General features: G+C 45.1%; 1 protein-coding gene and 1 pseudogene across 3 annotated transcripts; both read right to left on the reverse strand.

Annotated features, from left to right (window-relative positions):
- Positions 1 to 1,975: 1,975 nt before the first annotated feature.
- LOC122946486 (protein bicaudal D homolog 2-like) lies at positions 1,976 to 43,335 on the reverse strand. 3 transcript variants are annotated; one of them, XM_044306165.1, is made up of 9 exons: positions 43,192 to 43,335; positions 31,804 to 32,041; positions 28,447 to 28,659; positions 24,783 to 24,935; positions 23,009 to 23,422; positions 12,824 to 13,768; positions 4,539 to 4,690; positions 3,622 to 3,846; positions 1,976 to 2,307 (listed from the first exon to the last, which is right to left on the reverse strand). In XM_044306165.1, coding segments are annotated over exons 2-9 (2,304 nt in total). In that variant the 5' UTR covers positions 32,005 to 32,041; positions 43,192 to 43,335; the 3' UTR covers positions 1,976 to 2,306. The 3 variants fall into 3 exon arrangements, with proteins under 3 accessions (XP_044162100.1, XP_044162101.1, XP_044162102.1); XM_044306166.1 differs by having other exon boundaries at positions 31,804 to 32,044; positions 43,175 to 43,324; XM_044306167.1 differs by lacking the exons at positions 1,976 to 2,307; positions 3,622 to 3,846; positions 4,539 to 4,690 and having other exon boundaries at positions 12,776 to 13,768.
- A 6,457-nt stretch (positions 43,336 to 49,792) lies between these two features.
- On the reverse strand, positions 49,793 to 62,866 carry LOC122919838 (annotated as a pseudogene).
- Positions 62,867 to 72,089: the final 9,223 nt, after the last annotated feature.

Consider the following 72,089-nt stretch of genomic DNA (forward strand, 5'->3'; position numbering starts at 1 on the left):
TTGAGGAACACCACAAATTTTATATATTTTTATTCATGTTTTGATTTGGAATAGAATGTGTAGTGTTCCCAATGCATTTGTGTGTATGGAAATAAAAGCTATTAGAAGGATTTTGAGCTTTATTCACTTTTGTTTTACCCTGGGTTCAGACCTGAGCGTTTCTGAGACGCGCGTTTTACACGCGTATTTGTCGCGCGTTTTTTGCAATAGTAAACGCGCGTTTGTGTAATTGACTGCAGTATTGTCCAATGATTCTATGGGCCAAAACGCGCGACAAACGCCCAAGAAAAAGCTCAAGAACTTGTTTATGCGTCGGGCGTTTTACAGCGCGTTCAAACGCGCTGTAAAACGCTCAAGTGTGAACCAGGGCCATAGGGAAGCATTGGTTTTCACGTGTTGAGCGTTTTACAGTGCGTTTGAACGCGCTGTAAAACGCTCAGGTGTGAACTTAGGGTTAAACACCCTGCTATTATTCTGAACACAATGTACATGCCTTACTTATATCAGACAGTTGACCCCTATATGCACATTACAATGTAGTCCTGGGTAATGTATCTGTGGCCTAAGTGGAACATTCCACCAGTCATGTGACACTACATTATATAATTCCTGACATTCAGTAAGCAGCAGTGTTACATTACATACATGTGCTGTGACCCATGTAATGTAACACAGGACATGTTCATTTGATGAGTAAATAGGACTAGTGGTGGAATCCAGATTTTTATTGTAGTTACTGTAGTAACCAAATTATTGTGTGTATTTACATGGCCGCCTGTCTCTAGGTGATGTTGTCAATAAAGTTTAGTGTTTCTGGGAAAAAAATAAATAGGAGGGAGAGAGGGAGGGAGGGAGAGAGGGAGAGTGAGTGAGTGAGAGAGAATACACACACATACATACTCTACATGTTATGCTCCTTAATACGCTACTATTCACTTGTTAGATACATGGGCAGTTAACTGAAAGAAAAGGTCATATGATACTTGTAAGGGTCACATGACACCATGTTTAGTCCTATCCAGCTCTCCTAGGGACGCATTTTAAAAAGGACTAAAATGGGCCAGACCTCTTTAGGGAGAGGCAACTGTATGGATATAATAAAGGTATGCGAGCAAAATTTTACATAGATTTATATTAGAAAATTGTTCAACATCCTATTCTTTAGATAAATAAATGTAATTAAGGATGAGCGAACTTCATGTTTTGAAGTTCAGGTATATAGTGAATTGCGTTATGGATTCTGTTACCACGGACCATAACGTAGGCATTCCGTGGTAATGGAATCTGTAACGCAATGCAGCAAAATATAACATTCGCTCATCGCTAAATGTAATCATTAAAACCAGAATACATGTTGAAGTCTGGTGATGGCGTATGCTTCTGCTGCACTTCTGGTTTGATTCAGACAGAGAAGGTGGTCTTCTGTCTGAACATGACGCTAGTGTCATGCTTTACAGGGGCTGGTTCTGTAACTCAATGCAATAGCTAAGCCAGAGCCATCTCTATTATGGCTGTTGCAGATAAGATGAGAGCTGGCTTAGCTATTGCATCGGATCACACAGCCAGTACCTTTCATACAAGTCACTACAGAGAAAAGGGGGAGAAGATTCCTATGTGTGTCGGAAGACTCGGAAGCAGCAGGACTTCAGGACAACTGTGCCACTGAAAGCAGATTGGTAATTGTACTCTATTTCAATTTTAATTTCGTCTGGCCAGACAACCCTTTCACAGTACAGAAATAAGGAAAAAATACTGCAGTTGTCTAATACATTAAAGGGGCGCCAAACAGTGGTGATTTACATTTAGCCAATACTATCAGCCCCATCATCCGTCATTACATGTCTGAATGTCAGGTTTCCAAAACAGTTTTTCAGCAATACGGTCTTAAAAAAAAATAAAAAATTATATATATATATATTTATCGCCCAAAAATAAAAATAGCAACATTACATGGAAACCGTATGTGACCGATGTGAAGACTAAAATAAGTTAGTAGACTTAACCATTTTAAGGCACTTTTCAAAATAAAAACTTTATATACATACTTTTTTTTTTAAACTGATAAAATATTTCAAGTTAAAAAATTACAACTTTGTCTCCCAAAAAGAGAATTTCCTGCTAGCAGATCAAAAATCTAGAAGTTAGTAAGAGGTATAGGAATTATGTGCTTGAAGCAGGACGCTGGGGCAGCTTATTACTGTTGGGCATGACGTCTTCAAAAGTCCTTTATGTGGGAATGTGGCTGTTGCTCCTGGCCCCGTGCAGAGAAATGTGGAAAGTCCAGGATGGTGGAAGCAAATTTACGGTCTGTGGGGAAAAAAAAACAAAAAACAAGACAATCAGACTGCAGCAGCTGGAACAGAACATACTGTAAGGAGATTATACATATGGAAGGAAATAAAGCGGTCACATTTCCATGATGGAGGACAGGCAGGGCTGATGGGGGGGACGACGACGACACACAATAGTGCATATTGAAGTCATTGCCAAGGACACCTCGTTCTGTATTATCCAGAATGATGGCTCTTGCTCTCAATGAATAAGGGCAACCATGATCTACTTATCCCCAGGATTGTGACAAGAGGACATCCTCTATGTCGAGGGGGATTCTTCCACGTGCCACAAGGTTTTATTCCTGTACCTCTTTCCCCTACCTCTTTTCTCCTGAGTACAGAAGTATCCCATTTGTGGTTGTAAACTGCAGTTTGGGGATATACCAGGCCGCAGCATCTGGATTTTCTAACCTGGAATTTGTCACAACTTTGTGACTAAGCTTATGTGAGGGCAACCTGTAGTTTTAAATGGCACCATTTTGAGGTAGATTTGGCTTTCCGATTGCTTTTTATAAAAAATTTTGGGAGGTGGGCTGAAATTGTCATTTTTTTTTAAATTATGTTCACCATGTGATATATGATAACTTTATTCTGCAGGTTGATACGATTATGGCGATACCAAATGTATATAGTTTTTTTTCTTCATGTTTTGCTAATATAATACCTTTTTTTTTAAATAAAAAATCTGTTGTATTTTACAGCAGTATACTATGCTGTACAGCCTCACTGCAGGGCTTATCACGGTCTCAGGAAGACCTGACAGCTCCTGCACTCTCTCAGCCCTGGTGTTCACATGACCGTCGGGCCAAAACAGGAAGCGGCATAGCGCTTTCTTAGCTGTAGAGACAGTGCTCATTCAGTGATGTGTATACAGCGTTCTAGAAGGCAGGGACACCCAGGAACGATCCCTGCCTTCTCTCTGAGGTGCCCTGCTGGAGCGTGGCAGAACATCCATTCAGAGATGAGTCCCGACCACCAAGGACGTTTTTAGTCTATGGGCGGTCGGGAGGTGGTTAAATATGTGCTGCACTACTACATTTAGCCTGCAGCAGAACTGAACCGTCGCAGATGGTTTCACTTGCTGGACCTGCAGCAGTCAACACATCAACACTGAGCAAAAGGAGCAAGTGTTTCTCTAGGCAGAAGTCAGAAGTGACCAGTCAACCCCAATATCTTGAGAATAAAAAATAAATAAATGTGATCCATGGTAAAAGAGAAGCACATTCATCACCGTTTCTGTGTACAATTAACTCTCGCTTATCATTTAATTTATTCACTCATTACGCACCAGTTCACTTTAGATTTTGACAATCGAGTTTTCGACTTTGTCGCAGATTTTGACCGACTTGACTTTGAGGTATCTTGAGCTGCTTCTTGTCCCTCCAGGCGCTGAGTAAGGGCCAATTTCTGTTGGATAGCCATCCGCAGTAAGGCATTCAATGTCTTCTTTTCATCCTCGGCTACCACGAGCTGGCGCTGCATGTCCTCTAACTGGTTAACATACTGGTCACATCTAAAAAGAGAGTCAGTTTTAGGGAGTCATTGTGACTGTAGGTAGCCCCTATTAAGCTGCAGAGGAGGCATTTTTGCACCAGGCATCTATTGTAGAGGGGTACACTATTGTAGACACTCCAGGAAAAAACATGAGTGGAAGAAAACGCTTACATAAAAAATGTGGGCTTTGTGGTGAGCCTAGAAGTATTTATTAGAGAGCTGCTAATGCAAAGATGATGTTTACCATTTTCATTCACTATAGAGTCTTTAAAAAGGGGTTTTGAGACTTCTATACTGATTACCTTTACTCAGGATAGGTCAATAGTATCTGATCTGCGGGGGTCCGACACCTGGGACCCCCAGCGGTCAGCTGTTTGAGAAGGCACCGATGCTTGCAGTAGCGCTGAAGCCTTCTCTCAGCTCCTCCTAGGCCAGGGATGGGCAAACTGTGGCTCTCCAGCTGTTGTAAAACAAACTCGGTATGCCCAGTCTGCCTACAGCAGGGATTGGTAGTTTTACAACAGCTGGAGTGCGCAGTTTGCCCATCCCTGGCCTAGGCTAAGTAAAGTCACATTCATCAGTCACGTAGCCTAGTCGTAAGCTCAGCGCCATTGAAGAGAATGGGGTTAAGCTGCGATATCGAGCAGGCCCGTAAACACCTAACGGTCTACAACTAAATGTGGCAATGACAAGAAAACATTCCCGCTCTACCTGCTTGCAAACACTGAGCGCATCGATGAAAAAGTAGCAGCGTCCTCCTTCAGGGCCTTCAACTCCTGTCTCAGCTTCAGCATCATCTCCGACACCAGCGCCTTCTCATTCTCATACTTGCTCTTCAAGTTTGACATGGCCACCTCCGCTGTCTAAACAGAAGCCAAGTCCACATTAGATACACAGAGATAGAATAAATCATGTGAAGAACAGCTATGGCCTGTCCCGTCTAGAATGTACCTTATTTGCAGACTGCTGTAGATTCATTCATAGACTTCTAGCAGGAATAATAGAGGAATGGCACAACACAGAGTCAGAGTAGATGCTTCAGAATGGTTATTATAGGCGGATGCAAGTAGTTACTAAAACAGACATGTCAGGAGAGGTGAAAAGCTCCTTGGCTAGGGCTGGTGGCAACTTTTCACCCCACACATACCGTATTTTCCGTTGTATAAAACACACGCTCGCCTCCCCCAAAAAAAATGGCAGTATGTCTTAAAGCGCCCACTATATCAAATACAAATACTAGTGGGTGCTTTCTAGTATCCAGAAGTGAGGTACCGCTAGTACTCCCCTCTCCCTGCGCCGATCCGATGTACATCTGATCTGAGGTCTCACATGGGGGTGGGGGAAGTCTGATGAATAATGAAAGTATAGTTTGGCGGGGAAGGGGTGTCTGATGAATTTTTTTCTTTCTTATTTTCCTCCTCTAAAACTAGGGTGAGTATTATAAAGCAAAATATACGGTATTTAAATGGCCGACCAATTCCAGCAAAATCAGAGGGTTCAGTCTACATTAATTTGGGATCTATTGCCAGTCTAAATGAAAGGGGGGGGGGGGTCGTCACAAATCTGTCCACGTATCTGGCAATATTTCAGTCTGGTAAGGCCTGTATTTGGACATCATATGGAGGTACGACTCCCACCCCACACACCGTACAGCTCACAGTGGGTGTGAGGAACTGAATGGATCTAATAGCACTTAGGCTCCTCTGACGGGTGTTACCCTGGTTATTTCCCACTCAAATTTATGGACTTATAAAAACTGGTGCAAAAGAAAAGTAGAGAAGGTAAGTGTACCAACGTACGTACTTCACTTCCTTCATTTACCAAAGGGGCTTAAAGGGGTTGTCCCACAAAATATTCTACATTTTTTCAAACTAGCGCCTGGATCTGATTACAACTGCATGTAATTAAAAGCCACTGAGCTATTGACAAATCTGTTTAGCGCCATCTGCTGTTTGCTCATTTTCAAATTTCTGTGTCCGGCTTACCAAGATGGATCCACATGCTCAGTTCATCCTTCAACTGGCCCGAGCTGCCGCAGAAAGGACACATCCGACCCCCGCGCTGCAGCAGGAAGGACACGCCCCCCCCCCCCACAGCTGCCGCTTGATATAAATCTAGCAATCTAGCAGAGCAATGAATATGGAGATCTCTGGATCCATGTGAGGTACAGGGCTGGTTCTAGCTTTGATAGAGATCATGTACTATATGATGTCTGATTTTAATTTTTTACATTAATCATAGGATAACCCCTTAAAGAGAAATGCAATCTGGGTGGGGGCAGAGGCCGCGCTACATTTTTTTTTTCTGGAAGAGTAAAAATACTCCTCTTACCATTTTTGAGGATTTATTTTAGCCGATGAGGAGTACGAAAGTTACAGTAAGGGTCCATTCACACGTCCGCAAAAGGGTCCGCACCTGTTCTGCAATTTTGCGGAACGGGTGCGGACCCATTCATTCTCTATGGGCCAGGACATGAAGCGGAGAGCACACTATATGCTCTCCGCTTCCGCATTTGCGGAGCGCGGCCCTGAACTTCCGGTCCGCAGCGCCGCAAAAGATAGAACGTGTCCTATTATAGGCATTTCTATAGCGGGTGCCGGCCGGGTGTGTTGCGGATCCGGAACACCACGGACGTGTGAATGGACCCCAATTCAAATAGTTATTACGAAGGTCTACATAACATTAAGGGGTTGCTATTTATGCAGGGAAACCATTACTAGTATCTAGAACTATCTTCCATGCATAAATAGTAAATTTAGACAATTTTAAATTTAGCCGACATCATATACTAAACATAAGACCACTGCCACATGACTGTGTACATTACCCTGCATTACTACATCACTGGGTGTACTATCCCTGCACTGTGACATCACTGCACATGTGAGATCTCATTTTTGCTGTGCATCAAGCAGAAAAAACGTATAGAAAGTATGGCTCGAAGTAATCAGACTAGAACTGGGAAAACTAGTTCAAAAGTGCATACTTTTGACACTGTAATGTGCTGCCCTATTGTAACTTGATATACCCTGACTTTACTGGTAGCTGTGGTGGAGGGAGGGTTCACGTGGCTGGCACTGTTCTGAGGGTTCACGTGGCTGGCACTGTTCTGAGGGTTCACGTGGCTGGCACTGTTCTGAGGGTTCACGTGGCTGGCACTGTTCTGAGGGTTCACGTGGCTGGCACTGTTCTGACTTATGAACAGACTGTGGCTGCTTCCTCTAATTACAGAACAGGCCGTCTCCGGTTGCTATGGGTAACCGCTGTACTCCTCCCGCTGCCTGCACTATAGGAGCTGTACTACAGATAAGCGCAGGAAAACGTTTACACGTGACACAACACTCACCACGCTGCCGGCCGTCACTTATGGGTAACCTGTGGAGGTACTGAACAGTTACTACTAGCAGGGCTGGTCCCTAACCGGGCGCACACAGCTATAGCTCACATAGGTGTTCATAGGGATCAGGCTCATACAGCATGTGAGGCTGGACAAGGAAAAATAAGGCGCTCAGATCTGTGACCCTCACTACACAGCAAGGCCACTTACCCCGCCAGTGACGACTGCGCACCTCCTTCCTCACTTCAGAGCGGTGTGCCATAAGCTCCAGCAGCCCGCTCAAACTGACCAATAACAAAGCTCCTTACTGTAAGGAGCCTTGTGATTGGTTGTTTCCGGTAGCAGAAGCAGCATCGCTGCGCTTGCTGTTCACAGAGCTCACTGCACTGATGAATGGCAGGGAAAGGTCTAAGGCGTCTTGGTATGCCTTAGACCAGTGTTTCCCAACCAGTGTGCCTCCAGCTGTTGCAAAACTACAACTCCCAGCATGCCCGGACAGCATTTGGCTGTGCGGGCATGCTGGGAGTTGTAGTTTCGCAACAGCTGGAGGCACACTGGTTGGAAAACACTGCCTTAGACTTTTTCCAGGGAGTAAAATGGCCTGAACAGGCATCTATGACGCTTGTACAGGCATTATTGCCACCTCTGGGTGGCGCCACCTCTGAGAGATACCTCCCATTAGCTTTTCTACAGAATGCCATGAACAACAATCCTGACTTGTAGAATGCATTTAGTCACCATTATATTAGAGACATCACGATATAGAGCAGCAGTAATCCTCGTTAACGCCCAACACACCCGCCATAAAGGAGCCTTATTGTATTCTGTAGAGAGACACAAAGGTGACTTCAGTTTTAATAACCCTCTTTGGGGTCAGTCATATTATACAGGTGCTATATATCCGTATGACAGAAGCCACGTGATGCCCACAGGAGGTGACACGGCTGCTGATACAACAGCCTTTGTAATATATATAATAAAAGAGCTCTAAAGGATCCCTGAAGCACCAGACCTGCTTGTATTTTACAACTAGGGCTACTATCACACTAGAGTTTTAGTTTTCCGGTATTGAGATCAGTCATTAGGGCTCAATACCAGAGGGGAAAAAATAAAAAAAAAATAAAAAAAAAAGCCGCTTCAGTTTTGTCCCCATTCATTGTCAATGGGGAGAAAAATTAACAGAACGGAGCGCTTCAAAATGCATTCTGTTCCGTTTAGTTGCGTTCCCATACTGGAGAGCAAACCGCAACATGTTGTAGTTTGCTTTCTGTCCTGGCATGCGGAGCAAGATGGATCAGTCATGACCCCCAATGCCAGTCAATGGGGACGGATCTGTTTTCTCTGCCACAATAGAAAACGGATCTGTCCCCCATTGACTTTCAATAGAGTTCATGATGGATCCGTCTTGGGTATGTTACAGATAATACAACCGGACCCGCTAATAACTGATGCAGACGGTTGTATTATTATTAACGTATGAGTTTTTTTTTTTTATGAACCCTGCCGGATCCATTAAAAAAAAAAAAAAAAAAGTTGCGTGAAAGTAGCCTGAAGCTAGCCACACTCTTCAGATTAGAAGCCAACTCAGTTTGGTATGGTCACCATATGAGGAAAGCCTTGAGGGTTGTAAATCGGAGACAGCCTGCGAGGAGATGCCACTATGACTGCGGCACGCTCGTCCCCAGGTGCAGTGCTGCCGGCTATAAAGTATGCCGATAGGGAACTTACATACCATATAAGAGGCTGGCAATATTGTTTTACAAGGTCTATCCCAGTTGTTTGACATTATCCCCTATCCACAGTGGTAGGGCCCACACCTATCATGAGAATGGGGGCCCTGAACGGAGCAGCCGGCCTCTCCATTCATTTCTATGAGTATTCTGGAGACAGCCAGGCACTGTACTCTGCCATCTCCAGAGCTCCCATAGAAATGAATGGAGGGGCCACACAAATTCCCAACAGGCCACTCCATTCATTTCAGGGGGATTGAAGAGGGTATGGGGCCTCAGTTTTTGTGGACAGGGAATAACGTCAAACAACCAGAATACTCTGCAGGACAGATGCAATGCCGCCGTGGATTTGCATGTCGGAGATCCACAGTGTACTACAGTATCGATGATGACCTTTCTTAAAATATCAATTACACAAATATGCTGTTTTTTTAATTTATTTTTTTACTTTAAAGTGGTTGTCCACCTTTGGGGGCCTTTCATTCGGACCTCCTCATGTTGCTGGACCTAGGGAGGGAAGCACAGTTATCTGCTCCTCAGCTCAGAGACCCGGCTTCTTCAGTCCGCCGACGCCGTGCTCTGTCTCATTTGTCAACATCCGCTTTGATGGGAGTCATGTATGCCACCGCAGCCAGTGATTGGCCAACCATGCCTCATGTGACGCATTGACATGATGCATGGAGGGGCAGGCCACCGCTGTGGCCAGACATTGGCTCTAAGGGCACCCTTCAAGCTGGATGACGACAAGTTGGACCAAAAAGTTGCAGTGGTTGAATGATTGAGGCGGGGGCCTGGCATCAGCGAGCAGGTAAGCATGCCTCAGTCCTCAGGTCTGGCGACGTGGAGGGTTCTCAGGATAGGTCATCAGTATCTGATTGAGGGGTGTCTGACACCCGGGACCTCCGCAGATCAGCTGTTTGGGAAGGCACCGCCTTCTTGCAGGTTAGCTTAGGCCATGAGATATCATGTTGATCGTTCACATGGCTTAGGAGCAGCTCAGCACCAAAGTAGTGAATGGTGCGGAGCTGCAATATCAAGCACAGCCAGTGTACAGCGCCGCGCTAGGTGAGCTGAGTAAAAGCCATGGCGCTCACCGGAGCACCGCTGGTGGCGGTTTCAGGTGTCTGACCCCCACCGATCAGATACTGAGGACCTAGAGAGAGTCTTAGAAATATAGTGCCATCAGTATATCAGATATGTGCCCCTGCCAAATCTGTGTTTTCATAAGCCCAGGCACTGGAACTACAGGGGTTAAGTGAGTGGGAGCGGCGGTGCAGTAACCAGGCACGGCCACTGTACCGATCTACATAGTTCCTGTGAAAACAGCTGGTCTGTATGGGTGCCAGCAGTCGGACTCTCACAGAGCCCTGGAAAGCCCCTTTAACTCTGCAGATGCGTTGCTTGACATCTCATCTATTTCCAGTAACCAGAGCTACATTCTGACGCTCCGTTTCCACGCCCGGACCACTGGTACACAGCCAAGCTGCCGGGTCACGTGTGGAGACAAGACGCTGTCTGCCTCCCACAGCAATTTTGGAAGCAGTTTATATAGGGAGGGAACAAAATTGTCAAAATGGTCATAAAACAGTAACGCAAGATATCTCCAAAAGTCTTTCAATGTAGATTTTAAAGGCATAAAATGCGGAATAAAGTGCAATTAGTCTTAAAAGTCCATTATAAGTAAAGAGGAATAAGGCCCGATTGTTAAAGGGATTGTCCTAGATTAGAGAAATTGCCCTGAGCTGCAATACCAGACCCAGCCCATGGGCAAGAGTGGTGCTATTACCAGAGGGGATTAAAAAAAATAAAAATTTTGGAATTCTGGACAATTCCTTCAAAGGTGTTGACTGGGCATCCTGTACTCTCCCATCTGACTTCAGGCGTGAAGACCGACAACTTCACAACTGTCTGATGCCCAGCAAGTACTGTGCACAGGTCCTATTCTAAGGGTTGTGCCAGGATGGGGGCCAAGTATCTGATCAGTGGAGGTCTGACCAGTGGAACCCACCACAATCATAGGGGTACGGTGAGGCCAAGTAAGTGCACTGCCGCTCCATTCATTCTCTGTGGGACAGCAGCATTGCCTCTCTTGCAGCCCCATAGAGAATGAACGGCGCGGCAGTGTGCATGCCCAACCAGTTGGCCCATTTAGATGGGAACACAGGGCCCCTGTTTTGCAATAGGTGGGGGGGGGGGGGGGGGGGGGGACAACCTACAGACAGTATTTGAGAAGGGGTTTTCAGAGAGTCAAATACTGACGACCTCTGCTCAGGACAGATACAAGAACTCACGTGTAGAGCAGCCCCACCGTATCTCACCGACCCCTGCAGGAATGGATCAGCTCATCCACAACCCCGGATCCACCGCAGTTGATTAGTAAGTATTCAAGCATAGGTTGACGGCAGCATGTCCATGCTAATTTATACATTAAAAAAATATATATTTAAATAAAAGAAATTTGCATGGACATTCTGCCGTCAACCTATACTTGAATACTATGCTCAGGATAGGTCATCAATAAGAGACTGGCGGGTGTTAAGACACCCAGGACCCCCCGCTGATCTGCAGTTTGTGGAGGCCAACATGCTCTGGTGATCTATACCAAGTACAGCGCCATCCAATGGATAGTGGCTGTACTCTGTATTGCAGCTCATTCCCATTCAACTGAATGAGAATAAGCTGCGTCTAGGCCACATGAAGTCACTGGCCTAGGAAGAGGCCACAGTGCTCCTCTTCAAACAGATAATTGGACCCCTGCCGATGAGGATATGTCATCAATATCAGAATCTCGGAAAACCGCTTTAATCTACAGAAATTAGCCACAAGCAGCCCAAGGGTGTATACACGTATACAGTCCATACACAGGAGCTGGGAGAATGAGTAAGTGACAATAGTCCATGCAGGGAGCAATTACCATCTAAATAGGATTTGTAGAAAAAAATAAAAAAAAATAAAAAAGTTATCGCCTCTATATAGAGAACACAGGATCCGCCATTCACAATAGGCGATATCACAGCTTGTCTGCTCCCTCCTGACCTCCGGCACAGAGCATGCCTAGAAAACCCTCCCATAGAAGTCAATGGGGTCAGCTCCTGTCCATTGAGTCTATGGCCCCTGGGGCTGCTCTTAAAGAACCTGAAGTTTGGACATATATTACGCCTAGTGGCAGGTGTGAAAACTGCTTAGGATTATTTTTAGAATATAGTTAACATATAAAATAAAACTATCCAAAAAATTAAAAAAAAAAAAAGTTTATTTATGCAACGGGTCACTTTCTGATGACACATTTCCTTTAAAGGCTGTGAACACCTTTGGGGAATTTTTTTATAATCCCATTTTACTCATTTTGGGCTAAAAATAAAATTTATTAAAATTTTCAGCAGTCCCCCCATAAAGGGTTAACTCTTTGCCTCTGAGCCGTTATCCGCCAGCTATGTATATCCCTCATCTCTGAACTACCAACAGCTCATACACTTATGTAAGCCCCATCAGTAAGATAAGAACTGAGCTATAATGAATGTTTATGAGGTCAGAGAGCAGAGATAAGGAGCTGTCTGACAGGAAACAACCAGAGCCTGCTACTAGAGAATCTCAAGGCTGTATAGAGAAAGGGGCTCAACATTTTTAATAAAGACCAACTGAAAAAAAAAAAAAATTCCGCTCCAAATGAGTAAAACGCAGTTATAATAAAAAGATGCCCTAAAAAAAAAAGGTGCCCATAGCCATCAAAGCAGGCTTCGTCCACACATTCAAACACACCTAGGGGACATTGTGGGAATAAAAACAAAACCCCACAAATCTTAAAATAACTATCTTAATTTATTAAATAAGCAAAAAGTATAAAAAAAACATACAAAAACACATAAAAAAGACGGGAACACTTAAAAGATAAACATAAAACAGTTAGCCTTGATTAAGACAATATGTACCTGCTTGTTAGCCTTCAGAACAGTCCTCAGAGTAGCTATCTGTTCCCGCTTAGTGCTCAGCAAAGCTTTCAGTTTCATGACTTCTTCCACCAAAACCTCTTTCTCCTTGTCCATTTCAGACGTAATTGATTCAAGCGACGTGTGGTGCCAGGACACCGACAGGGCACCCTGCAGATGCTTCAATTGGTCTTTCACAACTGCAATAAGGTGGGTGATGCTGAGAGGTTCTCTAGCAGGGTCTCCAAAATCAGACCCGATGGAGGAGTCTGGACTACTCAGTGGAGAGTGGTCACCACTGCGAAGGTCCGTTATCTCCAAGTCAGGGTTTACCAGAAGTTTACCAAAAAAATCGGAAGACTTTCTTTTTCTAAAATGCAACTTGGCCCCTTTGCCATCTCGGAAGTAATCGAGCAAGACTCTGTGGGGCGTCAGGTTACTGCGCATACAGACGTGATTATAAAGATGGGCGAGCTCTTCTATGAAGGATAGTAGCTCGTCCTGTGCCAAGTTCAGCTTGCTCTGAAAGTCACAGTGCAGTCTCCTTGCCGTCCTCAACTCCTCCTGAAGAACAGACAAGAGTCCTCGGTCATCATTTTCTAATCTGGCAGACGTATGGAGCTCCTTGGCCACCACCTGCCTGTTCATCTCCCACTCTTGTTTTTCTTCTTGGTACCTCTTTTCAAACACTTCATATCTCTGCTTTACTTCTTTCAGTTCTTTCTCCAGTCTTAACATGTCTTCCCCTTCTTGTCTACAGGTACATGTTGAAATTTCATCTGCATTGTCCATTTGGTGTCTACGATTACTGGCTTTCTGGAGACTCTTCACTTGTTCCACCAGTTCGGTATTTCTCTGTTGCTCATTACATAGGTCCTTGCGCATCTCATCCAAGTTCCTCCCGATTTCTTCAATGTTAATCTCCATATCGGCCTTCTCCTGATCGACCTGCAGAACAGCAAGGAGTACATTTAGGATAGAGCAGAAGTAAGGAGAACATTGATTGAGGCTACCAACGTTAGCTTAAAGGATATACCAAATGGATCCCCTGCATCCTAAGGGTGATATACACCACTGCATACCGATAGAGGCATCTGCTGGAGGTCAATGCTCAGAAACCATCCTAATTTATACCCTAGATCAGGGATCAGCAAATGGCAGGCAGGGACGTCACCTGCGATGCTAGGGAGTCTCGTCCCAATTACTGCCTGCCATTGGCCGCTTCCATTCCCCGACACCGGATGTTTTCATCCGCCCAGGGAGAGAAGAAGCAACAGCGGCGGCGTGGGGACATTTTGTAGTCTCGGATAACCCCTTTAAGTGCACCAAGGGTGGGGCTATGGTACTCTGTGCACCCCTAGTCCTCCTGCTTCCACTGCCAGCCCCTCCATCTCCTTCAGTCTTTACAGGGCCAGACGAGATGAATATGCAGGAACCTGGCTATGTCAAATCGAGGAGAGGAGAAAGTTGGAGGAACAAGGGTGCACAAAGTGACCTGGGCCCACCCTTAGGGCACTTAAACACTCATTTGCATATGGATTAAACATACTTTTTCTTCAGATTTTTTCCTACAAGGCATTGTGCCTGGATTAACAGTCAATTTCCTGGCGATCGCTTCCCTTTTAGCATAGAGTGTTAGGTGTAGGATGCAAAAAGGGGCCCAAAAAGTTGTCAGGTGGATTTTGGGCCCTAAAGACTATTACAATATTTAGTCTAATTCCAGATCACGGGCAATAAAGTGGTATTACGGTTGTTTCAAGTTATCCCCTATCCACAGGATAGGTAATAACTATTAGATTGATGGGGGTCCTACCACTGGGACCCCCACCAGTCAGGAGAAAAAGAGGGCCCCATACCCCCTCTGAAATGAACGGAGGGGCCAGATGCATATGGGTGTGGCCGCTCCGTTCATATCTATGGGAGTTCCCTGCAACCATGTGTGACCGGCTGCTCTCTTCATTTCAGGGGGGCTGCAGGGGGTACTAGGCCCCCATTCTTGTGATTGGTGGGGTTCCCAGTGGTAGGACCCCCAACAGATTTAAGAATTATCCCTTATCCTGTGGATAGGCAATAACTCGAAACAACCAGAATACCCCTTTAACGTCCAAAGAGATGGGAGATGAAGGCTTTTGTTGGAAGGGGGGTCCTAGAGACTAGTACTCTAAAGGTCTTTCAACATGAGATTTCTCTTCTGCTTATTAGCATAGCATAGACCAGGGCTGGCCAACCTGCGGCTCTTCAGCTGTTGTAAAACTACAATTCCCACCATGCCCTGCTGTAGGCAGGCATGCTGGAAGTTGTAGTTTTGCAACAGCTGGAGAGCTGCAGGTCGGCCATTCCTGGCATAGGCCATTAGGATTACAGATGTCTTAAGCTACTTTCACACCTGCATTAGGTGCGAATCTGTCTGGTATCTGCACAGACGGATCCGCACCTTTAATGCAAACGATTGTATCCGTTCAGAACGGACCCGTTTGCATTACCATGAACAAAAAAAAAAAAAATTTTTTCCTCTTTTGTTCACGATAATGCAAATGGATCCGTTTTGAGTTACACTGAAAGTCAATGGGAGGCGGATCCGTTTTTCAATTGCACCATATTGCGTCAGTGAAAACGGATCCGTCCCTATTGACTTACATTGTAAGTCAGGACGGATCCTTTTGGCTCTGCATCGTCAGGCGGAATGGAGGCGGAACGGAGCCAAACTGATGCATTCTGAACGGATCCTTATCCATTCAGAATGCATTAGAGCTAAACTGATCTGTTTTGGGGCCGCTTGTGAGACCCTTGAAACGGATCTCACAAGTGGACCCAGAAACGCCAGTGTGAAAGTAGCCTTAGTCGGCTGTGTGGAGAATATTGTATACAGGATCAGGGAGGGCCTATAGCTTACATCACGTCTCCCACTGGAGGCAATGCGCACACCGACATTATGGTTTCCATCACTACTTATTTGCATTAAGGTAACGGAGCTCCATGGGAGAATGACAGCAGCTGAGCATACACATGAACAATGCTAGGACAATACAGCGGCAGAAAGTTCCTCCAGCCCAGCTTTGTCATGGCCGTTGAGGTTCAGTTACTTCTATAGGCCAAAGATATCCGCAATCTATGGATTTATCCAGCAAAAGTGCAACGCTATGTGAATAGGTGGTAGCTTTCCATGTGCACCAGGGCAAACCACCTCCGATTCAATGCCGCTTCGGATGGGTGAAACAATAGGGGGTATGCTCACATGGCCGATTTTTCCATTGGAAGAATCTGCAGCAGAAATCCCAGGCTGACCCTTCTATTCCTGCCATGGATTTGCAGCGGTACATGCCGTGGATCCACACATGACTTTAGCAATATTCAATGGCGCTAAGACCTTATGCACACAACTGTATTTTGTATCCATGTCTAATCAGCACTTTTTGCAGAATGCATATGCACCCATTCATTTCTAAGGGTCTGCAAACAAAACAGAGGTCATCTGCATCTCCCTTCTGCAAACAGATGGAACTCTACTTATTTTAGGCTGAAAAATGTGCGATGTGGACACAGGGATGCCAGTGTTTTGCCCCCCATAAAAAAGATACAGTTGTGTGCATGAAGCCTAATTCATGTGCGGCCACGTAGTACTGAGGAAAGACATGGCTTTTTTTTTTTTACACTAGTGTCAATTTCCCACTGAAAACAGATTTTAAGAATAACACTTGCCAAAATCTGCATGAAAAATCATGTGTGTGAACATACCCTGGGGATGCACCCTGACGGTTTTGTTGCGCTGCAATTTTGCATGTGAATATACCCACATGCTTTCACAGTGAAAGTTTAGTACTGAATTACGACTCATTCATATGACCCAACGCATGGCTCCGTACCCGTGTTGTGGACTGCAAACAGGGGTCCGCAAAAGATAGGCACTGGCCGCGTGAACTCCATGCTGCGGACCTATTGACTTGAATAAGTCCGCTATTCACTAGATACGGAGGCACAGACCCAAAAGCCCAAGAAAGGGCTTCCAATCCTGGCCTCCTCACCACAAAAGATAGGACACGTCCTTTCTTATGTCGTATGTTGCAGACCCATTCAAGTCAATGGGCCCACGCCACAGCATGGAGTTCACACGGCCTTTGCCAATGTATTGCAGACCAGCTGTTTGCAGCCCACAAAACTGGCACGATGGTAGTCTGAATGGGGCAGTTTTTTTAATAGTTTAGTTGCGATTGTAGAAACAAAGTGGGGAAGGGGGGGGGGGGGGGGGGGGAAGAGAAGTGCAATAAAATAAACATGCTTTGAGAAATCCCAAAGGGATTCTGCCAGCTAGTTTGAGCCTATAGTGCTGCGGACAAGCGCGGCTAGATCGCCGCTAGCACGTCCACAATGTACAGTACAGAGCAAAAGTTTGGACACACCTTCTCATTCAAAGTTTTCTTTATTTTCACGACTATGAAAATTGTAGATTCATACTGAAGGCATCAAAACTATGAATTAACACAAGTGGAATTATATACATAACAGAAAAGTGTGAAACAACTGAAAATATGTCATTCTAGGTCAGCGATGGCGAACCTTTTACAGACAGTGCCCAAACTGCAACCCAAAACCCACTTATTTATCGCAAAGTGCCAACACGGCAATTTACCCTGAATACCACAGTCCAATATAATATATCTTTTATGTACTTTATCATTTATCTATGATAGCCTGCCTACATTCTGTGTGCTGCCTGTGCTGTTCATAGCGTGCCTGCGCTGATGAATGGCATAAAAAGTGTTAGTGCATACTGGCATGCCTTAGACTTTTTTCAGGGTGTGGGTGCCCACAGGGCTGTGGAGTCGGAGTCAATTTTGGGTACCTGGAGTCGGAGTCGGCAAAAAATGAACCGACTCCTACTAAATTTAAATTGGAATAAAAAAATTAAAAAGCAAGTTTAAATGTCCGAATTCATAAACAGTTATAATTAATGACTTCTCTACTGTAAGAATAAAGGTCAATGCATGCAGTGCCTCACGTAACCGCAAAACAAACGCGTTCAGTGATGTGAAGAAGCATGCTTTTCATATGCTTCACTATATGGTACGCAATGCACAATTAGGAGTGGCAATACATATACTTTGCATTGTGTTGTGTTCTGATGTTACAGGGAACACAATGCCCATGGTTTACCTGCCTCTCACTGATAAGGGATTAAGTAAATATGTGTTTTGCAGGACTAGAGACACTTGTATAAGTGAAGGGAATGGAGGGTCAATAGTTCAAGACTGAAGCTGTAAACCATGGATGTCAAACTCATGGCCCTCCAGATGTTGCAAAACTACAACTCCTATCATTCCCTGATAGCTGTAGTATGCCCAGGCATGATGGGAGTTGTAGTTTTGCAACACGAGTTTGACATCCCTGCTGTAAACCATTGGAAAAACTGCTGTCATTCAGCTAAGGCTATAAAACGTGTAAACTCAGAATGTTATCTTAAACTTTAAACATGACTATGGGATTCTTCTAGGGAAATCATGTTTTAAAATAAATGTCCCTTCTTGGATCCTCCCACTGCCCTGTCTTCAGCAGAAGATCAGCACACAAAGGAGAAGGCAGCAGCTTCTGCCCAACTACCTCTCTGTGATAGAAGAGCTTAGAAGAACTTCTTTCTTTCCTTCAAGGAATGTATAAAATACATTTGCATATTAAATACAGAGGAGTCGGAGTCGGAAGTACAAAAAACTGAGGAGTCGGAGTCGGAGCATTTATCTACCGACTCCACAGCCCTGGGTGCCCACAGAGGGCTCTGAGTGCCGCCTCTGGCACCCGTGCCATAGGTTCGCCACCACTGTTCTAGGTTCTTCAAAGTAGCCACCTTTTGCTTTGATTACTGCTTTGCACACTCTTGGCATTCTCTAGTTGAGCTTCAAGAGGTAGTCACCTGAAATGGTTTTCACGTCACAGGTGTGCCCTGTCAGGTTTAATAAGTGGGATTTCTTTCCTTATAAATGGGGTTGGGACCATCAGTTGCGTTGTGGAGAAGTCAGGTGGTTACACAACTGATAGTCCTACTGAATAGACTGTTCGAATTTGTATTATGGCAAGAAAAAAAAAGCAGCTAAGTAAAGAAAAACGAGTGGCCATCATTACTTTAAGAAATGAAGGTCAGTCAGTCCGAAAAATTGGGAAAACTTTGAAAGTGTCCCCAAGTGCAGTGACAAAAACCATCAAGCGCTACAAAGAAACTGGCTCTCATGCGGACTGCCCCAGGAAAGGAAGACCAAGAGTCACCTCTGCTGCGGAGGATAAGTTCATCCGAGGCACCAGCCTCAGAAATCGCAGGTTAACAGCAGCTCAGATTAGAGACCAGGTCAATGCCACACAGAGTTCTAGCAGCAGACACATCTCTAGAACAACTGTTAAGAGGAGACTGTGTGAATCAGGCCTTCATGGTAGAATATCTGCTAGGAAACCACTGCTAAGGACAGGCAACAAGCAGAAGAGACTTGTTTGGGCTAAAGAACACAAGGAATGGACATTAGACCAGTGGAAATCTGTGCTTTGGTCTGATGAGTCAAAATGTGAGATCTTTGGTTCCAACCACCGTGTCTTTGTGCAACGCAGAAAAGGTGAACGGATGGACTCTACATGCCTGGTTCCCACCGTGAAGCATGGAGGAGGAGGTGTGATGGTGTGGGGGTGCTTTGCTGGTGACACTGTTGGGGATTTATTCAAAATTGAAGGCATACTGAACCAGCATGGCTACCACAGCATCTTGCAGCGGCATGCTATTCCATCCAGTTTGCGTTTAGTTGGACCATCATTTGTTTTTCAACAGGACAATCACCCCAAACACACCTCCAGGCTGTGTAAGGGCTATTTGACCATGAAGGAGAGTGATGGGGTGCTGCGCCAGATGACCTGGCCTCCACAGTCACCGGACCTGAACCCAATTGAGATTGTTTGGGGTGAGCTGGACCGCAGAGTGAAGGCAAAAGGGCCAACAAGTGCTAAGCATATCTGGGAACTCCTTCAAGACTGTTGGAAGACCATTTCAGGTGACTACCTCTTGAAGCTCATCAAGAGAATGCCAAGAGTGTGCAAAGCAGTAATCAAAACAAAAGGTGGCTACTTTGAAGAACATAGAATATGACATTTTCAGTTGTTTCACACTTTTTTGTTATGTATATAATTCCACATGTGTTAATTCATAGTTTTGATGCCTTCAGTGTGAATCTACAATTTTCATAGTCATGAAAATAAAGAAAACTCTTTGAATGAGAAGGTGTGTCCAAACTTTTGGTCTGTACTGTACATTCCCCATAACTCAGTGCTTTTATTCAATCAAAAAAGGAGTGCGTAGGACAGCCCTGCTGTGGTCACTGGAGGAAGGGGAAGCCTGTAGTGACCACTAGTGAACGTTATAGGTAGATCGCATCTATCATCTCTGGAAAGCCTGTCCATTACACAGAACGTTTAGTATGCAATGCTTAAAGAGGGTTTCCAGGAAAAATCTTTGAGACTTAAAAGGGAACCTGTCACCAGTTTTATAGTGTCCTAACTAAGGGCAACATAAATAAGTGACTGATTCTCTTAGCAAAATGCTGGGTCACTTTCTTTAATTGACCAACATCTGCCAACATCTTGTATTGAAAAGCTCCATCTGATAATGACGAGTCCTGAATATTCATGAGCTCCTGACACTCCCCGCCTACCTGCTGCTGATTGACAGTTATTTTCCATATGAATCAGCAACAGGTGGGCAGGGGAGTGGATATAGCTCTGAATTAAATATACGCTGGACTCAAATCAGCTCATTAGCATGCGGCATCTTTGTGTGTATATTATGAGGTAACCATCTGTCACACCAGTAAGTGAATACATCTAAGGTACTTTTTAGTAGTTAATGATTGCATATAATTAGTTAGATTATAATCAAATATCCACAAGACAGGTTCCCTTTAAGGCGGATTTACACTACACACGTCAGGCAGACTATCGGGAACGAACATTACTATGAGCGCTCGCTCCCCGGTAATCTGACAGTGCATATGTGCTGCTAAAATGATCCTTAAAAGGGGTTCTCCGGGAATTAAGAAAACGGAAATTAAAATATTACTTCATTTAAATATATTCCCCTATACCTTACATTAGTTATAATGGCTTGTTTTGTTTAGGGAGCAACCATTAGGAGAAACAAAATGGCCACTGACCTATTAGTACACACAGAACCTGTCCTATTCACACAGGAGGACAAGTTACTTCACACCACTGAGGTAAAGAGCTGCCTCATCCTCCTCTCTGCTCTACATGTCAGGGATTATGATGCCAAATACAGGTAAGATCTTTAGTTGAATCTCTGTAGGAATGGAGCTCATGAGCACATGTGGCTAATGAGCAGCAGCACTTGTGTGCAGTCTGTCCTGTCCATCCTCTCTGTACTTCATGTCTCCTCATGGACTCAATTCCCACAAAGATTCAGCTAAATATCATATTAAAACTGTATTCAGGATCATAATCCCTGACAGTCAGCAGAGGGGAGGATGAGGCAGCTCTCAGTGTTGTGAACTTGTCCTCCTGTGTAATTAGGACAGGTTTTGTGTAGACTAACAGGACAGCGGCCGTCTTGCATTTCCCAATCATTGCTCCCTAGACAAAACGAGCCATTATAACTAATGAAAGGTATTTGGGAATATATTTATAATAAAGTAATACTTACATATTGTCATAATTCCCGGAGAACCCCTTTAATGAAGCACATTAAATCACTGCTTATGGCAGCAGATCGTGCTGTAAGAACAAAGATCTGCTGCCCAGAAACAATGAATCTGAAAAGGGACGAATAATGGCAGTAGCCATCGCAGGACTCCATAGTGGACGTGTCCGCTGCACGTAAAAGCAGTTCTTCACCTCCACTGATGATCACGCAGTTATCTGGAAGGGTAAGCTGTTGGAAAGTTTCTTCATCGAATACCAAGCACAGTGCCATATGGTGTACTATAGTTGTGCTAGGTATTGCAGCTTAATCCCATTCACATAAATGGGCAAGTGACTGACATGAGGTCACAGGCCACGGTGATTGGGCAACCTCCGCAGACCCTTCCAACTGCTGATCAGTCGAACCCCCACTGATCAGATACGGATGACTTATCCTAAGCATGTCCTCAAAATGTAAGTGTCAGAAAACCCCTAAAAACTGGCCATACATTTACACAGATAATTGTTGGCAGACCCAACAACTTTGTAAGGGCAGGCCAGTCATCTAATGTGTGTGGGGGCCTCCCACCTCTCCAACAGCAGATGGTGGGCAAGATAAAGATTGGGCAGCTGGACTTTACCTTCCCGATCCTTTTTTTTTTTAGATTAAAGGGGTTCTCTGGAATTTTCAGATCGATGGTCTATCCCTGTAATGGCCAACCTCCAGCACTCCAACTGTGGTAAAACTACAACTCCCAAGATGTACACTTGTTAAGCTGTTCTCAGAACTCCACAGAAATTAATGGAGCATGCTGGGGTGCCGGAGTTCAGCCATCACTAGATCCTCTTGGGGGGTCCGACTCCCAGCACCACCACAGATCAGCTGTATGAAGAGGCTGCGGAGCTCAGTGAGCGCTTAGGCCTCTTCCCAGGTCATGTAAGGTCATGTTCATCAGACATGTGACCTAGATGCAGCTCAAGTGAATGGGGCTGAGCTGCCATACAAAGCACAGCCGCTATCCAAAGGACGGTGCTGTGCTTTGTAAACTGCAATGAGACCGGTTGGCTAAGGCAAAGAGCTGACCCCAGCCAATCTCATATTGATGACCTATCCTGAGGCCATCAATATGAAAATCCTATAAAACCCACTTACATTATAAAAGTTACATGCTGCAAGGGACTAAAGAGATTTCTGCTATGCCCGCTGTTTGCAATACAAAACGGAGCTGCAATGATCTGAAGTCCTTGGAGCAGGGCGATGTAATGTAGTCCTTATGACTAACATGTGAGTCTCCAAATCATTATTTCCTGGACACAGAACATTCAGATGTCCTAATAAGAGACGCCCACAGACCTTTAGACTTACACTGCAGTGCTAAAACTCTTTATTGGAAAAGCACAGACAAATATTTCTGGCATTAGCACATAGGATACAACACTAATCTGCTCATAAGAGGGCTACAAAGCCTTCATCCGCTTAAAAACATGGAGCACTGTACATTTGGCAAGGGAGGAGAAAACGAGAAATACCTGCAGTAATTGCTGTTTGAGTTTCTGAATTTCCGTCAGACTGAGTTCAGTGAAGAGATCGGATGCCAGGTTAGGGCCGGGATGGAAGATGTCGCTGTGACGTGGAGTGGACATTAGGATTTCTCCATTTGACTTGTTCAGGCCACCAGAGTTATATCCGCTGTCAAACTCTTCCTCGTTTTTGTCTTCAAAGTTGGTCTGAAGGTTCCCTATGGAATCATAGCTTAGGTAACCCGATATCTCTCGCCGGAGTTCATTTTTCTGTTCTCTTTCGCTCTTCAGCGACTCCAGGGCTTCCTCAAGCTGACGCTCAGCGATATCCTTCAACCGCACCAGCTCATCTAGCTGACCGTTCAATATATCAATTTCTTCATCTCTTCTTTTCAGTTCATGTTTCATGCCTTCATAATCCACCTGTGGAAGACCATGTTATTAACCAGTGTAGTCATGAAAATCAGGTCCCCGTTTCCAGATCTTCTGTTGGCCTTTTGACAGTACGCAACTTTACACATGGCTAAAGCTTAAAGTAGGTCAATGACCAAAGAAGTGAGGAAAATACACCGCAAATGTAGATTGCGACTTGTCTATAGCACGGATGCCCAACCTGTGGAGTTCCAGCTATTGCAAAACTTCAACACCTAGCTGTAGGCTGTCCAGGCATGCTGGGAGTTGGCTTTGCAACAGTTGGAGGGCTGCAGGTTGAGCATCCCTGGTCTATAGCTTTGAAAGGGGTGTCATTATGACAACTTATCACCTATCCACAGTATAGGGATATGTTTCTGAACACTGGGGCCCCCCCTTCAATCAAGGGGCCTATGCTTCCCAGCATAAATGGAGCAGCAGCACTGCCAGAGATAGATATGCACTTGTACTCTGTTATCGCTGGCAGTCCCATAGAGTCGAAAGAAGTAGCAGACATGTCTGCTGTTCCACTTAAACTGTTAGCATGGGCCTGTGTTCTCATGTTCGGAGGAGGAATCAGGGGGTCAGACACTAAACAAACAGACCCTCATCCCCTGAAGGAGGGGATGAGTTGTCAATAATGAAACAACCCCCTGAAAAAGAGAACCTGTCTGGGAAATCCGACTGTCTGAACCAGGGGCTCCCTGGTTACAAACAGCTATGTTTACTGTGACGTGCTGCACCCTTCCAGAGCAAATAGTTTAAAATTGAGCTGGAGAAGAGTTACTAGAGCAGCTTCCTTCCACCAGGCTTGATTGGCAGGTTTGTGTATAGAAAGAAAAATTGTCAATCTAGCCTAGCTTTTTATTAGTCTATAACCAATAGTTATTTGCTGAAACCAGAATTAAAAGGGCTTGTCAAGTCGTCGCGCGCCCCCCCACCCCTCAAAAATAAAATAAAAAATCTACTTCATGCTAAAGTACCTGTGGGGAAGGGGATATTCACTGGCTTCCGGCTGCCACTACAGCTCCCTTCACTGGTCAGTCTGCAAACTTCCAGATGGACGGAGTCATGCATGCCTCTGCAGCCAGCGAGCGGCCTCAGCAATGACCGTCTACAAGCGGCTTGTCACTACCAGGTCACGTACTGCTTGGAGACACTGCTGGGGCCAGTCATTGGATGAGGTAACTTGCACAGCTGAAGCCATCTGGACGTTTACAGAAGGGAACAGGTCGTCAGGTGAAGGGAACTGCAACAGAGTGGCAGGGAGCAGCAAGTGTGTCTTTTGCCCACAGGTAAAGTAGCATGGAGTTAAAATGTAATAAAAGAAGAAAATAAAGAAGTCAGCCCCCTCCAGTTTTTAGATAATCACCTGGTTTTCCTTCAATACGGAGACTTGTTTCAGCAGAGAGATATTTTCTTCTTCCAGCTCAGAGAAGTCTTGGAGGTGTCTCATTTCCCTAATTTTGCACTGTTTCATTTCCTCTCGCAGTGGAACTTTCTCCTTCTCGGTGTCTTGACACTCCTATAGTAGTTGTAGGAAAAATAAGATACAAGGGGTTATAATGATTATACATTTTGAAAATATGAGTATTTATTGTAAATTATTCATTTTTTGCTTAGACACCCTCCCCCACATAGGCTGTGTTGAAGCAGCTGGTATTCTTCCTGCAAGTGAAAAACAGAAAACCTACCCGACTCATTTACAACAGTTTAGTCATTGCTCCTGCAGTAAGCGGTAGTGACATCAGCGTGACCAGAACCGTAGAGACACTAGTAACTAATATACAGGAAAATAGTTTTTGTCCATAAAATCACTTTATAATTTGATGGCCTTTATGCTGCTTCCTCAGCAACTAATCTTTTCAGATCTCCAGCATATAAACTAAGAATAGCCAAGAGAATAGTATTTAAAGAAAGAAGCCACGCAGAAATTACCAGACACGGATCATTAAATCCAAATGCTGCTGTTTTAGCTCCTACTACACAAAGGGAAGGCCTGCACCTGACTGAGGTTCTGCAGGGAGTGATCTGTAGCCCAGTGGGTGCCTGTATACAGCGAGGTCCGGCCGCAGGATCCTGGAACACTGCACCATCTATGGGCACCAAGTTATTATTGAATCACTGCTGCAGATACAGAGACAAAATCCTACAATTCAAGGGCCAGTTTTTGCCCAGAAGGGGCACCGTCTGGTATTGCAGCACATTCCTAGCAAAGGTGGCTGACCCAGCAATACTGAGATATACCCACGGACATTAGAAAAGGGATCTACTCCTTTTATTTTCATAAAAACATTTTGGGCCGAGTTCACATTTTTCCGGCAGGCTGTTCCGTCACAAACCCTCTACTTCACCACCGGATCCCCATTGACTGCAATGATGTCCAGCGGTGATCCAGCAGCTTTCTGGCATAAATGTGGGTTTCAGCCAGACGAAACCAGTTTCATGCAACGATTTTTTTTTTTGCACGGCCGACATTTGTGCCGTATCTCCTTCAGGCCTCATTCACACATCAGTGTGTGTTTTGCGGATCCACAAAACACAGACAGCGGCAATGTGCGTTCCGCATTTTGCGGACCGCACATTGCCAGCACTAAGAGAATATGCCTATTCTTGTCAGCTGTTGTGGACAAGAATAGGACATGTTCTATTTTTTTTTCGGGATCGGAATTGCAGACCCAGGAGTACGGGTCCGCAATTCCGGATCAAGGCCGCAGAATACGGAACGGAATTGCGGATGTGTGAATGGGGCCTAACAGATCTGAACGAGGATTACCCATTTTCTGACATACAGTTGAGACATGTGCGCAGGAAATCTAGAACTGGGACCACCACTGATGTCTAGCCTGAACAGGCCAATTAAAGACAACAGTATTTTAAATAATTCCTTTTCTTTGCAATCATGCATTCACTTTATGCACAAACATGATACAGCACAAACACTGTCCAGTGTCTATCTAACAATGGGCAGCTTGTCTTTCAAGAAAAAAATAAAAAATAAAATGATAGCGCTAGGCACAGCCAACATCTCTGGGCAGCACAAAGCATACAATTCTTTCATATACTGACTTGAGAGATCTACACAACATTCAGCTGACTGCAGCATTAATCCTCAACAATTCTGCATTCTGTCAATTGGTTTGTCTAGTATAGACAGGGCCGATGATTGCTGGTATGCCCACCATGCTAGAATGGGGGTCCCCTCACATCATGAGCAGTATATGGAGCAGTGGTCTCTGTTGCTCTACTTTGCTCTCAGTCCCAAACACCTAGGATGAAGCTAAAGGACTCTTGTTCAAACTGCTTCTCCATTCAAACTCCTCCTTGCCACACTTATGAAGCGAAATGGGGGACGTGGGACTCTTTAGATAATTTTTTATTATTAAAATAAACAATATTTTACAAAATTCTTGTGATATATATTATGGGGACTCTCATTCTAGTTAATTGTGGGGCCCCGCCACTCCCAAAGATCTCACATTTATCACCTGCCATGTGGATAAGTGGGAAAGATTCCCTTGTAAATCACATATCCTCAAGCTTAAATCAGAATTGAAGAGAGTAAAGCAGCAGCATTGGATTCAACCTCTCTACTGGGCACCAGCGTTTAAAGGGGTTTTCCAGGGGTACCCAAGTTAACTGACCCCCAGTCGCTGGATGTTTTTTCATCCAAGCAACACAGAAATGCAGGGGTGCGGGCATCAAGAGCGACGCAGGTGCCATTGTAGGGGTTGATAACCCCGTTAAAATGTATCCCCTATTTACATACTCAACTATTGCTCCATTCATTCTGGGAACTCAAGATTTCCATTCTTGTGATCTGGGGTAGCGGTGGGTGAAATGGCCTAAAATCTATATTGCGATATAATTTTAAGCATGTGCGGGGGGGGGGGGGGGGGGGATGTGTTTAAATGAGGGAGTAGAAGGGAGGGGCTGTGGCCACTGCGCCACCAATAGTTAATATGCCCGAATACAAACTTAGCCTGCATATGCTGGCCATATCCAATACCTGGCCTCTATGACTGCGTGCCGTGATCCACCGCAATTGACGCCTCAAAACCTGAGGGGTTAATTGCGGCAGATCACAGTGTGCAGTAATAGAGGCCGGGTATGGGATATGGCCGGCATATGCAGGCTACTTTGTGTTCAGTCCCTCCCCCACTCCCTCTCTGTTCTCATTGGTTGCACAGTGGCCACAGTCCCTCCCCTCCTCGTCTATTCTCATTGGTGGTCAGCCACACACAGTGGGGAGGGAGCGACTCCCTCCTTCACTCTGCCGGCTCAGGAGAACATGGTGAGTGCCGAGAGCGGCGCATGCCGTGTTCTACGGCGATAAACTAAATCTATATCGTTGGCCAGATTTATATCGCATATAGTCTATATGGCCCACCCCAAATCTGGGGTCTTGGTGGTTGCACCCCCACCGATAAGACACTTACCCCCTAGATTGTGGATTACAGATTGGTTTATATCTTGAGACAACTTTTTAAAACTATGGTATGTAACGCATGTAACCCACCTTCCAGTTTCTTCTCCATCTACAGAGTATCGCTATATCCTTCTATGAATTTAGAGGGCTGAATGAATAAAAGTTGAATGCACTACTTCACCTGCTTCTCTATGAGATCATTATCCTGGCACTGAGCATGCCTGTCCATCACTGAATGCAGAACATGGACCAGACCTTCTGGCCAAAAGAGAAATAGCAGAAGGTACTACCAGAGGGGAAATATACAAATTACATAAAATTCCTAACAATACTATTGCATGTATATTGCAATAATACTTCACTTGATCTGCTCAATTCATTGCACATTAACACTTGTCAGATAACCCCTTTAGGCCCCATCCAAACACAACCGAGGTTTTGGTGCACATCCAATACGCATTTTTTGCGGATCGGATGCAGAGCCCTTCATTTCAGTTGGACAGCAAAAGACGCAAACAGCATCCGTGTTTTTGCAGGTCCAAAATTTGCAGACCGCCAAAATGGCTACGATCGCGTGCACGAGGCCTTAACAGGTACATAGCATTACCTTCCTCAGGGTCTGTATGACAAGGTTCAGACGCTCATTGTCTGCTGAGGTATTAGTCAGGAACGACTTCATCTGCCTTAGTTCATTCTGCAGCTCATCAATCTTTCCCGTGAGCTTTGCTTCCCTGGAGGCATTTTCCTTTAGCAGACTTTCTTCTCTATTTTCCCCATCGGCAGCTGTTCTTTTCTGGTTGCTGTAGGCTTCTGCCAGCGCCTGACAAATATACATACAACAGGTCAGACTGGTCACAACAGCCTATTAAACAGTGATTTTTTTTAGGCCAAATTATTGGGAACAGGCATTCAGTGAAACACCAGTTCCCAATAGCTGGTCTGTAATTGTGCTTCAGATCGTCCGGCAAACAAAAAGCCCCTTTGGGCTTTATGTTTGCACAGCCGAGCTCCCATCCCAATGATGTGCAGGAAAGTAACGCGGCTCTATTCAGATGGGTGGACAGGAGACTGCTGTGAAAAACACCGAAAGAGCACCAGTGTTAAAATAGTGCTGTGGCCCCTTAATTCTCAGGAAGAATTCACAAGCAGATTTGCTGCCGAAATTTGTGCAGATATCCAATTCAGCTAAAGGGGTTTTGCATAAACCCACGTACTTGCCTCCAAACACAACCCCACTGGGATAAATGGAATCTATTTACAGTCACAAAAACTTCTGCAAACAGATCCACTGCTTGTGGGGGATCAGATAACCTGGACCCTCCCCACCTCGATTAGTGGGATTAGACTACCTGTACCCCAATCAGTGGGGATCAGATTACCTGGACTCCCCAGGGATCACGAAAATCCAGGCAATCTGACCCACTAATCAGTAGGTCATCACAAACAAAAATCCTATTAACGTCTAGGAGCAGCTTAATCAGTTCAAGACCGGACCATCTCACCCAGTTGAAGACCAGGAACTTTGTTTTGTTCATTTTTTTTTTAGTACATATGGGCTTGAATGCCACAAGGTTTTTCCCAATTCAGGTACTTAAATAGTCTTTTTTATGTTGTTTCAAGATCAGTATTATTATTCTTGTTTGGGAATACATACAAGTTTTTTTTTTTTTGCCATTTTACACATGACCTTTGACAGGAATTTTATCATTTTTTAATTTGTGGGTTATTTCTCCTGTAACTGGGGCTGACATCTTGGTGCCAGTTAGGCTACTTTCACACTTGCGCTTGATCGGATCCGTTCTGAACGGATCCGATCATATTAATGCAGACGGAGGCTCCGTTCAGTACGGATCCGTCTGCATTAATAACTTAGTAAAAATTCTAAGTGTGAAAGCAGCCTGAGCGGATCCGTTCAGACTTTCAATGTAAAGTCAATGGGGGACGGATCCGCTTGGAGATTGAGCCATATGGTAACATCTTCAAGCGGATCCGTTCCCATTGACTTACATTGTAAGTCTGAACGGATCCGCTCGCCTCCGCACGGCCAGGCGCCTTTCACACTAGCGTTCGGGCGGATCCGTTCTGAACGGATCCGTCTGCATTATATTAGCAAAAAAAAGCTAAGTGTGAAAATAGCCTGGGACGGATCCGTCCAGACTTTCAATGTAAAGTCAATGGGGGACGGATCCGCTTGAAGATTGAGCCACATTGTGGCATCTTCAAACGGATCCGTCCCCATTGACTTACATTGAAAGTCTGGACGGATCCGCACGCCTCCGAACGGCCAGGCGGACACCCGAACGCTGCAAGCAGCGTTCAGCTGTCCGCCTGTCCGTGCGGAGGCGAGCGGAGCGGAGGCTGAACGCCGCCAGACTGATGCAGTCTGAGCGGACCCGCTCCATTCAGACTGCATCAGGGCTGGACGGAGGCGTTTGGGTCCGCTCGTGAGCTCCTTCAAACGGAGCTCACGAGCGGACCGACGAACGCTAGTGTGAAAGTAGCCTTACAAGGGCAATTCAGCCTTCAAACATGCCCTGCAGAGCTTACCTGGGCCTGCCAAGACCCAAGGGCTTCCACAACTACCCAGCAATCAAGTGACCCCGTGACGGGAGCAGGAAGCATTATAGCCTTTTCCAAAACAGTATGCACGGCACGCAATCAGCACCATGTATCATTAGGAAGATCGGGAGGGTAATAAACCACCTCTGTCTTCTCTATGGTTAGCATGGCTGTACTGAAGCAGGCTCCCCTCTCCACACACTTTAAAGTAACTTCTAAGGCTACATGCACACAACCATACGTTTGGGCCTCGTCCAATCTGCAAATATACCTATTCATTTCTACTGGTCAGCAAAAAATGCTAACAGCACACCAATTTCATCCACGTGCAGTCCATATCCATGTGTTCGTTACAGAACACGTCCTATTCTTGCCACCAGTTCTAGCGGTTTATCCAGTAACCACAGCTTGCGGAGGTCAAAACCAATACCATTGTGTGCATCTAGCCTACTTTTTTTGAGAGAAAAATAAATGAAAAAAGTTTGTTAAAACCACTGAAAAAGTGCTAGAAAACAATGTTTGCATGTCCAGCTTTAGGGCTCATGCAAACAAGCGTATTTTTTTTTCATGTCCGTTCCGCTTTTTTGTGACCCGTATGCAGAACCATTTACTATGGGGGCCGCAGGGAGGAGGAGCCAGCAGCTTTTCTCCAATCGCTGTGGGCCGCTTCACAGCCAGGGAGAAGACGAGAACAGGCTATATAAGTGAGCACAGAACTTGCTGTACTCGCATACATTGCCGCGTCACAGCCAGGGAGAAGGAGACGCCCACTGAGAAGAGCTGATGTCTCCTCCTCCTTGTACCAACGCTATTAATTAGCATATCAGGCGCCAAAAGCAAGCAGGGATCCGTCCAAATAATACAAACGTCTGCATCCGTTCAGAACATATCCGTTTGTATTATCTTTCACATAGCCAGGAGCCCAAGACTGATCCGTTTCGAACACCATTGAAAGTCGGATCCGCACCAAACACGAGTGTGAAAGTAGCCTTAGCCCGTGAGATTCAGCCCCCTGGATCTCACAGGCAGGAAGATGTAAGTGTATTACACTGGTCATACACTTACAGATGTTTGGTAATGCATTGTACAGGCGATCAGACCCCCCAAAGTTGTGGGGAGAGGTTTAAAATAAAGTTTTTTTTTTATTATGCAAAAACGTTATTCCCATGATTAAGCAATACAAAAAAAATATGATTTTTTTTTTTAGAAAATAAAATAAAGGTATACATATTGCAGCGTCCGTATTGACTGGCTCTATAAAAATATCACGTGATCCACCCTGCCACCCGATTCTTGTGCGCTACGGCAGGCTGCTCAGTGCCAGATCAATGTGAAAAAAGCCTATCGTTTTGCACCCCAGATATAGCTTTATAAAGCAGCCAGCATTGCTCCAGCTACTCCATACCTCCTTCATCTGCTTTAATTCCAGCTTCAGCGCGTCACATTCAGCTTCTAGGTCACAATACTTCTGCTTCAGCTCTGCATTTTCCTCTAAGACGGCCAGCCCGTACTGAGCAGCCTGGAATTTCTCCTCCGTCGTCTCCTGCAGCTCGGCTGACACACGATCAAGCTCTGCCCGCAGCGCTGCGACATCTTCTGTGTCCATCGTGCTCCTTCCAAACGAGGAAAACCCGCAGACAAACCTGTCGCAAAAACAGAAGTCCCATTAGATGTGCGGCCGACAGCATAACTTTCTGGTGGAGAAACTGAAAAGAGGGAGGGGAAAGAGAACCGCTTTCCCTGCCAACTAATCCAGCCAAGCAGGAGGGGAAAGAAAGGTTTAAAGTTAAACAAACGGCAGCGTGACAGTAATCCTGTGACCTAGTTATCTGGCAAAGAACTAAAGCAGATTCTCCTGCTGGGTGACGATTAACTGCAACCTGGACCATCAGAAGGTCCTGTACATGTTCGGGTTCAGAGCCTCGGACAGCATATCTGTCACCCCTATGGTTTATCTGATGACAAGGGTAGTACAGTAACAAAAACATACAATAACCACAATGCACCCCCATTAAGGTTAACAGGATCCATTTGGATCTGTTTGAAGGCTGATCCAGCATGGTTGTCTTGGCTCTATAATAAAACGGACGGCATAGGGTTAAGCGTGAACAGAGCCCACCCCATCATTTACAAAGATGTTTTATGCCGATCCTCGTTTCCCACATGCACTGGCAGAAAATGGGCCTAATTTATGACAAGGCTCAGGCCTAGTTATAAGTTATGCGCACTGCTGGCAGTAAAAACTAAAACAGGCATAAAATATGATAACTGTAACGCTGGGTTCACACCTGAGCGTTTTACAGCGCGTTCCTACGCGCTGTAAAACGCACAACAGGCAAGAACCAATGATTCCCTATGGGAATGGTTCTCACTTGTGCGTTTTACAGCGCGTACGATCGCGCTGTAAAACGCCCGACGCTCAAACAAGTGCTTGAGCTTTTTTTGGGCGTTTGTCGCGCGTTCCCGCTCATAGATATTCGGGAACGCGCGACAATGTGTGCACCCCTGTCTCTGTATGCGCGATTGTAAACGCCCGTACAATCGCGCATACAGAGCGCTCGTTTCAGAACGCTCAGGTGTGAACCCAGCGTTAGGCTCAATGTCAACACTCAAGTGGAGAGGGAAAAACAAAAAACAGGGTTGTTCTTTTTTTTTTTTTATGCCAACACCTGACAGTGTCTGTTGTAAATTACCCCCAATGTATTTCTATGGAAGCTTTAAAGGGCACCTGTCAGAGGATTTGTACCTAGGACACTGGTTGACCTGCTGCATGTGGGCTTGGCAGCTCAGGGCATCTGTGTCGGTCCCATGTTCATGCAGTGCCTTGCAAAAGTATTCAACCCCTTTGACTCTGTTTTGGTGCCTCACAACCTGGAATTAATTAATCCAACTCCTTCAAGTTGGATGTTTGTGCTTGTGAACAGCAATCTTTAAAGGGGTTGTCCAAGTTATGGAAAAAAAAAGATAGCACTGTAAATCTGATTGTCAGCGATATATAACTAAGCTAAGCAAGTTTTAGGCAAAAAAATAAATAAATAAAATAATCTATTTCCTCATTTCCATGGTTCTTTTCTGACCCTTTGTTTACTTGGAATAAAAACAATCTCTGCCCCTCCCTCTGCTCTGCTAAGGGAGTGAATACAAGAGCTGCCCTGAGTGACGTGTCTGCCTGCTGGGAGGCTCGGCAGCATGTTGTATGTGTAGAACTACAAGTCCCAGCTGTACAACGACACTGCTAATACACACAGGATCTTCCCCCTACCTGCAATGCTCTGAAGAACTTCCCCTTCAGCTCCTGTGCCCGGTATTTGTCTCCTTACTGCCTGTAGCTACACAATAAACACTTCAGCTGCACAGACTCGGGGCTGAAGGGGTTAAAGGGAGTCTTTTACCCCTTTTTAACAGTTCCCATACCGCTGTAGCCGCAACACAGATGACTAAAACAGTACCTTTATATGCTTCAGTGGACTTGTAAAACTGCCAAAAACAAACTTTGATGCATATGTAAATGAGAGCTCGCAAGTGCCCAGGCAGCTCTGCCTCTTCGGCTCTTATCCCCGCCCAGCCTCTTCCTCTGTCCGCCCATCTGTTTTCTCTCCCCCTCAGCGAGATCCTGCGCGATGACTTCCTTGGCCGGGGCATGCGCACTGCGATGCCCATTGCTGGCACGGCATCGCAGTAGCTTATGCGCAGGCTAACCGCCTCCTTTCTGCAGTTTTTGCGCTGTTAGCCGGCGCATAAGCTACTGCGATGCCATGCCAGCAATGGGCATTGCAGTGCGCATGCCCCGGCCAAGGAAGTCATCGCACAGGATCTCGCTGAGGGGGGGAGAGAAAAACAGATGGGCGGACAGAGGAAGAGGCTAGGTGGGGATAAGAGCCGAAGAGGCAGAGCTGCCTGGGCACTTGCGAGCCCTCATTTACATATGCATCAAAGTTTGTTTTTGGCAGTTTTACAAGTCCACAAAAGCATATAAGAGGTACCGTTTTAATCATCTGTGTTGCGGCTACAGCGCTATGGGAACTGTTAAAAAGGGGTAAATGTGCTGACAGACTCCCTTTAAGAATCCTGGGAAAGAGCAATAAGCAGCAGCTGGCAGTGTAGGGGGCGTGGCCAGCAGCTTCTCTGCACAAACATTATCAGAGGAGGGAGAGAAGCTGACATCACAGGTCATGTGACCCTCAGTGAAATCTGAGAAACCAACCAATGGAGATAAAGTGAGTTAATTTGAAAGCCGTTACATTTGCTTAGTTAGAAAGAAAAAAAAAAAACAAAAAAAAAAACTCAGACAACCCCTTTAAGTCTGACCACAGATTTTCTATTGGATTGAGATCTGGGCTTTGACTAGGCCATTTCCCCTTAAACCAGTCAAGTGTTGCTTTAGCAGTGTGTTTGGGGTTATTGTCCTGCTGGAAGGTGAGCCTCCGTCCTAGCCTCAGATCACGCAGAGTGGGACAGGTTTTGCTCAAGAATATCCCTGTATTTAGCACCATCCATCTTTCCCTCAACTCTGACCAGTTTCCCAGTCCCCCCAGCATGATGCTGCCACCAACATATCTCACTGTGGGGATGGTGTTCTTTGGGTGATGTGATGGGTTTGCCACAAACATAGCGTTTTCTTTGATGGCTGAAAAGTTACATTTTCGTCTCATCAGACCAGAGCACCTTCCTCCATACATTTTGGGAGTCTCCCACAGGCCTTTTCGCAAACTCACAACGTGCCTTTTTGTTTTTAGCTGAAAGTAGTGACTTTCTTCTGGTCACTCTGCCATAAAGCCCCAACTCTATGGAGTGTACGGCTTATTGTCGTCCTATGTACAGATACTCCAGTCTCTGCTGTGGAACTCTGCAGCTCCTCCAGGGTTACCTTAGTTCTCTGTGCTGCCTCTCCGATTAATGCCCTCCTTGCCCGATCCATGAGTTTTGGCGGGCAGCCGTCTCTTGGCAGGTTTGCTGTTGTGCCATGTTCTTTCCATTTGGTTATGATAGATTTGATGGTGCTCCTGGGGGATCATCAAGGATTCAGATTTTTTTATCACCTAACCCTGACTTACTTCTCAACAACATTGTCGCTCACTTGTTTGGAGAGTTCCTTGGTCTTCATGGCAGTGTTTGGTTTTTGTAGTTTTATTCCGGCCGCCTCTCTGCACGTTTGCCGTGCGGACTCCAGCCGGCCCTCACTATAGTCAATGGAGCGGACCTCCGGTGGCACACATGCTCTAGCGGAAGCACGGATCTGGCAGGCTGCTCACCCGCCGAAACAGCCTGCCGGAGAAGGCTGCTGCTAGTGTGAAAGTAGCCTCAGGTGTTGCAGCCTCCGGTGTGTGTATGTAATGACAGATCATGCGACACTTAGATTGCACACAGGTGACATCATTTGACTAATTATGTGATAATTAGTTGCACCAGAGCTTTTGATGGGCTTCCTAACAAAGGGGGTGAATACATACGCACATCACAATTTTCTGTTTTCCCTTTCTAAACAATAGTTTTATTTATAAATTTTTCTCATTTCACTTCAACTTAGAATATGGTGTTCTGATCCATCACATACAATTCAGATTAACAAAACATTGAATTGAAGGCTGTAACAAAAAACAAAAAAAACAAAAAAAAAAAAGTCAAGGGCGGAAAGGGGGTGAATACTTTTGCAAGTGCCCACATTGCTGAAAAAAAAATATATATATGAAGTTTTGATATATGTAAATGAGCCTCTAGGAGCAACAGCGGCGTTACCATTACACCTAGAGGCTCTGCTCTCTCTGCAACTGCTGCTTCCTCTGCAGTTTGAGTGACAGGAGCAGGCAATGAAAAACTCACCGCACCTGGTCCTGTCAAAGGGGAGAGGGTGCGGCAGTTGTAGAGAGCAGAGCCTCAAAGTGTAATGGTAACGCCCCCGTTGCTCCTAGAGGCTCATTTGCATATAATAAAACATCATTTTTCTCAGTAATGCGGGCACATATGGACATGGGACCAACACAGATGTCTTCAGCTGCCAAGTGCACATGTAACAGGTCAGCCAGTGTCATAGGTACAAAACTGCTGACAGATGCCCTTTAATCACACTATGTAGCTATATCTGACTTAATATATTGCGATGTAATCCAAAAGTCACCATCATAAAATGAAAACTCTGCGGGACGCCTTGTACAGACACACATTGCAGCAACATTCAATAGCACAAACTCTGATGTTACACAGGGAGCCTGTGGGATTTTACTCATCTGAGCAGCATTTGGGCTGTAGCCTGTAAGCGTGGTACCAGTGTGAATGGGGCCCAGCTAGAGTATCTTCAGTTATTCTCAGCCTCCTTATATCTACCATGCATCACGACCTCTACAATCTCAAACCCTATTTCTCGTATCACATATTGTTGAATGGATTCCAGTGATGGCTAACCTTGGCACTCCAGCTGTGGTAAAACTACAACTCCCAAGATGCCCCCCTTGCTTGGCTGCTCTCAGAACTCTATAGAAATAAATGGAGCATGCTGGGAGTCGTAGTTTCACCACAGCTGGAGTGCCAAGGTTAGCCATCACTGGATTAGGCAGTGGCTGAGGGACAGACAGAGGGTTGTAGTCAATAAAGTATATTCAGACTAGGCCTGCACGATATATCGCCAAAGCAATTGTATCGCGATAAAGCGACGATTGCGATACACGGCCGCCGGGTGTATTAACAGAGGGAGGAGGGGCTGGGGGCCAGCATCTGGATTAGGAATGACAGCGGGGACCGGTGCAGTCCCTGTATTCTAATGCACCGGCCCCGCTCACTGTTGTATAATCTTATCTAACCTGCATTGTTAAAGGGATTTTGATATCAGATTTAACCCCTCTAACCCAAATATATGCTCATGTCCAGACTAATAAGAATCCTAAGCTGGCCTTATTAAACCTCACTGTGGCTCTATTTCGCCAAAAAACAGGTATTTATAACCCGTCAATCACTCAAGGTGCCCAAGGGGAGGTCTGTTAATACAGGGTGCCCAGCCGTACCCCTCGCCATCTGGTGCCGCCTTCCCCGTCTTCAGCGCCGCCTTCGCAATCCTCCCCGTCCCTCTGCCAGATCCCGCGCCTGGGAGGATTGCGGAGGCGGCGCTGAGCTGTAGAAGGCGACGCTGAACACAGGGAAGGCGGCGCTGGGCACCGGACGGTGAGGGGTGCGGCCGGGCACCCTGTATTAACGGACTTCCCCTTGGGCACCTTAAGTAAGTGATTGACAGGTTATAAAAACCATTTTTTTGGGCCAAATACAGCCACGGTGAGGTTTAATAAGGCCAGCTTAGGATTCCTCCTATTAGTCTGGACATTAGCATATGTTTAGGTTAGAGGGGTTAAATCTGATGACAGAATCTCTTTAAAATATAATAATTATGTGTAATCCAGCTGTAATACTTACAACATTAAGTTCCGTAGCAGAGAGGAGGCAGTCACTCACTAGTCATGCACCTGCGTCTCCCACTTTATGAATGGAGCAGGCGGGCGCGGGAGCGTGACGCGCCGCCCGCCTGGTCTGCCTCCTCCCTTCTCTCTACTACGGAACTTAATGTTGTAAGTATTACAGCTGGATTACACATGATTAATATATTTTAACAATGCCTACAGGTTAGATAAGATTATACAACAGTGAGCGGGGCCAGTGCATTAGAATACAGGGACTGCACCAGTCCCCGCTGTCATTCCTAATCCAGATGCCGGCCCCCAGCCCCTGTATTGGGGTCCTTCACACTGCAGGAACACTGTTATGGGGGGGAAATCTGTGGATGGCACATAGCATAAGATGCTATATATGTGTCATTCATAGATCCCCCCCCATAGGCAGTGCAATCACAGCAAATAGACCTCTAGCACAATTCCCTTAAAATATTGCATATTGTTATCGCAATTTTTAGGGCCCTAATCGCAATAATGATGTTCCTGGAGGGATACACCAAATGGAAAAGGATTTAGGAAAACTAGAGGAATGGTCAAAGACCTGGCAACAAAAATTTAACTTGCAACTAAAGTACAAGATAATGCACCTGGGGCGTAAAAACCCAAGAGCAGAATATAAAATCAGTGATACAGTCCTAACCTCAGTATCCGAGGAAAGGGATTTAGGGGTCATTATTTCAGAAGACTTAAAGGTAGGCAGACAAAGTCACAGAGCAGCAGGAAATGCTAGCAGAATGCTGGGGTGTATAGGTGCTCATGCCGCTCTACAGAGCACTAGTGAGACCTCATCTGGAGTATTGTGCTCAGTACTGGAGACCTTATCTCCAGAAGGATATTGATACTTTATGTACTAGTTTAGAGAGATCAGAGAAGAGCTACTAGAGTGCAGGATAAAACTTAACAGGAAATATTAAAGGACCTCCTTAACATGTATAGCTTGGAAGAAAGACGAGACAGAGGGGATATGATAGAAACTTTTAAATACATAAAGGGAATCAACAAGGTAAAAGAGGAGGGAATATTTAAAAGAAGAAAAACTGCTACAAGAGGACATGTTTTAAATTAGAGGGGCAAAGGTTTAAAAGTAATATCAGGAAGTATTACTTTACTGAGAGAGTAGTGGATGCACGGAATAGCCTTCCTGCAGATGTGGTAGCTGCAGATACAGTGAAGGAGTTTAAGCATGCATGGGATAGGCATAAGGCCTTCCTTCATATAAGATAGGGCCAGGGGCTATTCATAGTATTCAGTATATTGGGCAGACTAGATACACCAAATGGTTCTCATCTGCAGACACATTCTATGTTTCTATCACAAGGTTTGTGGTTAAGCGCGCCTCTTCATTACGCGCCTCTGCCCGTCATACAGGAAACCCTCACAAACTTCCCCATCACCACAGTGTACACACCGCCGGGCAACGCTGAAATAGTCAGAGGCCACAGCAACATCCCCTGCAATTTTCTGAATGCATAAAGTATAGTATAGACCAGGGATGCCCAACCTGTGGCCCTGTGGGTCCGCATCCATGATGAGGAATGCACACAGCCGGTGCCCCCTGTATTGCGGAACCACCGTATGTGGCCTGCAACACAGCCATGGGAGCAAAACGGCCGTGTGCAAGAGGCCCAAGTACCAGTCAGCTGTACCGAGCAGGGGGACCCACTAACTGCAACACTACCGACACCTGAACAGTTGGACTGCTTTCACACAGTCAGTGTTTGGTCAGTGATTTTCATCAGTGACTGTGACCTAAAAGCAGGTACAGGTGCAAACCTTTCCATTCCTGGTTTTGGCTCACAATCACCAACGGAAATGCTAATCATAACCTAAGGTATTCTCTCCCATAACTGGTGCCTTTCAGACAAGGATGGAGGAGATGCTGTACACATCAGGATATAGTCATACTAATTTAGGAGCAAAGGTTTTAGCGGTACAGCAAAAATACCATAAAAGTCAACAGGGAAAAACTCCAAAAGTTATCCATTTTGTAAGGTTTTTAAAGTTTCAGTGGTCCAGGCTTGTTAGGCCGCTTGCAGACGAGTGTATCCGGATCCGTTGAGTCTGTGATCAGAGAAAATCGTGTGAGTAGGTACGCAATTGCAGTCAGTTTTGACTGCGATTGCGTTCCGACGTTCAGTTTATTGCGCGGGTGCAAGGCATTTTTCAAAATGCAGTACCAGTCAGTTGATAAAAAACTGATTGTGGTACCCAGATCTTAACCCGGACTTCTTCACTGAAGTTCGGGCTTGGGATCGGTGTTCTGTAGATTTTATTATTTTCCCTTATAACATGGTTATAAGGGAACATAATAGCATTCTTAATACAGAATGCTTACTAAAATGTGGCTTGAGGGGTTAAAAAGTAAAATTAACTCACCTCATCATGCTGTTCGCGCAGCCGGCATCATCTTTTTTCAGGATCTTTGATGACGTAATCGCGCTCACCACGTGGCGAGCGCGGTGATGTCAGAGCAGATCCTGCTAAATGAAGATAGAAGATTTCCATCTTCATTCATCAGGACCTGCACTGACATCACCACGTGGTGAGCGTGATTACTTCAAAGGTCCTTTGGCAGGTCCTGAAAGAAGAAGACCCCTAAAGCCACATTTTAGTAATCATTCTGCATTAGGAAGGCTATTATTTTCGCTTATAAGCATGTTGTAAGGGAAAATAATACAGTAAATTGACTTTTTTTCAATTTACTTACATCATCTCCTAGCAACCATGCGTGAACATCGCACCGCATCCGCACTTGCTTGCTGATGCTTGGGATTTTCACGTAGACCCATTCATTTCTATAGGGGCTGTGTTGCGTGAAAAAACACACAATAGAACATACTGCGATTTTCACGGAACGCACAAGTGATGCGTGAAAATCACCGCTCATCTGAACAGCGCGATTGAAGTGAATGGGTCCGGATTCAGTGCGGGTGCAACGCGTTCACCTCACGCATTGCACCAGCGCGGAATTCTCACCCGTGTAAAAGGGGCCTTAGGAGTTAAAGTTTTGCAATGACTTAAGGGCCCCATATCGGAATTCACTGCAATTTTTGAAAGCCTATAAGACATCCATGAGATTTCCTTTCCCCACGCTCTGATCCCCACTGGGCCTGCAGCAGTCATGTGCCATTCATACACACGTGAACGCTGAGGCCAGCGATTGGCTGCAGCGCTTAGCTGAACTGTGAATGTGACACCATCGTTACAGGCTCAACGCAGCTTGGAGAGGCAGGTTATCTTAAAGGGGATGTTTGTTGCCCTTTTCTACAGACCCACGGTGGTAATCATTTGCCCCTTTCACACAAGCGAGTTTTCCCGTGCGGGAGCAATGCGTGACGCGAACGCATAGCACTCGCACTGAATCCTGACCCATCCATTTCAATGGATGTGTGAAACACAGCACGTTCTATATTCTGCGTTTTTCACGCAGCCCTGGCCACATAGAAGGGAATGGGGCTTCAGTGAAAAACGCATTGCATCCACGTGAAAAAAAAAAAAAACTAAACAACTGAAGGCAATTGCAGACAAAACTGACTGAACTTGCTTGCAAAACAGTGCGAGTTTCACTGAACGCATCCGGACCCAATCCGTCACACTTCTGTGAAAGGGGCCTTAGTGTTGAGCGAACTTGTATTTTTAAGTTCGGCTTATCTAAGAATTGTATGATAGATTCCGCTACCACGGACCGGAATTCTTAGATAACCCGAACCTTGCACGCCGAACTTAAAAACACAAGTTCGTTCATCCCTAGTAATCATACCTCTTTGATACCCATCACTGGGTTCTGGCGCCATCGCTTTGCTGCCAATTCAGTAGGTCCTGACGCAGAGTTACATGACGGCTGGAGAAGTGACAAGACACCCGGCAATACGAGAAATGGGCGACGAGTCACCGCTGTGAGCAGTCCTTGGATATTCACGCAGGGAGACTCAGCAGCGATCTAGCAGAAACAACCCCCAGGTCTGGCCTGTGGGGTCTGAAGAAAACATCCACAACAGGCAATCACCGATAACACAGGTGGAAGTCTGCTGGAGATTTTGCCATAGAAAAATAAATTGCATATTTTATTGCTGCAGAAATATCTCTGGATGTCACCCTGCAGCATAAAGCAACATGATGTGCAGATTTTTTAGATGAGATGTCTTAAAACACAACACAGCACGTAAATCCACGACGGCAAATCGGTTGCATATGCGCCCAGTTTAAACTAAAAGGTAAAGTAAGTATTTTTTAAAAATATATTTTTACCCACCCAAATGCATAGTCTTAGATGGGTTGTCCCAACTCTGGGACCAGCGCCTATCCTTAGAACGGAGGCCCCCCCCAAAGTCCCTGAGGGCGCACCGTGCATGTGCGGCCGCCCTCCATTCATTTCCTTGCGAGTGTCGAAAATAAGCAAGCGCTGGCATGGCCATTTCTGCCAGCCCCAGGCTATATTCAGCTCTCCCGCAGAAATGAATGGAGGCTGGGTGCACGTGTGCGGTGCGCCCTCCGGGACTTTGTGGGCTCCGTTCTAAGGATAGGTGCGAGCCGCACCAATCAGACATCCTAGCGATATGCCCTCAATATCCAAGACGGCACGGAACCCAAGTTCAGATAACACGGGCGCTCCAGGTACAGCGCCAAGCTTCCATGGGAACTGCCATGTGCCAAACAGCGACGGCCTTGGTGGCAAGGACCGGCCACAGCAGAGAAGCAGTGGGCATGGAGCACCCATGACAGGCAAGGGGTCTCTCCCCCCCCATTGTCACACCCTGTCCAATCATGTAAACGCAGGTCCCCCTTTAAAGCATCACGCTGACTGGAGCTCAACAGGACAACTTGGAACCATTCCCCCCTCACTTCTCCTGCTATATCATTTACATGCTTACTTAACCCTTTGTGGACATATCATAATTTCAGGACATAAGCACAAACTACCCTTAACCTCTGCACTGATGTGAAGAAAAGCAAGGAATTGCCAATAGTGCTGCTGATAGTAACCAATCACAGCGTAGCTTTCATTTTACCAGAGCAGTTTACAGAGTGAAAGCGGTTTGCCTATTGGCTGGCGCACTAATAAACCGACACTGCGCATCTATTCACTCACAGGCCGCCAGAGCGGAAGTCTCCAGCTGCAGTGGAACGACAACTCCGCTCATGCGTGTGTTCGTCATGCTGGGAGTTGTAGTTCCACAACAGCTGGCGAGACACCGGCTGCAGTGCTGAGCCTCGGTTTACGTCACGCCGCACGGTAGCCGCTGTAAAGTACCGGACCCTAAAGTCGCAGTTTACAGCAAGGAAATAAACGGACGGGAGGGCGCAATAGACAAAACACGAGAAAAGTACTTACAAGCCGCCCGCCCGCACACTGCACTTACTTAGAATAGAACCACAGTGATGCACGTTATACTGCCATATGGACGACCGTGTCCGGAGATGTGTACGGACCGCTCCCCACCGTTTCCGGTACCTCAGGCAGGCAGAGAGGAGGCGAACAACTGCCGTTTGGTTTCAAAAAGCTTCTCCCGCCCAATGGCTTTCTCTGCTCTTCATCACAAGCGCACCTGGATTGGTCGGCCGCACCGCCAATCTCTTAGTAGTGCCCGCCCCCTCCTGCAGTTCGCGGCGCTGATTGGCTGCTTTCGTATGCTGGGTTAGTTTTAGCGGCTTGTCAGTGTGAAGACGTGGGCAGTTGTCTGTGTTGTGGAGGGGATGGCGGGTCACGTATAGGTACGGCTGGTTTTGCGACATTCCAGCAAACGTGGTGCCTGTTTGCACTATGGACGCGTGCGATATATTTAGGAAAGGCTTGCGTCATTTTCAGTACCGACCAGCTGGGGGCAGTAAAGAGTCTATTCACAGAGGTAACCCAAGGGTATATTCACACACTGGGGTTTCTGTCGCGATTTTTCATCTTTGAACATGGAGGACCAGCTCGTGGTTTTGCCCCTTTTGAGTGGAGCTAAAACCTGAGCGGATATGGCTTAAAACCACCAGTCGAATGGCGACATTGAAAACAATGGGAGGTGACTACCACATGGCTGCTGGAAATTTGGCGCGGAATCTAAAAAGGAGCGGTGTGAGCAGGGCCTTAGGGTTTGTGCGCATGGCGGAAAATTTACGCACGTTTTATTGTATAGCATCGGACGTCAGTATCGCGTACGGCCGTCTTGACAGGAAAACGGGTATTGTTGCCCATAGCAACCGTTTACAGGGCAGCTTTCATTTTCTCACAGCCGTTTCAAGGGGTGTTCCATCTGGACGATTATGGTATATGAATAGGATAGGTTCTAAGTAGTGCTGAGCGAAGCGAACTGCACAAAGTGGAATTCCATCCGATTTTCAGGGATAATTCGTTTCACCACGAAGTTGAATTTACTCGTGTAAGACTACATGCACACGACAGTGAAAGAAAAAAACATCCGTTAAAAGCGGATCAACTGTCCATTTTATCAGACTTTTTTTTTTTCACTGATGTCTTTCTGAGAAACAGACGTTAAAAACAGACCCTTTCAAGTGTATGGTCACAGTCGGTCCGTGAAAAACGGACAAGATAGAACATGTTCTATTTTTTTTATGTCCGTTTTTCACTGACCATCAAAAAACTGCCGTGTGAATAACACCATAGACGACCATTGGTCCTAACCACCGCCCATTGACTATAAACATCCGGGAGGTGGATCTCTATCTCTGAATGGACGTTCCAGAACGTCTATTCAGAGATGGCGGGGCCGCTGTCAGTGACAGCCGGGCACCCCAGTGAGAAGGCAGGGACAGTTTGCATGTATTCCTGCCTTCTAGATCGCTGTATACACAGCACTTAACGAGCGCTGTGTATACAAATCAGGAAGCGCTATGCGATTCCTGTCCGGGCTCGGTGGTCATGTGACTGCCGGGGGAGTGCAGGAGCTGTCGGGTCTTCTACAGACCTCGATCAGCCCTGCACTGAGGCTGTACAGCGTTGTTTTCTGCTGTACAGCCTCTCTGGGGGGTGTATTTCCCCTGTAAGGCTACTTTCACACTTGCGCTTGATCGGATGCGTTCTGAACGGATCCGATCATATTAATGCAGACGGAGGCTCCGTTCAGTACGGATCCGTCTGCATTAATAACTTTAAAAAATTTCGCAAGTGCGCAAGTAGCCTGCGCGGATCTGTTCAGACTTTCAATGTAAAGTCAATGGGGGACGGATCCGCTTGAAGATTGAGCCATATGGTGACATCTTCAAGCGGATCCGTTCCCATTGACTTACATTGTAAGTCTGAACGGATCCGCACGGCCAGGCGGACACCCGAACGCTGCAAGCAGCGTTCAGCTGTCCGCCTGTCCGTGCGGAGGCGAGCGGAGCGGAGGCTGAACGCCGCCAGACTGATGCAGTCTGAGCGGATCCGCATCCATTCAGACTGCATCAGGGCTGGACGGAGGCGTTCGGGTCCGCTCGTGAGCTCCTTCAAACGGAGCTCACGAGCGGACCGACGAACGCTAGTGTGAAAGTAGCCTAACTGGGGCTACTATGTCAGCCCCAGTTACAGGAGAAATCAATGGTGGGAAAAAAAAAAAAAAAAGTGAAGGTAAATGTCCCCCAGAGGTCTTGTATGACCTATGGGGGATGCAAATTGTAAAAAAATAAAAATAAAGTGTTAAAAAAAAAAGGTTTCACATGTAAAAAAAAAATAATAAATTCCTCAAGTAAGGATTAAAAAAAGAAAAATTTTGAAAATAGAAAAAATAAAATAGATATATTTGCTATTGCCGCCTCCGTGACGGTCGGCTCTATAAATATATCACATGATCCACCCAGTCCGATAAACACCAATAAAATCAAAACTGTCAAAAAATGCAATTTTTGTCACCTTACATCACAAAAACCGCAACACCAAGTGATCAAAAAGGCGTATGTCCCACAAAATGGTACCAATAAAACCGTCACCTCACATCCCGCAAAAAATGAGCCCCTACATAAGAAAATCGCAAAAAAAAAAATAAACTTTAGCTCTTAGAACATGGACACATTAAAACATCATTTTTTTGGTTTCAAAAATGCTATTTTTGTGTTAAAGTGAAATAAATAAAAAGTATACATATTAGGTATCGCCACATCCGTAACAAACAGCTCTATAAAAATATCACACAACGAGCCCCTGTACAAGACAATTGGCAGAAAAAAAAAAAAATGGAGACACAAAAACATATTTTTTTTTCAAAAATGCTTTATTAAACAAAGACAGACATCTTTTATATCAGTGCGTCCGTAACAACCTGCTTTATAAAAATAGCACATGATCTACCCTGTCAGATGAATGTTGTAAAAAATAAAAACAGTGCAAAAACAGCCATTTTTTGGTTACCTTGCCTCACAAAAAACGTAATATAGGGCAATTAAAAATCATATGTACCCCAAAATAGTACCAATAAAACTGCACCTTATCCCCTAGTTTCCAAAATGGGGTCACTTTTTGGGAGTTTCTACTGTAAGGGTGCATCAGGGGGGCTTCAAAGGGACATGGCATCTAAAAAACCAGTCCAGCAAAATCTGCCTTCCAAAAAACATATGGCGTTCCTTTTCTTCTGCGCCCTGCCGTGTGCCCTTACATCAGTTTTACGACCACATATGTGGTGTTTCTGTAAACCGCAGAATTAGGGTTTTAAATACTGACTTTTGTTTGGCGGATAACCCTCGATGTGTTAAAGAAAAAAATGGATTAAAATGGAAAATCTGCCAAAGTGAAATTTAAAAATTTGATCTCTATTTTCCTTTCATTCTTGTGGAACACCTAACGTGTTAACAACGTTTGTAAAATCAGTTTTGAGTAACTTGAGGGGTGTAGTTTCTACAATGGGGTCATTTATGGGGGGTTTCCACTATATAAGCCCCACAAAGTGACTTCAGATCTGAACTGGTCCTTAAAGAGGACCTTTCACCTGGAAAAACATTGTGAACTAAGTATCCTGACATATACAGCGGCGCCCAGGGATCTCACTGCACTTACTATTATCCCTGGACGCCGCTCCGTTCTCCCGTTATGTCCACTGGTATGTTCGGGGACTTGGTTATAGTAGGAGGAGACTGCCCTTGTTCTGCTGGGCGTCTCCTTCTCCTAGGCTGTAGCGCTGGCCAATCGCATCGCAGAGCTCACAGCCTGGGAGAAAAAAACCTCCCAGGCTGTGAGCTCTGCAATGCGATTGGCCAGCGCTACAGCCTAGGAGGAGGAGACGCCCAGCAGAATAAGGGCAGTCTCCTCCTACTATAACCTACTGAGCGAAGATACCGGAGGACATAACGGGAGAACGGAGCGGCGCCCAGGGATAATAGTAAGTGCAGTGAGATCCCTGGGCGCCGTTGTATATGTCAGGATACTTAGTTCACAATGTTTTTCCAGGTGAAAGGTCCTCTTTAACCGCCTCCGGACCGCCTAACGCAGGATCGCGTTCCGGAGGCGGCTGTCTCAGGCAAAGTCACGCATCTATGCGTCATCTCGCGAGACGCGAGATTTCCTGTGAGTGCGCGCGTTCACAGAAACTGCAGGTAAGCGAGTGGATCTACAGCCTGCCAGCGGCGATCGTTCGCTGGCAGGCTGTAGATGCGATTTTTTTTAACCCCTAACAGGTATATTAGACGCTGTTTTGATAACAGCGTTTTAATATACCTGCTACCTGGTCCTCTGGTGGTCCCTTTTGTTAGGATCGACCACCAGAGGACACAGGTAGGTCAGTAAAGTCGCACCAAACACCACACTACACTACACCCCCCTGTCACTTATTAACCCCTGATCACCCCATATAGACTCCCTGATCACCCCCCTGTCATTGATCACCCCCCTGTAAGGCTCCATTCAGACATTTTTTTGGCACAAGTTAGCGGAAATAGATTTTTAAATTTTTTTTGTTTTTTCTTACAAAGTCTCATATTCCACTAACTTGTGTCAAAAAATAAAATCTCACATGAACTCACCATACCCCTCACGGAATCCAAATGCGTAAATTTTTTTAGACCTTTATATTTAAGACTTCTTCTCACGCTTTAGGGCCCCTAAAATGCCAGGGCAGTATAAATACCCCACATGTGACCCCATTTCGGAAAGAAGACACCCCAAGGTATTCGCTAAGGGGCATATTGAGTCCATGAAAGATTGAACTTTTTGTCCCAAGTTAGCGGAAAGGGAGACTTTGTGAGAAAAAAAAACAATTTCCGCTAACTTGTGCCCAAAAAAAAATCTTCTATGAATCGCCATGCCCCTCATTAAATACCTTGGGGTGTCTTCTTTCCAAAATGGGGTCACATGTGGGGTATTTATACTGCCCTGGCATTTTAGGGGCCCTAAAGCGTGAGAAGAAGTCTGGGATCCAAATGTCTAAAAATGCCCTCCTAAAAGGGATTTGGGCCACTTTGCGCATCTAGGCTGCAAAAAAGTGTCACACATGTGGTATCGCAGTACTCGGAAGAAGTTGGGCAATGTGTTTTGGGGTGTCTTTTTACATATACCCATGCTGGGTGAGAGAAATATCTCTCTATAATGACAACTTTGTATAAAAAAAATGGGAAAAGTTGACTTTTAGAGAGATATTTCTCTCACCCAGCATGGGTATATGTAAAAAGACACCCCAAAACACATTGCCCAACTTTCTTACTCATTAACAGCAATTTATCTATCCATACAAAAGGATAATGGTGGATATAAAATTCTGCCTTATCAAAGTTTCTCTGTTTCTTTTTATCGAGAGTCACTGCTGCACTGTTTGCTTTCTCGATATTGACCATTAGGTCTTCCACCTCTGCTTGCAGTCTCTGTTTGGTCTTCTCCAATGAGGCACATTTAGAATTTACAGCTTCTACCTGCTCTTCAGCTTCTTTCAAGCTCTGAGCCAACTTGAATGCATTAAAAATTAATAATTTGTGCTTATCCGTATTAAATAACTTACTTGGCCTCCTCTGTATGTTGAATGGCATCAGTTTCATATTTGGACCTCCATTGCACAGTTTTTACCATTAGCTTTGGTCAAAGCACGACGAAATTCAGCCTTAGCTTCCCGCTCCTCCTCATATTGCTCACGGAGCAAGTCATTGTCATGGCGGGCAGATTATAGAGCATGGGCAAGGGCGTTTTTAGCATGAATAAACAAATAAGGATGAATAATTATGAATGTTTACAAAGCTTTGCATTTGGACCAGGTTTGGTCTGGCCAGCACAGATTTATTACTTTTGACTCCTCCTCCAGTTGTCTATTGAGCTCCTCCACCTGCTGGATGAGTCCCTTCTTTTCTCTGGAGAGCTGTGAAATCAAAGAATCCTTTTCCTCAAGTTGACGAGACAGCTCACCTAGAAGAAACATATTGGCTTGTAGTAGTAGTTTTAATCTGATGCTAACAAATCGGCAATTTTAGCTAAATAGACCTGATTGATCATCTGGAATTTGGCACGACTGGAAGTAATAAACTGATCGTAAACAATTTAAAAATATATATTTTTCCTCTATATCACAAATTAGTTGCAACATTTTGTTTTTGGTGGATTGTACGATCTATTCTCTTGTCTTTTGTCACTCTCCTACCCATGGGCCTCCGTACCTAGGGTAATGCTTCTCCAGTTGTCCCCTGCCTTCTTTGCCTAGAATCCCGCTCTGTCCAGATTTATTGCTCATCTACCATAATGTCAGTGTGTCACCTGCCCAGACCTTATTATGTCCTACGAATGTGTGTGAACTCTGCTGTCCTTGACTGAACATCTGAACAAGATGTCTGCCTGCCGAATTGGTAACGCATACTGGTGTCACCTGTTCAGTGCACATCATGTTAACATGGATTACTCTTGAGGTAGTCATTTGGGAATTGTTTGCAGCAAAGTTCAGATCCCTGTATAGGATTTAAAGTATGATTTGTGTGGTATCTCTGAGACTTCATTTCTGGATTTAGCCGTAAACCTAATCTGTATTAACCCAGTGGGTCATCTTGTATGAGTCAAGGCATTTTAGTTTACCATTCTCAGACTGGAAACGAGTCAGTAATCATGCGCACATGCTCTTCTTCCTTGGCCTTCAATTCACCTAGCTGATCCTCAATGACACAATTCATGTTTTCTTGGTTCACCTTTGAAAAAAATAAACAAATTGGTGGTACAATGACTAGAGAAGAACAACATAAGAAAAATGGATAGAATTGCCTTACCTTAGCACTAGAGACACTCTCCAGGTTGCTGGAAAGATCATCAATTTCCATTTTCAGCTCACTCTTTTCTTTCTCCAGTTTTTGTTTGCTGCGCTGCAGATTATCAGCCTGTTCCACAAGCTCGCTTACACAGTCAGCATGTTTTTATGTAGGGAGACTGCTTTAGCTTCATGCTGATGGGGGGGCTTCTTCCAGGTCATCTTTCAGTTTTTGGAACTCAGCTTCAAGCTTCTTTTTTAACTGAACCTGAGCAGATGTTGAACCTCCAGCTTTTTCTAGTTACCGTCTTTCACACATTTTCTTAGGGCTCTTTCACACTTGCGTTCTTGTCTTCCGGCATAGAGTTCCGTCGTCGGGGCTCTATGCCGGAAGAATCCTGATCAGTTTTATCCTAATGCATTCTGAATGGAGAGAAATCCGTTCAGGATGTCTTCAGTTCCGGACCGGAACGTTTTTTGGCCGGAGAAAATACCGCAGCATGCTGCGCTTTTTGCTCCGGCCAAAAATCCTGAAGACTTGCTGCAAGGCCGGATCCGGAATTAATGCCCATTGAAAGGCATTAATCCGGATCCAGCCTTAAGCTAAACGTCGTTTCGGCGCATTGCCGGATCCGACGTTTAGCTTTTTCTAAATGGTTACCATGGCTGCCGGGACGCTAAAGTCCTGTTTGCCATGGTAAAGTGTAGTGGGGAGCGGGGGAGCAGTATACTTACCGTCCATGCGGCTCCCGGGGCGCTCCAGAGTGACGTCAGGGCGCCCCACGCGCATGGATGACGTGATCGCATGGTACGTCATCCATGCGCATGGGGCGCTCTGACGTCATTCTGGAGCGCCCCGGGAGCCGCACGGACTGTAAGTATGCCGCTCCCCCGCTCCCCACTACTACTATGGCAACCAGGACTTTAATAGCGTCCTGGCTGCTATAGTAACACTGAACGCATTTTGAAGACAGATCCGTCTTCAAATGCTTTCAGTTCACTTGTGTTTTTCCGGATCCGGCGTGTAATTCCGGCAAGTGGAGTACACGCCGGATCCGGACAACGCAAGTGTGAAAGAGGCCTTAAACTAATTTTTCTTTAAGAAACCCCTACAAATAGCCTGTGTACAAGTTATCTGTTGTGCCAGTTTTTCATCTCTCATCTCTTCCAGGGCACCCAGGAGGCCAGCTTTGAAGAACACCTTCAGACACAGAAAAACGTTTTTAAAGGCCAAAGAAGACGCTTGAATGAAAAAAGAAGACTAATAGGTACTGTTTTTATACCTTAGTGTGTCCAAATTTGTATTGGGTGTGGTCAAGAGTTTCTCAGACGCCTTCTTACTGTCAATAAATTGTTCATCAGGAATTGCATTTGCATTCAATACCTTGTAATTAGCAGACAGGAGAGATAAGAATGATTTATTTTTTAATTAGGTTGAAGGAGTTGTCCGAGATTTTGATATTGATGAACTATCCTACTTTGTAATAATATGATCTTAGGTTAGGGCCAAAGGATATCTAGAGCCCGGACAGCCCCTTTAAACTGTGTCACTATATAGATATGGATGAAACATAAAAAAAAAGACTGTTTAATACCAAACTTTGAGTCAGATCCAGGCCACAATATCAAAAGGTTTTTCAACACCACAGGACACTATAGACAATTTCAATAAGTGTGGCTTGGACGTGGCCCAATTGAACACCTCCAACATGTCTATTATATTCATTACTTTGTGCCTACTATTTATGAACCCACTGTGATACCTCTGGATCAGATCTACTATAACCTTGGCTGACCTATCTGCTAGAAGTATGAACACTTATTGATATGGAGAAAGTTTGGTAAACATTACTGTTGAAGAATTACCGCTGTTTAAAGTCAGCCTAGATTATTCTGCTTGGAAATACTTTCCTGCAAATTCTGATACCTTCCAGTACACCATTACATCTTAGCTGGTGGATGATCAAGTGATTATCCATGATACCTAGGTAGAAAAAAATTGGTTATAATAGAGAGCATATATTCAATTAAACATAAATGTTCAGGACAAAAAAAAAATCTACCTGGAGTCTTAGTCTCGTTGGGGATCAGACAACGTACAAAGTGAGAGTGGGTGCTTCTTAGATTGGTCATCAGTTTGCTCAAGTTCTCCTTTATGAAAAAATTTAATTATATACTATACAGTCCTGATCAAAAGTTTAAGACCACTTGAAAAATGGCAAGAAATCATATTTAGCATAGCTGGATCTTAACAAGGTTCCAAGTAGAGCTTCAACACGCAACAAGAAGAAATGGGAGTGAGACAAAACATTTTTTGAGCATTCAATTTAATGAAAACAACGAATAAACTGAAACAGGCTGTTTTTCAGCTGAACAAAAGTTTAGGACCACACCTCCAAAAAAAACTACTCCCCCCCCCCCCAAAAAAACAGAAATCCAACTTCCAAACATGAACTCAGTAATGAGTAGCTCCGCCGTTATTGTTTATCACTTCCAAAATTCGTTTCGGCATGCTTGATGCAAGCGTTTCTATGAGGTGAGTGGGAACATTTCTCCAAGTGGTGAAGACGGCCGCACGAAGGCCATCTACTGTCTGGAACTGTTGTCCATTTTTGTAAACTTCCCTTGCCATCCATCCCCAAAGGTTCTCAATTGGATTTAGATCAGGGGGACACGCAGGATGGGCCAAAAGAGTGATGTTATTCTCCTGGAAGAAGTCCCTTGTCCTGCGGGCATTGTGTACTGTAGCGTTGTCCTGTTGAAAAACCCAGTCGTTACCACACAGACGAGGGCCCTCAGTCATGAGGAATGCTCTCTGCAACATCTGGACATAGCCAGCGGCCGTTTGACGCCCCTGCACTTCCTGAAGCTCCATTGTTCCACTGAAGGAAAAAGCACCCCAGACCATTATGGCGCGTAGAAAACATCTCAGGTGGGATCTGCTTGTCATGCCAGTAACGTTGGAAACCATCAGACCCATCAAGGTTAAATTTTTTCTCATGAGAGAATAAAACTTTCTTTCACCTTTAAATGTCCCATGTTTGGTGCTCTCTTGCAAAGTCCAAACGAGCAGTTCTGTGGCGTTTAAGAAGCTGTTTTTTGTTTTTGAAGCCCTTCAGTCTCAGATGCCGTCTGATGGTTATGGGGCTGCAGTCAGCACCAGTAAGGGCCTTAATTTGGGTCGAGGATCGTCCAGTGTCTTGACGGACAGCCAATTGGATCCTCCGGCTCAGTGCTGATGAAATTTTTTGGGGTTTTCCACTTGACTTTTTTTGTTCCATAACCCTCAGGATCATTTAAGAAATTCCAAATGACTTTCTTACTGTGTCCCACCTCAGCAGCGATGGCGCGCTGTGAGAGACCCTGCTTATGCAGTTCAACAACCCGACCATCTTCAAAAAGGGAGGTTTTTTTTGCCTTTGCCATCACAACGTGTGACAGAAAATGACAATGAATCCACATCTTTGCACAGATTTGGCTTTTTGAAGGCATGTGGTCCTAAACTTTTGATCAGCTGAAAAACAGCCTGTTTCAGTTTATTCGTTGTTTTCATTAAATTGAATGCTCAAAAAAATGTTTTGTCTCACTCCCATTTCTTCTTGTTGCGTGTTGAAGCTCTACTTGGAACCTTGTTAAGATCCAGCCATGCTAAATATGATTTTTAGCCATTTTTCAAGTGGTCTTAAACTTTTGATCAGGACTGCATATATGAGAGTTCTCTTATGAAAAAAATCCATCTCGATAGTAATAGAAATATTCTAAAACCTTTATGTTATCATTATACACTAGTCTACCCTTACAAGTAATTTTTATTTTCTTTATTAAGAATGTACAGTTCAGAATATTTGATAGCCTGACAACTATAAAGTTGCATCAAAGGGTTTTTCGAAGATTCTCAGGATAGGTCATTAATATTAGGTTCGACACCTGGGACCCCTGTGGATCAGCTGCTTTAGGAGGCCACGGTGCTCCAGTGAGCACTGCGGCCTCCTCGCAGCTTATCAAGCATAGTGCTGTCCATTGGATAGTTGCTGTGCTTGGTATTGCAGCTCAACTCCATTCTCTTGAATGGGTTTGAGCTGCACCTAGGCCATGTGCGATGAATGTAACATCACTGGCGCACCACAGCATCTTCAAGCAGATCATTGGCAGGGGTCCCAAGTGTCAGACATTCTACTTATCTAATATTGATGACCTATCCTGAGGGTAGGTCTTCAATATCAGAACCTCAGAGAACCAGTTGCATTTAATAAATCTTTCAAATTATTTCAGTTTCGTAAACAGTTCAAATGATGCAAATGATACTGACCCTAAAAACAGCAGACATAGTCTGAAAGGAGGATCCTTTCTTCTGCCCCCTTGATACTTCCAGCATCAGGTATGAGAAACCTAACAGGTTTTTCAATACAATTTGTACCATGTTAACTTTCAGAGTAAAATTATCAAGTACAAAGACAAACCATCAGAACTATTGAAGTTGGAAAACAAAAAGGACAGCAGTTTGGCAGAAGAATTCTGGTAGAGTTGGTTGACAGATTTATTCAGTGGATCCTTATTCTTAACAAGCCAGCCAATGATGTTGTAATCCTCAGTACCAGCATAACGCACCAGAGAGAAGTGAGCTTCAGCCTTTACTTTGCCAGGTTTCTCAAAGTTCTTGCACTTGCCAAGATTGTGTTCATAAGGCTTGTTCTTGAAGGATGTGTCAGTGGCCTTGGGGAACATGCCCTGCTTGTTATGCAAGCAGGTATGGACCCACTGCATCACTGACTGGCTATACCCTGGAGGGGCGTGACTAAGTAAATACCTGGTTTTTACAAGAGCCTCTGATGGTGAGGATAGGCTTGGGCCGTTAGGGTAGTTACCAGGTGCCAACAGTCAAAAGTAATATCTTCTGTTAGAAGGGGTGACAATTATAAGAAAAGAGATCCAGAAGAAATGCACACACCCTAAGCTGTGATAGGGAGAGAGCTGGGGCAGAAAGGACACTCCCCCTTAGCTGTGATAGGGAGAGAGCTGGGGCAGAAAGGACACTCCACCTGAGCTGCTAGCCTGAAATAAATGTAGCAGAACAATTGGAGCAATGAATGGGGAGATCTCTGGCCCCATGTGAGGTACAGGGCTGGTTCTAAGGTTTGTTAGAAAGGTATTGTCGTGTACTCTGATTCTCATTTTTTACATCAATCATGGCATAACTCCTTTGGGCACATTTTAATGTGTCTTTTGCTAGTCATCTTAGTTACCTGTGACACAGTCTGTCTCTTGGTGACAGATTTATTGCCTACCTTTACCCTCGGGTAGCACAAAGCCTTCAGCAAGTTAGCAGGGTTGAGACCAAGTAAAAAAAACATTTTTATCGACAACTATAGAATGAATGACACAAACATTATTTCATGAGGATGATACATTTTCATGGTTATCTTACTCCAAAGCAATACACACTATCCCTCAGTGCCGTCTGACTCGGGCTGCTCCTCCCTCTGCTTCTGCTGGAACTTCATATTACCATGGTGCATGATAGCGCCAGTCATTTCGTAGGTGCCAACCTTCTCATCTAGATTAAACCCAAGAATCTCAATAGCCGTCTGTTAAGAGATAAAACAAACAAGATAAGTAACCAAAAGCACCTTTACTTTCTATGTATTTTTGCTACTTACATCAACTGCTCTTTATCATTAATGCTCTTTACAGTGATTTCACCCTGGCTGATCCAATGATAGGGTTTTGAGGGTTGGTGGTGAGAAGGAGCATCTCTAAAAACAACAAAGCGAATTGGAAGAATTAGCAGTAAATCTCAATTCTTCTGTGTAAGATTATGGTGTTCGCTAATTTTTATGAAAAGTTTATAAAAGTTTTTTTTTTTTTCCCACAAGTATTTCAAATTCTCATTACTACACATTGCCAACCAAACAAATACACGGGGATTAAACCCCCAAAAGTTGAAGTCCCAAAGCGGGACAAAAAATAAAGTGAAAAAAAAAGTTGAAAAAATAAAGTTTCAAGTAAAAATAAACAAAAATGTAATTTTCACCAAATAAAGTTAAAAATAAAATAAAAAAAACTATGGCTCAGAATATGGAGACACTAAAACATCATTTTTTTTGTTTTAATAAAGCTGTTATTGTGTAAAACTTACATTAAAAAAAGTATACATATTAGGTATCGCCGCGTCCATAATAACTTGATCTATAAAAATATCACATGACCTAACCCGTCAGATGAATACCATAAAAAAGAAAAGATGTAAAAAAAAGCAATTTTTTTTTCACTTTACATCACAAAAAGTGTAATAGCAAGCGATCAAAAAGTCACACGCACCCCAAAATAGTGCCAATCAAACCGTCATCTCATCCCGCAAAATTCATACCCTACCCAAGATAATTGCCTAAAAACTGAAAAAACTATGGCTCTCAGACTATGGAAACACTAAAACATGATTTTTTTTGTTTCAAAAATGAAATCATTGTGTAAAACTTACATAAATAAAAAAAGTATACATATTAGGTATCGCCGCGTCCGTAATAACTTGCTCTATAAAAGTATAACATGACCTAACCCCTCAGGTGAATACCGTAAAAGAAAAGCCATTTTTTGTCACCTTACATCACAAACAGTGTAATAGCAAGCGATCAAAAAGTCAATAGCAACCGACATCTCATCCCGCAAAAATCATACCCTACCCAAGATAATTGCCCAAAAACTGAAAAAACTTTTTGCTAAACTGTATACAAAGTATACACATTAGGTATCGCCGCATCCATGATAACCTGGTCTATAAAAATACCACATGATCTAATCTGTCAGATGGATGTTGTAAATAACAAAAAAAAAAACGGTGCCAAAACAGCTAATTCTTGTTACCTTGCCTCACAAAAAGTGTAATATAGAGCAACCAAAAATCATATGTACCCTAAAATAGTACCAACAAAACTGCCACCCTATCCCATAGTTTCTAAAATGGGGTAACTTTTATGGAGTTTCTACTCTAGGGGTGCATAAGGGGGCTTCAAATGGGACATGGTGTCAAAAAAACAGTCCAGCAATATCTGCCTTCCAAAAACTGTATGGCATTCCTTTCCTTCTGCGCCCTGCCGTGTGCCCGTACAGCGGTTTACGACCACATATGGGGTGTTTCTGTAAACTACAGAATAAGGGCCATAAATATTGAGTTTTGTTTGGCTGTTAACCTTTGCTTTGTAACTGGAAAAAAATTATTAAAATGGAAAAAGATACAATTTTGAAATTGTATCTCTATTTCCCATTAATTCTTGTGGAACACCTAAAGGGTTAACAAAGTTTGTAAAATCAGTTTTGAATACCTTGAGGGGTGTAGTTTCTAAAATGGGGTCACTTTTGGGTGGTTTCTATTATGTAAGATTTGCTTCTAAACTTCTAAGCCTTGTAACATCCCCAAAAAATAAAATGTCATTCCCAAAATGATCCAAACATGAAGTAGACATATGGGGAATGTAAAGTAATAACTATTTTTGCAGGTATTACTATGTATTATAGAAGTAGAGAAATTGAAACTTGGAAATTTGCAAATTTTTAAAAATTTTGGGCAAATTTGTCATTCTTTTATAAATAAAAATGAATTTTTTTTAATTCCATTTTACCAGTGTCATGAAGTACAATATGTGACGAAAAAAGAAATCTCAGAATGGCCTGGATAAGTCAAAGCGTTTTAAAGTTATCATGACATAAAATGACACTGGTCAGATTTGCAACAAAAATGGCCTGGTCCTTAAGGAGAAATATGGCCGTGTCCTTAAGGGGTTAAGTTCCCTGTGTGTCCTTGATCACAGGTTGTCCTCTTGTTGGCACCCCCAGTGATCAACTGTAATCTGCAGGTGAACATCCTGGTGAGAACTGTTATGTTGGGCCGAGGCAGAGAGGAGATCTATGCTGGGTTGTATAAGTCACAGCAGTGCATCTCTTGGATACTATGGCACCTCATGGAGGAACCATTTGGTCATATGGATATGCTGTACAGTGTCAATTATACATTTATGTTTTAGAAGGGTGAATTTACTAACAATCTCTGGTTTCTTGTTTGTCAAAATCTGGTAGAAGATGTGGTAGCTTTTTTCAGCTGAATGCTGGACTGTTACTCTGGGCTTTTCCTGCAGATCTGAAGTTGCATGTGAGGAATGTGACAGGTAGGTACCTCATACATCGAAAACTATCAGAAAACACAAGGAACTTCTTACATTTTTCCAGCAGGTATAAAAATCTAATATCTATGTAAAATGAGTAACTATCAACACATGTAACAGTCTCAGTTCTAGTAACATGTAAACGGTAATCCTTACTTGTTTTAAATATCAGCAGAAGACAGTATGCCTATGGTTCCAAAGTGAATTCTTATGAGTTCCTTAAAATAGAAGACATTGGTACACAATTATTAAAGAGGACCTTTCATGGGTCCAGACATTATGAAATAAGTAGCAGGTTCTGTAGGGCATAGTCCATGGATGTAAGATCTGGGCGCCGCTCCAGTCCCCCGCTGTGGCCCCCCATTCACTTTGCCCGCCTAATATGCTAATAAATAGCGTCAGTACAGGGAGGAGGAGACGCCAGGGTTTCTCAATGGGCGTCTCCTTCTCCCTGGCTGTAGCGCGGTCCCATCACAGCGGAGAGCGTCACACCCAGGAAGAAGGAGAGTTTTTTTTTTTCCTCCGTGGCTGTGATGCTCTCCGCTGTGATTGGATCGCGCTACAACCAGGAAGAAGGAGACGCCCCATTGAGAAACAGAACAGTCTCCTCCTCCCTGTACCGACGCTATTCATTAGCATATCAGGCGGGAGAAGTGAACAGGGGCACAGCGGATGAGCGGAGCGGCGCCCAGAAAGAATTGTAAGTGATATTACATCCATGGACTATGCCCTACAGAACCTGCTACTTATTTCATAATGTCTGGACCCATGAAAGGTCCTCTTTAATGTGAGTGCACTTAGGTTTTGGTTCAAAATTACCTGTGTGAAGTTGGCTCCTCTTGGTTTAGAAAACTTAACTGCACGTAACCCAAAAAGGGGGTGTAGCTTACCAGAAAAAAGGTGTGGATTTAGGGAAATAGGGCATGGCCTAACATGCAGCATTTTGCGCCAAATTTGCACCACAATTCTGCCGTAAAGATCTGTCTCAAACTAAGCCAATCAATAGTCGGAATAATGTAAGTCAAAAGTATCTGTCGCTGCACCACATATATCATCCAGCCTGAGCTACTGTGATAAAGTTTACGCCATCTATAGGATTAGTAGATGTGCCGCAGAGGGATTAACTCCTTAATGACCACAGATACCTTTTTTTTACTGCTTTCATTGAGGGGCCATGTTCTACAGCTACATGTTTTAGCAGCCATGTAAAATAAGCGCTGCCTAGTAGTCCCTAGTTGTCTCTCCCCCTAACAATAGCCAAGCCCCTGCTCTACTAAGCCAAATCAGAGGGACCTCCAGTCCCAGCTGTTTAACCCTTTCATTGCTGCAGTCAACAGTATCAAAGGGGGCTCTATTGTTGCCGATCAGATCCCAACAGCCTGTGACCCAGATACAGGAGCATGCCATTACATTATAAATTTGAGCAAGTCAAATAGCTTTAAAATGGACAAAAGTCTGCAAATAAATTACAAAGCAATCTCCGTTATTTTTTTTAAGTCTTATGTATTTATAGGACCATAATAAGCCAAAGAATGAAAGGGGTTATCCAACCCCAAAAATGCCCGGGCCCCTCACACAGATTGTACTTATCTCGCTCCCCAGCACCCATGTCGCTCCTAATGCCTGCACAGCCACTGCTGCATCTCCCAGTCGCGTGGATCCAAACAAAGGGCGTGGGGGAAGGGTGCAGCCAAATGCAGGCCGCGACAGTAACGAGCCTCCCTAGCGTCACCTGCGATGCTAGGAAGAGAGATGCAGCAGCGGCCGTGCGGGCATAAGGAGCGATGCAGGTGCCGGGGGGTGGGGTGAGTATAATCTATATGAGGGGCCCAGGCATTTGGTGGGCCATTTTTGGGGTTGGACAACCCCTTTAAGGTTATTTAGTGTGAGATGGGAACAATCCTTTTTTTTAATGAAAATAAATTTTTACTATATTTGTATGTAGCACAAAATATGTAACTAAATAAATAAAAAATATATCATTTCTAACTCATAAAACAAGGCCTCACGTTCCAATTTACTTTTATCCCCTCTTTATCGTATCGTCTACTTTAGTTTCAGTAGCAGGAAACATTTGTATACCATATCGTCTGCATCTGTTCTTAGCACAAGCCTCATAAATCCCCCCCTTTAATCTTGAACTCGACAAACTTGACATGGGCACTCCACGCACCTTCTCAATTACATAGCCTAATTAACACAAGCAAGCTTCTGTTACATGAGAATGCTAAGGCGATTATTTTTTTTTTATGAGCGAATACTGCCGCCTCAGTTCCGGAGGTTGGTATGAACTACTATATATTTACTTACATTGAAACAGATCACATGTGCCTCAGTGTATGAACCTATCTGCATGCTGTTGGCGGGTTCCTTCTTCTTCCCGGAATCACCAGTAGCTGCAATAGTTGCACAATATTGGATAACCCGCTTGGTGTTTACAGTCTTTCCAGCACCAGATTCTCTACTGCAGGGAAATAGGAGATAAAACAAACCATAAATGTATAAAAAATAGAAGTAGAAAATATTTAAGGGGTATTCCAGTTGTTAAGTTATCCCCTATCCTGTGGATCGGTGAGGGTCCTACAGGTGATCCCCCCACCGAGAATGAGTACCCAATACTAGGGATCGACCGATATTGATTTTTTAGGGCCGATACCAATAATTTGTGAACTTTCAGGCCGATAGCCGATAATTTATACCGATATTCTGGAAATTTTCATGCTGAAAATTAATGTTTATTGTTAATGTGTATTTTTTTTGTTGTAAATCTTTCTTTTTCATTTATACTTAATATTTTGGTGTTTTTATTTTTATTTTTGTAACTTTTTTTTATTTATTTTTTTACTAACTTTTAGCCCTCTTAGGGACTAGAACCCTTGTCCTATTCACCCTGATAGAGATCTATCAGGGTGAATAGGAGCTCACACTGTCCCTGCTGCTGTGTGCTTTGTGCACACAGCAGCATGGAGCTTACCATGGCATCCAGGGCTTCAATAGCGTCCTGGCTGCCATGGTAACCGATCGGAGCCCCAGCATTTCACTGCTGGGGCTCCGATCGGAGGAGCAGGGAAGAGGGGACCCTGTGGAGGGGCGCACTGCGCCACCATTGTTTTTAATACTGGGGTGGGGGGGCGCACTGCGCCACCACTGCTTAATACTGGGGGGGCTTGGGGGGGGAGGGGGGGGCGCACTGCGCCACCAATGCTTAATACTGGGGGGGCTTGGGGGGAGGCGCACTGCGCCACCAATGCTTAATACTGGGGGGGGGGGAGGGGGGGCGCACTGCGCCACCAATGTCTAATACTGGGGTTGGGGGGCGCACTGCGCCACCAATGAAGCTTAATCTCTCATTTATTCATATACAGGAGGCGGGAGCTGGCTGCAGGATCACATAGCCGGCTCCCGACCTCTATGAGCTGTAGCTGCGATCCGCGGCACCTGAGGGGTTAACTACCGCAGATCGCAGCTACAGCTCATAGAGGCCGGGAGCCGGCTATGTGATTCTGCAGCTCCCGCCTCCTGTATATGAATAAATGAGAGATTAATCTTCATTGGTGGCGCTGTGGCTATAGCTCCTCCCCTCCTCTTGTCCCCTGTCCTTTCATTGGTGGCAGCGGCAGCACAGGGGGAGGGAGACACTGCTTCCTTCTCCCCTGTGCTGCTGCTGAGGGAACACAGAGAGCGCTGAGAGCAGCGCGATCTGTGTTCCCCATACGCTATCGGAATATCGGCAAAATAAATGCCGATACCGATAGCGTTCAAAATCCGGAATATCGGCCGATAATATCGGTAAATCCGATAATCGGTCGATCCCTACCCCATACCATTCGGGGTTCCCTGCAATAAACGAACTGGCAGGTCAAGAACGCTGCTCTGTTCATCTCCATTCATGAAGGAGTTCCAGAGACAACCAAATATAAATATATATAAGGGATGGAAACCTGGAAAAGTACTATTGCTCCCAACCTTTTGCCCTCAGTTTAGCGGTAATTCCATTTTAGGTACACTGAGATAGAACAATTTAAGGGGTTGCCCTCTTTATTATTAATGGCCTATCCTTAGTATAGGCCACCAATATCTCATCAGTGGGGCTCAGACGACCAGGACCCACTGATGAGCTGTTTCAGAGTAGCTTCGGCACTGGAACCAAACAGCTCCGTCCATTGTGTAGTGTATGAAGCTTGTAACTGCAGCACAGCTCCCATTCACTTCATTGGTAGCGGCAGTGCAGTAGATAGTTCTGACCACTGTACAATGGACGGAGCGGTATAGTTCAGGTGCTGAAGATACTCTACAACGGCTGATCAGTAGGGTGTCAGACCCCTGCCGATATGTTATTGATGGTCTGTCCTGACAATAGATGATCTATAGTAAAAGTAAATTTTCACCCCCCTGACTTGAGCATCGGAGCAGTTCATGCTCCGATGCTCTCCTTTTCCCTGCGCTAAATCGCGCAGGGCAAAGGCATTTTTTGGAGATCCGGTGACGTACCGGGGCTCTCCATGGGGCTGCCAGGAAACCCAATGACGTCACCGGCACTGATGGGCGGGAGTTAGCTCTGCCCTAGCTTTATAAGACCCAGAAGTGGGGGGGGGGGGGGGGAAATGTCTGCGCGTCTTATAAAATGAATACTAGTGAGCATTCTGGAAGCGCTCACTAGTATATATTAGGAGTGGGGAGCGAAGCGCCACAAGCGCAGGTAATACTTACCCTCCCTGTCCTGCGCCGCGGCTCCTCTTCAACTGTTGCGCTCCCATCTTCCCGCCCTGCGCTGCACTGTCCTAACCCCATACAGCGTCAGGACGTAGTGCGCGCACTATGACCTGACGCTGCACGCAGTCATGTGACAGTGCAGCGCAGGCCGGAAAGATGTGAGTGCGACAACTGAAGAGGAGCCGCGGCGCAGGACAGGTAAGATGATTTTTTATTTTAGTCTGATTTGAGGTCTGATGGGCTATTCTGAGGTCTGGGGGTACTGATGGGCTGATCTGAGGTCTGGGGGTACTCATGGGATAATCTGAGGTCTGGGGGTACTGATGGGCTAATCTGAGGTCTAGGGGTACTGGTGGGCTAATATGAGACACAGAGAGAGAATGCACCAAACAGATATAACACTGACTATGCTGGCAAGACATGAATGAAGGTATTAAAAGCTGAGACTTTTGCCAATATATTCCAGTCATGGAGATATCGGAGCCCATCATGCACCACGTCACGGTTCTCAGCATGGCAAGGGGTCCTAACCGCTGCTCTAACTGTGGTGTGAACACGGTCTGAAGGTGATATAATTCAACTCGCAGCCAAGTTCCCCACAAATGCCCAGCATGTATACTGCGGTAGTACTATGTGAATGAAGCCAGGCCGCGAGCCACACCCACACCAGACCATGTGATGGAGGTTACCAGGTGCAACAGAGTGTTAGAATGCCAGGTAAAAGCAAACGCACTCAAATCTAACAAGGCAGAAACCAAAAAACAAAAAAATATAGTGACAATTCTGGAGGAGCTGCCAAACCCCAGACACTGTGGCGTGTCTTCTATTGGGGGAGCAGCCCGACCGCATGTGGACCGCAGTAATCGACTAACCCCAGCAAAATATGCATACAATGGAGGACGTCGGCGCGGTCCACATGCACCACAAGAGCAAACTACACAGAATGTAGCAATCATGTGAAACACAGAGAGAGAATGCACCAAACAGATATAACACTGACTATGCTGGCAAGACATGAATGAAGGTATTAAAAGCGGAGACTTTTGCCAATATCTTCCAGTCATGGAGATATCGGAGCCCATCATGCACCACGTCACGGTTCTCAGCATGGCAAGGGGTCCTAACCGCTGCTCTAACTGTGGTGTGAACACGGTCTGAAGGTGATATAATTCAGCTCGCAGGACAGGTAAGATGATTTTTTATTTTAGTCTGATTTGAGGTCTGATGGGCTATTCTGAGGTCTGGGGGTACTGATGGGCTTATCTGAGGTCTGGGGGTACTCATGGGATAATCTGAGGTCTGGGGGTACTGATGGGCTAATATGAGGTCTGATTGGGGGTACTGATGGGCTAATCTGAGGTCTGATTGGGGGTACTGATAGGCTAATCTGAGGTCTGATGGGCTAATCTGAGGCCTGATGGGCTAATCTTAGGTCTTATAAGGCTCTGAGTGAGCTGATATGAGGTCTGATAGAAAAATATTTTTTTCTTATTTTCCTACTCTAAAATCTGGGGTGCGTCTTATCATCGGGTGCGTCTTATAAAGCAAAAAATATGGTTATTATTTTAGCCTTAAAGACCAATAATATTTCCCCCCTTTGTGTTCTAGCAGTCTTAACTTTTACATTTTTTCTTCTATATTTTTTTTTATTTTGCGGGATTAGTTGTAGGTTTTTTTAGGAACCATTTTGGGGTATATATAGTGTATTAAATAACTTTATTTTATTTTTAGGGGGAAAGATTATTTTAAAAAATGCAATTTTTACGTGAATTTTCTTTAACAGAGTTCACTGTGTGGTAAAAGTAACATCATCTTATTATGTTGGTCCTTACAGTGATGATAATGTCACATTTCTATATACACCTGTTCTATTTCTCATTAATGCGATTATCTAGTCAACCAATCACATGGCAGTTGCTTCAATGCATGTAGGGTTGTGGTCCTGGTCAAGACAATCTCCTGAACTCCAAACTGAATGTCAGAATGGGAAAGAAAGGTGATTTAAGCAATTTTGAGCGTGGCATGGTTGTTGGTGCAAGACGGGCCGGTCTGAGTATTTCACAATCTGCTCAGTTACTGGGATTTCTAGGGTTTACAAAGAATGGTGTGAAAAGGGAAAAACATCCAGTATGCGGCAGTCCTGCGGGAGAAAATGCCTTGTTGATGCTAGAGGTCAGAGGAGAATGGGCCAACTGATTCAAGCTGATAGAAGAGCAACGTTGACTGAAATAACCACTCGTTACAACCGAGGTATGCAGCAAAGCATTTGTGAAGCCACAACACGCACAACCTTTAGGAGGATGGGCTACAACAGCAGAAGACCCCACCGGGTGCCACTCATCTCGCCCCCCGGTGATGTCAGCGCTCAGGTGATTAGCTCCCTATTTAAGGCAGCTACTGCCAATCATCTTTGCCAGTTATAGTTTTTCCTTGCTGTGCTCTGCTGCCTGTGTATTAATTGAACTGTTGCTTTTGGACTTGACTTCAGCTATACCTAGACCTCTCTCTCTGCTTAGCGATTCTGTACTTTCTTCCTGTCCGGTATTGACCCTTGGCTTGTTATTGCTTCCTCCTTCCGCTTTGTGATTGTGTTGGTATTGATCTCCTGGTTTGACTGTTTCTGGCACGACTTCCCTCTGCGTTTGTTTGTCTGGTCCTGTGTGTGAACAGGTACCTGCAGTTTCCGCGGGCACTTGGATTGTATCTCTGCACTTACCAGTATAGGGACCGTCGACCAGTTGTGGACTTGTCGCCTAGGACTTGCTCTGCAAGTAGGCAGGATCAGTGGGCTGGGTTCAAGTTAGGGCTCACTGTGTGAGTGCATGTCCCTGCTACGGTCATGACAAATGCATTGTATTAACTTTGTGTACATGATAAATGCCATTTGCTGGAGGGAGATAACCTCTTTAACGGTAAAACAGTCCAAGCAGGGCAGGCAAGTGTACATGCTTAACGGTAAAAGGGTCCAAGGTCAGGGCAGGCAACGGAGGGTCAATACAGAATCAGGCACAGGTCAGAGTCCAATAAACAGGCAGAGATTGGTACACGAGTAAACAACAAAAACAGCACACCTTTGCAGAAACTAGCAAGCCATGGAACCTATTGCTCAGGCAGCTTCCCACAGGGGAAGGTGCCCTAAGTACCCCAGGGTTGCCAGCCATTGGCTGGTGAAGATTAGGGTGTGCTGGCCTTAATCTTATTTGCTCCACGGTAAATTAGTACATCAGACAGAGTTAATTAATAAGTATCCATACTTTTTCACATCACACATAACATGAACAAACAATACTCACCAGAGAGTAAATCAGATGAACAAAGAGCACCGAGCAAGCTTATACATGGCATCCTACTGCAAACTTAGCCCTCCTCAGAAATGGAATGGGCCTTGATATTGCCTTAATTGTGCACCATGACCCAGTATTGTCTGTTCATCACATGTAAAAATAACGCACCTAATTATGCAGACTCTGTGAATACTTGGAGTGTAACATTTGCAATCTACAATCTATCACTAAAGTGGGGATTGTTTTTCACTTAGCCTTACATATTGGGGGTTATAACAAGTAGTGTCAATTGTAACCTTGGTCCTGCCACGTGTCATTCTGCTAGTTACAACTGGCTGCTAACTGCTAATTACAACATACAGTAAGCGAGAATCAGATCGTTTAGCTTATGCCCAATCAAAACTTTTCTGTGTTTTATCTGAAATATTTTTTATATGACTCTTATTATTTTTGTTTTCACATGTGTAGAAATGCAAAACCTGGTTTCAGATATTGACAGCACTGAAAGTGGTATTCCAATGTGCAGCGCACCCAGAGGAGGAGAGAGGACAGGAGTGATAGTAGCAAGAATGGTGGTTGTAGTGGTTACTTATTCTGATGCTCCCCTGAGCCATGCAGTGATAGGAAAGTCTCACCTTTCTTGTCTTCACGCACCCTGCTCTTGGGGTTCTCCTGCTTGATGGTGATTCAAGGTGTCCTTGGTGGTGTAAGGTTTTGAGGTCCAAGGCACAGTCCCGGTGGTTGCAATGTTGGTGCCATGATAAGGCCAATATTTTTACAGCGAACAAGTCATACTTTACTGAGCAACTCAGCAGTTTACACATCAGTTTCTTAGTCTCATCTGAGTTTCTGTACAGATAAGCAATGAAGCCTACAATCTGCATAATCCTCTCAAATTTGGCCAAGGGGTGCTGTTTTTTCTCTCTTTGCAGCTTTCTACACTATCACTCTTTTTTTGTTTTGTGCAACTGTGAGACAGCCCCCTATATGACAAACTGAGTTCTGTTCCTTTATCAGGTTGCTGAATGAATCTATAATGCCCAGTTAGTTCAATAGGTATTTCTGCTGTGCCGACTGCTGGGGCAGACTGCCTCTTAAAGGGATTCTGTCACCAGGATTAACCATATAGCAATATTTATATGTGCCCATTAGTCTCCATGCAGTGTCTAAAATGATCCCACTGTTTATGTTCTGTGTGTGTGTTAGATTCTTATAAAAATTGATCTTATTGATATGTAAATTACCTCTGTCAGGAGCCCAAGGGGTTGTCCCACGATATGTTGGAGCCCGACCGCGCCCATCGATCCGGAGCCCAGCACCGCCTACCACTTAATTTATTCACTCCACTATCCCTGACGTCAGTGGACACTGTAATCTGCGCCCATGCGGACTACTGGCACCAGCTTCAACGAGTCAACTGCGCATGCGCCGGCTCCCTCGATGCATTTTTCACACGCGTGATAAAAACTTAAGGTTTACAAACATCTCTTAGCAACCACCGGTGAAAAACGCACTGCATCCGCACTTGCTTCCCGATGCAATGAGTTTTTCACTGAAGCCCCATTCACTTCTATGGGTCCAGGGCTGCTTGAAAAACTCAGAATATAGAACATGCTGCGTTTTTCACGCAACGCAGAACTGATACGTGAAAAAAACCCTCATGTACACAGATCCATTGAAATGAATGGATCAGGATTCAGTGCGGGTGCGATGCGTTCACATCACGCATCGCACCCATGTGGAAAACTCTCTGGTGTGAAAAGGGCCTAAAGGGGTTGTCTGGGTTCAGAGCTGAACCTGAACATATCCCCTTCTTCACCCAGGAAGCCCCTCTGAGATGAGCATTTCATGCTCCGATGCTCGCCCTTGCCCTGTGCTGTACCGCGCAGGTCAAGGGCTTTTTTTGTATATAAGCTTACACTGCTAGGCGGAGCAGTGGTCCCGGTGACTTCACTGGTACTAATAGTGCTGGAAGCCTCCGTATAGCAGTGTAAGCTTTGTATGGTAGGATATCTTAAACTTCTAGTCTTGCCAAATGGCAGTGAAGTCCATAGCCCTAACTATTGGCTTTCCTTATCATCTGTTGCTGCACTTTCTAACACAGCTTGGCTTTCAGCACCACTCTGACTCAGCAGCCTCCTCTGTAGGGGTGTCGAACCAGCCACACCTGGATGCTGGTTTGGATGTTTTTGTTTGGTATTAAATTAAACAGTAGTGGTCATGCTCGACCAAACTCCTCACCACATGAAATTGGGACCTCTGTTCTTCTGATCAGTGAGAGTCCCGGCAGTAGGGCCCCTAACAGTCATACATAATTTTTTTTTGTGGAATCACAGATTCATGTTTTATTCACTATACGGTGGTGTTATTCATTCATCATATTGCAGTATTATTTATATACATTATACATTGCTGTATGCTTTCAATCACAGTATACTTAGTTTTTTGTTGTTTATGTTTTTTCTGTTAGCTAAGGTCTCTAGAAACTGCCTTGTTCTACCCCAACCTCAAACAAGCTTGTTCTGGATCAGTGCTATATTCGGAGATTTGTGAATGTATTTGATCAGGCTGAGAACAGCTTCCATCCCTATTAGCTGTGTCTTTTGAAGAACTTAGAACTATAAGAGCTTAGTGGTTAGCACTTGCAGCGCTGGGGTCCTAGGTTCGAATCCGACCAAGGACAACATCTGCATGGAGTTTGTATGTTCTCCCCGTGTTTGCGTGGGTTTCCCCCGGGTTCTCCGGTTTCCTCCCACACTCCAGAAGACATACTGATAGGGATCTTAGATTGTGAACCCCATTGGCGACAGTTGGATGCTAATGTCTGTAAAGCGCTGCGGAATATAGTAGCGCTACATAAGTGCATAAAATAAATAAATAAACTCCATGCTTTGTGTGACACTGGGATACTAAGAAGGGAAACACTGCTCTAAGATAAGGATTGTCTTTGAAGTAACCTCTACCCGATGTAACACACATTAATATGTCAGAGGAGAAATTAGAATTACTCAAGGCTAACATGTGCACTAAGACATAACGTTCTAAAACATCAGAACCGAGTTAGCAGGATTCCTGAGAGTTGAGTAGTAGGCATGTGCTTTTTTCTCTGTCACCTGCTGGATGAGAGTGAAGAGCACAGCACAGCCTCCGCAGTAAAAGAGCAAGAACAGTATATTCCCTTACGTCCTACCAGCAGCACAGATGGGGTTAACTGCCCCCCGTGGACTGGTAGGACCGGCGGAATTTTTAATGAGCTCAAAGATTAAACCAATAAAAGAACTCCAGCTCCCTTAAAGGGAGGGGTTCATCCCCCAGCCCACCGTGTTTTTTTCTGTCCTTTGGACAGGTGGCGGCGTCACTTCCGGTTTCCCCGGCGTCAGCCGTCCGTTTTTTCTTTCGCGGGGGGGGGGGGAATAGGTGGATGTGTGGGACACTCTCACTTAGGCTTAGGCCTTTCTTTCCCCTTTCTTTGCAAGGGAAGACTGTTGTATAGCTGTATTAAGGCGGAGGTTTAGACCTGGTCTTCACCACTCCCCTGGGCGGAGCTACTCTATTTAAGCTCCCTGATTCCCTCAGTCGGTCTCTGGTTGCGCTGCTTTAACAAGCTAGCTCCAGAGTCTCCTGTTATTTGTGAGACATTGCTTTCAGACCGGTCTTTTTTTGCTGTTCAGCTATCTGTGTTCTCTCCTCTGGTTCGTGCTCTAAAATCTGGAGGGATTTACCTTATTTCAATTCTATGATGTTTTAAATTCTCCTTTTGTTCCTTTTCAGCTATGGCCTCTCCCAGAGAGCCCGATCAGCCACGGAAATCAGCCACCAAGAGGAGACACCTGGCTTGCTATGATTGCAATACGCCTCTTGAGGACAGCTGCCCGTTTTCTAGGTGCAACAGCTGTCTTTCCGCCACTGCTACAGAGCCTTCAATGCAGGACATGTACCAGTGGGCTAAGACTTATGTCGACGACTCCATTAAGGGGGTCGTAAGTCTCCTTAACGAGAGACTACCCATTCCCTCCCAAACGCCTATGGAGGTGGCCGCCCCCACCGATAGGCCTATGCCCCTTTCTGTGGGGTCATCTTCCTCGGATGAGGAAGAATCGACTTCTGGCTTCTTTCCAGCGGAAAAAACCCAGAAGCTTCTAAGGTCCATCAGGTCGGGGGACCATGATGTTGACGTCGGGGAGTCTTCCGATCCCGCCTGCCGGACCCAGCGGGTCTTTAGGGCAGATGAGACCCTTCTCTCCGTGATGCGCACGGAGTGGAAAAAGCCAGAAAAAGGTCCAGTCCTTACCAGGAAGTTTAAACTAATGTTTCCTATGGCTAGACCCTTAGTGGAATCATGGGGTTCCATTCCTAAGGTGGACATGGCGATTGCCAAGTTGTCCAGGCGCACTCTGGTCCCTGCAGACGATGGGTCTAGCCTGCAGGACCCTCTAGATAGGAGGGCAGAGTGCACCCTCAGAAGAGGTTACTCGGCGGCCGCAGCCTCGGCCTCGACTTCCATTGCTGCCACAGAGGTCTCCTCCTTCCTCAGAACCAAGCTGAACCAGATCCAGACGGATGTTGACCAGAGTGTCTCTCGTGACGATATTCTCGCTGCCTTTAAATCCGTCAATTTAGCCATGGATTTTCTTTGCGACACAGCCCAACTCCAATTAAAGTTGGCGGCCAAGACTATGGCTTTAGTGTCTGCCGCCAGGAGACCTCTGTGGCTCAAACCTTGGAATGCGGATAACGCGTCCAAATATAATCTCTGTGGGCTCCCCTTTGAACCTAGCCGTCTATTCGGATCTGAGCTAGACACCATTATGGAGGGTCTCTCAGATAAAAAGGGGAAGAGCCTTCCCCAACAGCCCTTTCGAGGCAGGGGAAGACAAGCCCGCGGAGGCCGACCAGGACAGCAGGGACGTAAGGATTGGGGGGGGGCCGCCTAGAAAGTTTTCTAGACGTTCCCGCAAACCCACTAGGGAGGCAAAGCCCTCCTGACTATGGGCCTCTCAGAGGCTCTTGGATAAACCCTGCTATCCCTGCCGTTACGCCTCTGGATTTTCCCGTACCCCTCCCCCACCTCCCTGTGGGGGGGGGCGTCTTCTTTTCTTCAGACACGTATGGGCCCAGGAAATCCGGGACCCCTGGGTCCAAAATATAGTAGCCGCCGGCTATCTAATAGACCTTATTTCTCTCCCCCCAGGAAGATTCATTGCCACACGCAGTTTTTTGCCAACCAGGCAAAGGATCTTGGAAGCCTATATCCAAGACTACCTTTCCAAGGGAGCCCTGGAGGAGGTACCGGCAGGGGAGAAGGGTCTAGGGATTTATTCTCCAGTATTCCTGGTACCCAAAAAGACGGGAGATCTTCGGATGATTATAGATTTGAGATTTCTCAATCGTTTCATAAGGAGGACCAGGTTCCGCATGGAAACCATAAGGTCAGTCAGCCACCTCCTCAACCCTGGGGATGTCATGGCTACTCTGGACCTCAAAGACGCTTACCTCCACATCCCGATCCATCCTTCCTCTCGGAAGTTTCTCAGGATCGCGGTCCAGATATCAGGAGTGTGCAAACATTTCCAGTTTGCCGCCCTTCCCTTCGGAATCTCATCTGCCCCCCTGATCTTCACCAAAGTAGTAGTATCGGTAGTGGCAGCATTGAGACTCCAAGGTCTGACCATTGTCCCTTACCTGGACGACTGGCTTCTTCTAGCCCCTTCAGTCCCTATACTTTCCCACCAGCTTCATGTCGCAATTTCTTTTCTGCTCCGCCTAGGCTGGATGGTCAACTGGCCGAAGTCGAACGTGAGCCCTTCGACTTCTATCCATTATCTGGGATTCATAATCGACTCTCTGGAGATGTCCCTCCAGTTGACACCAGAAAGAAGGATGCGGATTCAGGACCTAGCAAGGTTCCTTTACATACCACGACGAGTCTCCATACGGAACCTCATGAAGATGGTGGGGCTCATGTCAGCGGCTGCGGATGCAG

This window comes from Bufo gargarizans, chromosome 9, assembly GCF_014858855.1.
Source record: "Bufo gargarizans isolate SCDJY-AF-19 chromosome 9, ASM1485885v1, whole genome shotgun sequence".
NCBI classification, from domain to species: Eukaryota; Metazoa; Chordata; class Amphibia; order Anura; family Bufonidae; genus Bufo; species Bufo gargarizans.

Excerpts from the sequence above, each read along its gene's own strand:
- LOC122946486 (XM_044306165.1), bottom strand. The coding sequence starts at position 32,004 with ATGGACACAGAAGATGTCGCAGCGCTGCGGGCAGAGCTTGATCGTGTG. Across the intron at positions 28,660-31,803 it reads AATTAAAGCAGATGAAGGAG|GCGCTGGCAGAAGCCTACAG; the intron begins GTATGGAGTAGC and ends TATATTTGTCAG. Across the intron at positions 23,423-24,782 it reads CCGTATTGAAGGAAAACCAG|GTGGATTATGAAGGCATGAA; the intron begins GTGATTATCTAA and ends GGTCTTCCACAG.